Here is a 72089-nt window from a genome sequence, read left to right as displayed (position 1 = left end):
CTTTAGGTCATCATGAGGAAGTCATCATCCTTTTCTTCGGGAACTCCAACGTACTTATGAATAGGTAAGGGGCAGCTCGGCTACGACGGCATGCTTACGAGGGAAACAATTAACCATGAACGAGCATAAGATTATCTCTTGAGTTGAACATATAAAATACATCGAGAGTACAATACGAAGGTACAATGAGAGGGTCCGAGCGGATAGATAGCTACTCAAATTCTGAACCAGAGTGAGAAAAGGGTTCAGAGCGGCGAGAGTAAGCATTGCGTCTGATACCAGAATAGAGCAGTAGGAAGGTGGCTCGCGAATTACCTACGAAGCCAAGCATAAGGGATAACTTCGAAGCAGGGATGTACAGGAGAGTCAGGTTTCGATCCTGTGGAACTGTGGGTTATGGGCCCACCATGTGGGTTAAAAGTAGGAAGGGCGGTGACGTCTTGCACGATCATGTAAGCAAGGCATGTCAGAGGATAGCCTGTTAGTTATGTTGGCATCAACCTCGGTACCAAGGGCGAGGGACGAAGAGAACCATTTTCCTGCTCGTTGAACGAGGCGGACCATTAGGCAAAGTTCTCTTCGATCGGTGGATACCGGAATGTCATCAACAATAGTAGCAGGTTCTTACTGACAGAGTTGTACACCAAGGTGTTTACAAAAGCAGTGACTTATTACTGCTTAGATCATATAAACCTCAAGAAGGTTAAACAAAACAATGGAAAGGAAAATGTGATTATCAGATTAAATAGAACAATGGAAAGGAAAATGTGTTTAAACACATATTTCAAGGGTATATCCTTCCCAAGGACAAGCAGATCATCATATCCATGACAGGATATATTGTAGAAAACTCTTTAGGTACGGGAGAGAATTTTCATGACATTATCCATACAGCGGTGTTTGGATAATTGAGCAGGAAACATTTAGCACTGGGCTTCAAATGATTTTGTTGAAAATCGTAGTACATATATATGCTTCGAGATAGCATTGACATGGTCTTTAGGCAAAGGTCAGACTTTGGAAACACAAAGGATCCATCAGGAATAACTTGTAGAATAAGTCTTACAATTTCCTCATGGAAGAATGGATAACCTTGCTGAAAAGGAATCTATAACCATAGGGCCTCCGGCCGGGTGTGCTAAGCACGACATCCTGGATATAAAAGATGGTAATACTCCAAGGTAAAGAAGAACAAATGTTGGATAGCAAGGAACTCAAGGTATAACACAGAACACGAACAAGTTTGTGTTGGAGGGAAGGCAATAAAGTTGTCGATGATAACACAATTCATCGAGGGGCAAGGATGGTATTTCTCATCATGACTTTGATTGATATCCTAGAAGAGCTCAGAATGCTGATGATGATCACGACACAATTGTTGAGAGTTTTCATGAGGATGTAATCCATCGGCGATGACATCAAGTCAAGAGAATGATGAAGCGAAAGGTTATTGGAACCACGGGTACGGCACAAACTCGAAACCAAGCTTGTGGTTTAAGGAGAAATGATATGATGAGGAAACTCGACGTAATCTTAGCTCATCATTGAAAATTGTGCTCCGGGAAGAAGGACCAGGTAGCACAGTTAAGAGCAGCACGATAAGGATATAGCCGATCAAGCAAGGAATGACTTGAAGGATTATTAAACTCATAAGCAACAAAAAAATTTAGGGTTATTGAATTGGAGTGCGGACTCGATTCACTATTCGGTGTTCTCGATTGACGACAACCCAGAACCTAGGAACAATTGGATCCGGTGAGTGATAATAGTTGATGAAGAACCCATAAGAAGTTATGATGTCCCATGATATTCCCGAGATACTAGGGTGTAATACTCGACGGTAGATCAAAGTAAAGGTTGGACTGGTGTATTGGTCCACACAAGACAAGTGCTTAAACTTGCCCGGGAAATGGGATCAAAGAAGAACATATGGTCCGAACCACGATTGCAAGGAACAATTCACAGATACTAAATGATATTATATCAAGGGGATAGTTATTATTACAAGAAGCTTCCATGATAGGATATACATCGTGTCCATGGGCATGAACACAAGTTCAAGGTCGACTCCCACTTCTTCAATGCATAACCTTTCATTCACTGCTCTAGATAAAAATGATTTCAGTGTCAAAACCTACCTGGTGAATTACCAGAGGAGTATGACCCATGAAAACTTTCGGGTTCACACAGATTAAGAAAGGCATAGGTTCAACCCGTTAGGGTATCGTCGAAACATATACCACAAGCTTCAATCGTAAATACCACCAGCTTGAAAACAGAGCATGGTTGAGAAAACAGAGGATACAATTTACCAAAAGCATTATGTATCAGAGGAAAGGCTCACGAGGTTATTGAATAAGGAGGACACTGTCGAATAATAATCCAATAAAGGATCTGACGGTCCATAGCGGAGCTGATGTGAGCATCGGCACACAATCAGTTGTAGAAAGGATGCAAGGGCATCATATTATAGAACACCTGAATGATTCGATGCTTAGATATCAAAGGAATTATGATTTCCAAATAGAAGGATCAGAAGCAGACGCTCTGATCAAGGGTGGATAAGTTCAATAGACCTAAGGGTACAATTGACGGCAAACAGATTGGTCGAGAACAAGCTCATGTTCAAAAATGACGTCTGAGCCAGAAGATAATTTGAAAGGATCAACTGATGATTGCGTGCATTCGCACTCATGTTGAATCAATAGGATCAAAATGACGGTGTATAAGGATACTAACGAATATTGCCAGACATATGGAAAGCATCCATAATACAAGCAGACAAGTATAGCAGAGCAATAAGCTACTAAGGATTTTTGGAGGATCGAATAGTATTTCGAAGACCATTGTGAAACACATGAACAACTGGGGGATGAGTGGATACTTGATAAGTGCGAGAATTATCCATAGGGGTATTCAGGTGACAAAGAATAGCAAGGCAGTAAGCTTAAAGCATTATCGAAACAACGACGAGTATTTCGGGGTATCTTGGAATAACAAGACCAACTGGGGATGAATGTAAGAATAACAACTGCGGTAGTTACCCATAAGGGCTGACGGTGGAAAGGGGATTGCAAACACGATGAACACAAGTTCTCGGGTTAACAGCGGAGAGTATCTTCAGGGTCTTCACGTGCAGCAGACGATCATCAGTAATAAGGGGCTCTCCGGGTGAAAGTGATAACGAGATCCTAATGTTAGATTCAGCAAAATTCATTTAACCCGAATAGAAGAGAGATCAGAGTCCCAGAGTATAGACAAGGAGTAAAAGATCCTAATACCACCCAATGGCGACGTGGGCCCGTAAGCCACACAGCCATGTTAGTAAAAGTTTTTTTAATAACTAGACTCGAATTTGGCCAAGGAGTGTGCAAGGGGATTCCTACAGGCAGTCGGCTCTGATACCAACTTCTGACGCCCCCGATTTGACCATACACTAATCATACACGCAAATGTGTACGATCAAGATCAGGGACTCACGGGAAGATATCACAACACAACTCTACAAATAAAATAGGTCATACAAGCATCATATTACAAGCCAGGGGCCTCGAAGGCTCGAATACAAGAACTCGATCATAGACGAGTCAGCGGAAGCAACAATATCTGAGTACAGACATAAGTTAAACAAGTATGCCTTAAGAAGGCTAGCACAAACTGGGATACAGATCGAAAGAGGCGCAGGCCTCCTGCCTGGGATCCTCCTAAACTACTCCTGGTCGTCGCCAGCGGGCTGCACGTAGTAGTAGGCACCTCCCAAGTAGTAGTAGTCGTCGTCGACGGTGGCGTCTGGCTCCTGGGCTCCAACGTCTGGTCGCAACAATCGAGTATAGAAAGGGGGAAAAGGGGAGCAAAGCAACCGTGAGTACTCATCCAAAGTACTCGCAAGCAAGGAGCTACACTACATATGTATGCATTGGTATCAAATGGAAAAGGCTATCATATGTGGACTGAACTGCAGAATGCCAGAATAAGAGGGGGATAGCTAGTCCTATCGAAGACGACGCTTCTGGTAACCTCCATCTTGCAGCAGGAGAAGAGAGTAGATGGTAAGTTCACCAAGTAGCATCGTATAGCATAATCCTAACCGATGATCCTCCCTTGGTCGCCCTGTGAGAGAGCGATCACCGGTTGTATCTGGCACTTGGAAGGGTGTGTTTTATTAAGTATCCGGTTCTAGTTGTCATAAGGTCAAGGTACAACTCTGGGTCGTCCTTTTACCGAGGGACACGGCTATTCTAATAGATTAACTTTCCTGCAGGGGTGCACCACATTTCCCAACACGCTCGATCCCCTTTGTCCGGACACACTTTTTGTTGGAAATATGCCCTAGAGGTAATAATAAATTAGTTATTATTATATTTCCTTGTTCATGATAATCGTTTATTATCCATTCTAGAATTGTATTGATAGGAAACTGAGATACATGTGTGGATACATAGACAACACCATGTCCCTAGTAAGCCTCTAGTTGACTAGCTCGTTGATCAATAGATGGTTACGGTTTCCTGACCATGGACATTGGATGTCATTGATAACGGGATCACATCATTAGGAGAATGATGTGATGGACAAAGACCCAATCCTAAGCCTAGCACAAGATCATGTAGTTCGTATGCTAAAGCTTTTCTAATGTCAAGTATCATTTCCTTAGACCATGAGATTGTGCAACTCCCGGATACCGTAGCAGTGCTTTGGGTGTGCCAAACGTCACAACGTAACTGGGTGGCTATAAAGGTACACTACAGGTATCTCCGAAAGTGTCTGTTGGGTTGGCACGAATCGAGACTGGGATTTGTCACTCCGTGTAAACAGAGAGGTATCTCTGGGCCCACTCGGTAGGACATCATCATAATGTGCACAATGTGATCAAGGAGTTTATCATAGGATGATGTGTTACGGAACGAGTAAAGAGACTTGCCGGTAACGAGATTGAACAAGGTATCAGGATACCGACGATCGAATCTCGGGCAAGTGTCGTACCGATAGACAAAGGGAATTGTATACGGGATTGATTAAGTCCTTGACATCGTGGTTCATCCGATGAGATCATCGTGGAACATGTGGGAGCCAACATGGGTATCCAGATCCCGTTGTTGGTTATTGACCGGAGAGTCATCTCGGTCATGTCTGCATGTCTCCCGAACCCGTAGGGTCTACACACTTAAGGTTCCGTGACGCTAGGGTTATAGAGATATTAGTATGCGGTAACCCGAAAGTTGTTCAGAGTCCCGGATGAGATCCCGGACGTCACGAGGAGTTCCAGAATGGTCCGGAGGTAAAGATTTATATATGGGAAGTCTTGTTTTGGTCGCCGGAAAAGTTTCACGCATTATCGGTATTGTACCGGGAGTGCCGAAAGGGGTCCGGGGGTCCACCAAGGGGGTCCACCTGCCCCGGGGGGCCACATGGGCTGTAGGGGTGTGCGCCTTGGCCTATATGGGCCAAGGGCACCAGCCCCAAGAGGCCCATGCGCCAAGAGATAAGGGAAAGAAAGAGTCCTAAAGGGGGGAGGCACCTCCTAGGTGCCTTGGGGAGGAGGGACTCCTCCCTGGCCGCACCCTTCCTTGGAGGAAGGGCCAAGGCTGCGCCCCCCCCCCTCTCCCTTGTCCCTATATATAGTGGGGGAAAGGGAGGGCAGCCGCACCTAAGCCCTGGCGCCTCCCTCTCCCTCCCATGACACATCTCCCTCCTCCCGCAGCGCTTGGCGAAGCCCTGTTGGAATCCCGCTACTTCCACCACCATGCCGTCGTGCTGCTGGATCTCCATCAACCTCTCCTTCCCCCTTGCTGGATCAAGAAGGAGGAGACGTCGCTGCTCCGTACGTGTGTTGAACACGGAGGTGACGTCCGTTCGGCACTAGGATCTCCGGTGATTTGGATCACGACGAGTACGACTCCATCAACCCCGTTCTCTTGAACGCTTCCGCTTAGAGATCTACAAGGGTATGTAGATGCACTCTCCTTCCCTTCGTTGTTGGTCTCTCCATTGATAGATCTTGGTGACACGTAGGAAAATTTTGAATGTCTGCTACGTTCCCCAACAGTGGCATCATGAGCTAGGTCTATGCGTAGTTTCTATGCACGAGTAGAACACAAAGTAGTTGTGGGCGTTGATTTTGTTCAATATGCTTACCATTACTAGTCCAATCTTGATTCGGTGGCATTGTGGGATGAAGCGGCCCGGACCGACCTTACATGTACTCTTATGTGAGACTGGTTCCACCGACTGACATGCACTAGTTGCATAAGGTGGCTAGCGGGTGTCTGTCTCTCCCACTTTAGTCGGATCGGATTCGATGAAAAGGGTCCTTATGAAGGGTAAATAGCAATTGGCATATCACGTTGTGGTTTTTGCGTAGGTAAGAAACGTTCTTGCTAGAAACCCATAGCAGCCACGTAAAACATGCAAACAACAATTAGAGGACGTCTAACTTGTTTTTGCAGGGTATGCTATGTGATGTGATATGGCCAGAAGGATGTGATGAATGATATATGTGATGTATGAGATTGATCATGTTCTTGTAATAGGAATCACGACTTGCATGTCGATGAGTATGACAATCGGCAGGAGCCATAGGAGTTGTCTCAATTTATTTATGACCTGCATGTCAACATAAACGTCATGTAATTACTTTACTTTATTGCTAACCGTTAGCTGTAGTAGTAGAAGTAATAGTTGGAGAGACAACTTCATGAAGACACGATGATGGAGATCATGATGATGGAGATCATGGTGTCATGCCGGTGACGATGATGATCATGGAGCCCCGAAGATGGAGATCAAAAGGAGCAATATGATATTGGCCATATCATGTCACTATTTGATTGCATGTGATGTTTATCATGTTTATACATCTTATTTGCTTAGAACGACGGTAGTAAATAAGATGATCCCTCACTAAAATTTCAAGAAGGTGTTCCCCCTAACTGTGCACCATTGCGAAAGTTCGTCGTTTCGAAGCACCACGTGATGATCGGGTGTGATAGATTCTTACGTTCGAATACAACGGGTGTTGACGAGCCTAGCATGTATAGACATGGCCTCGAAACACATGTGAAACACTTAGGTTAACTTGACGAGCCTAGCATGTACAGACATGGCCTCGGAACACAAGAGACCGAAAGGTCGAGCATGAGTCGTATAGAAGATACGATCAACATGAAGATGTTCACCGATGTTGACTAGTCCGTCTCACGTGATGATCGGACACAGCCTAGTTGACTCGGATCATGTAATCACTTAGATGACTAGAGGGATGTCTATCTGAGTGGGAGTTCATAAGATGAACTTAATTATCCTGAACATGGTCAAAAGGTCTTCGCAAATTATGTCGTAGCTCGCCCTTCAGTTCTACTGTTTAGATATGTTCCTAGAGAAAATTTAGTTGAAAGTTGATAGTAGTAATTATGCGGACTAGGTCCGTAAACTGAGGTTTGTCCTCATTGCTTCATAGAAGGCTTATGTCCTTAATGCACCACTCAGTGTGCTGAACCTCGAACGTTGTCTATGGATGTTGCGAACATCTGACATACACATTTTGATAACTACGTGATAGTTCAGTTAAACGGCTTAGAGTTGAGGCACCGAAGACATTTTGAAACATCGCGAAACATATGAGATGTTTCGAGGGCTGAAATTGGGATTTCAGGCTCATGCCCACATCAAGAGGTATAAGACCTCCGACGATTTTCTTAGCCTGCAAACTAAGGGAGAAAAGCTCAATTGTTGAACTTGTGCTCAGATTGTCTGAGTACAACAATCGCTTGAATCGAGTGGAAGTTGATCTTCCAGATGAAATAGTGATGGTTCTCCAAAGTCATTACCACCAAGCTGCTTGAGCTTCGTGATGAACTATAATATATCAGGGACATATATGATGATCCTTGAGATATCCGCGATGTTTGACACCACAAAACTAGAGATCAAGAAGGAGCATCAATTGTTGATGGTTGGTGAAACTACTAGTTTCAAGAAGGGCAAGGGCAAAAAGGGATGCTTCATGAAACGGCAAATCAGCTGCTGCTCTAGTGAAGAAACCCAAGGTTGAACCCAAACCCGAGACTAAGTGCTTCTGTAATAAAGGGAACAGCCATTGGAGCAGAATTACCCTAGATACTTGGTAGATAAGAAGGCTGGCAAGGTCGATAGAAGTATATTGGATGTATTATGTTAATGTGTACTTTACTAGTACTCCTAGTAGCACCAGGGTATTAGATACCGGTTCGGTTGCTAAGTGTTAGTAACTCAAAATAAAAGCTACAGAATAAACGGAGACTAGCTAAAGGTGAGATGACGATATGTGTTGGAAGTATTTCCAAGGTTGATCAAATATCGTACGCTCCCTCTACCATCGAGATTGGTGTTTGCGTTGAGCATAGACATGATTGGATTATGTCTATCGCAATACGGTTATTCATTTAAAGAGAATAATGGTTACTCTGTTTATTTGAATAATACCTTCAATGGTCTTACACCTGAAATGAATGGTTTATTGAATCTCGATCGTAGTGATACACATGTTCATGCCAAAAGATAGTAATGATAGTACCACCTACTTGTGGCACTGCCACTTAAGTCATATCGGTATAAAACGCATGAAGAAGCTCCATGTTGATGGATCTTTGGGCTCACTCGTTTTTGAAAAGTTTGAGACATGCGAACCATGTCTATTGGTGTGTATGCATGAAGAAACTCCATGCAAATGGACCGTTTGGACTCACTTGATTTTGAATCACTTGAGACATGCAAATCATACCACATGGGCAAGATGACTGAAAGCCTCATTTTCAGTAAAATGGAACTAGAAAGCAACTTGTTGGAGGTAATACATTTTGATGTGTGCAGTCCAATGAGTGCTGAGGCATGTAGTGGATATCGTTATGTTCTTACTTCACAGATGATTTGAGTAGATGTTGACTATATTTACTTGATGAATCACGAGTCTGAATTATTGAAAGGTTCAAGTAATTTCAGGGTGAAGTTGAAAGATCGTCGTGACAAGAGGATAAAATATCTATGATATGATCAGAGAGATGAATATCTGAATTACGAGTTTGGCACAGAATTAAGACATTGTGGAAATTGTTTCACAAATAATACAGCCTGGAACACCATAGTGTGATTGTGTGTCCGAACATCATAACTGCACCCTATTGGATATGATGCATACCACGATGTCTCTTATCGAATTACCACAATAGTTTATGGGTTAGGCATTAGAGACAACCACATTCACTTTAAAAGGGGCACCATGTAATTCCGATGAGATGACACCGTATGAACTATGGAAACCTAAGCTGTCATTTCTTAAAAGTTTGGGGCTGCGACGCTTATGTGGAAAAGTTTCAGGCTGATAAGCTCGAACCCAAAGCGGATAAATGCATCTTCATAGGACACCCAAAACAGTTGGGTATACCTCCTGTCTCAGAACCGAAAGCAATAAGGGATTGTTTCTAGAATCGGGTCCTTTCTCGAGGAAAAGTTTCTCTCAAAAGAATTGAGTGGGAGGATGGTGGAGACTTGATGAGGTTATTGAACCGTCTCTTCAACTAGTGTGTGGCAGGGCACAGGAAGTTGTTCCTGTGGCACCTACACCAATTGAAGTGGAAGCTTATGATAGTGATCATGAAACTTCAGATCAAGTCACTACCAAACCTCGTGGGATGACAAGGATGCGTACTACTTCAGAGTGGTACGTGATCCTGTCTTGGAAAGTCATGTTGCTAGACAACAATGAACCTACGAGCCATGGAGAAGCGATGATGGGCCCGGATTCTGATAAATGGCTCGAGGCCATAAAATCCGAGATAGGATCCATGTATGAAAACAAAGTGTAGACTTTGGAAGAACTACTTGATGGTCGTGAGGCTGTTAGGTACATATGGATTTTAAAAGGAAGACGGACAATGATGGTAAGTATCACCATTAAGAAAGCTTGACTTGTCGTTAAGATGTTTTCCGACAAGTTCAAGGAGTTGACTACGATGAGACTTTCTCACTCGTAGCGATGCTAAGAGTCTGCTGGAATTACATTAGCGATTACTGCATTATTTATGAAATCTTGCAGATAGGATGTCAAAACATTGTTTCCTCGACGATTTTCTTGAGGAAAGGTTGTATGTGATACAACCGGAAGGTTTTGTCAATCCTGAAAGATGCTAATAAGTATGCAAAGCTCAAGCAATCCTTCTAAGGACTGGAGTAAGCATCTCGGAGTTGGAATGTACGCTTTGATAAGATGATCAAAGTTTTGGGTGTATACAAAGTTTATGAGAAACTTGTATTTCCAAAGAAGTGAGTGGGAGCACTATAGAATTTCTGATAAATATATGTTGACATATTGTTGATCAGAAATGACGTAGAATTTCTGGAAAGCATATAGGGTTATTTGGAAAGTATTTTTCAATGGAAAGCCTGGATTAAGCTACTTGAACATTGAGCATCAAGATCTATAAGGATAGATCAAAATTCTTAATGGTACTTTCAAATGAGCACATACCTTGACATGATCTTGAAGGTGTTCAAGATGGACTAGTCAAAGAAGGAGTTCTTGCCTGAGTTGTAAGGTATGAAGTTAAGACTTAAAGCTCGACCACGGCAGAAGAAAGAGGAAGGACGAAGGTCGTCCCCTATGCTTTTGTCATAGGCTCTATACGGTATGCCATGCTATGTACCGCACCTGAAATGTGCCTTGCCATGAGTCAGTCAAGGGGTACAAGAGTGATCCAAGAATGGATCACAAGACAGCGGTCAAAGTTATCCTTAGTAACTAGTGGACTAAGGAATTTTCTCGATTATGGTGGTGGTAAAAGAGTTCGTCGTAAAGGGTTATGCCGATGCAAACTTTGACACTAATCCAGATTATTCTGAGTAGTAAACTGGATTCGTATAGTGGAACAGTTATTTGGAATAGCTCCAAATGTAGCATAGTAGTTGCATCTACAAGATGACATAGAGATTTGCGAAGTACATACGGATCTGAAAGATTCAGACCCGTTGACTATAACATCTCTCACAAGCATAACATGTTCAAACCCAGAACTCATCGAGTGTTAATCACATGGTAATGTGAACTAGATTATTGACTCTAGTAAACTCTTTGGGTGTTAGTCACATGGGGATGTGACCTTGAGTGTTAATCACATATCGATGTGAACTGGATTATTGACTCTAGTGCAAGTGGGAGACTGTTGGAAATATGCCCTAGAGGCAATAATAAATTAGTTATTATTATATTTCCTTGTTCATGATAATCGTTTATTATCCATGCTAGAATTGTATTGATAGGAAACTCAGATACATGTGTGGATACATAGACAACACCATGTCCCTAGTAAGCCTCTAGTTGACTAGCTCGTTGATCAATAGATGGTTACGGTTTCCTGACCATGGACATTGGATGTCATTGATAACGGGATCACATCATTAGGAGAATGATGTGATGGACAAAGACCCAATCCTAAGCCTAGCACAAGATCATGTAGTTCGTATGCTAAAGCTTTTCTAATGTCAAGTATCATTTCCTTAGACCATGAGATTATGCAACTCCCGGATACCGTAGGAGTGCTTTGGGTGTGCCAAACGTCACAACATAACTGGGTGGCTATAAAGGTACACTACAGGTATCTCCAAAAGTGTCTGTTGGGTTGGCACGAATCGAGACTGGGATTTGTCACTCCGTGTAAACGGAGAGGTATCTCTAGGCCCACTCGGTAGGACATCATCATAATGTGCACAATGTGATCAAGGAGTTTATCACGGGATGATGTGTTATGGAACGAGTAAAGAGACTTGCCGGTAACGAGATTGAACAAGGTATCAGGATACCGACGATCGAATCTCGGGCAAGTGTCGTACCGATAGACAAAGGGAATTGTATACGGGATTGATTAAGTCCTTGACATCGTGGTTCATCCGATGAGATCATTGTGGAACATGTGGGAGACAACATGGGTATCCAGATCCCGCTGTTGGTTATTGACCGGAGAGTCATCTCGGTCATGTCTGCATGTCTCCCGAACCCATAGGGTCTACACACTTAAGGTTCGGTGACGCTAGGATTATAGAGATATTAGTATGCGGTAACCCGAAAGTTGTTCGGAGTCCCGGATGAAATCCCGGACATCACGAGGAGTTCCGGAATGGTCCGGAGGTAAAGATTTATATATGGGAAGTCTTGTTTTGGTCGCCGGAAAAGTTTCACGCATTATCGGTATTGTACCGGGAGTGCCGAAAGGGGTCCGGGGGTCCACCAAGGGGGTCCACCTGCCCCGGGGGGCCACATGGGCTGTAGGGGTGTGCGCCTTGGCCTATATGGGCCAAGGGCACCAGCCCCAAGAGGCCCATGCGCCAAGAGATAAGGGAAAGAAAGAGTCCTAAAGGGGGAAGGCACCTCCTAGGTGCCTTGGGGAGGAGGGACTCCTCCCTGGCCGCACCCTTCCTTGGAGGAAGGGCCAAGGCTGCGCCCCCCCCCCTCTCCCTTGGCCCTATATATAGTGGGGGAAAGGGAGGGCAGCCGCACCTAAGCCCTGGCGCCTCCCTCTCCCTCCCATGACACATCTCCCTCCTCCCGCAGCGCTTGGCGAAGCCCTGTTGGAATCCCGCTACTTCCACCACCACGCCGTCGTGCTGCTGGATCTCCATCAACCTCTCCTTCCCCCTTGCTGGATCAAGAAGGAGGAGACGTTGCTGCTCCGTATGTGTGTTGAACACGGAGGTGCCGTCCGTTCGGCACTAGGATCTCCGGTGATTTGGATCACGACGAGTACGACTCCATCAACCCCGTTCTCTTGAACGCTTCCGCTTAGCGATCTACAAGGGTATGTAGATGCACTCTCCTTCCCTTCGTTGCTGGTCTCTCCATAGATAGATCTTGGTGACACGTAGGAAAATTTTGAATTTCTGCTACGTTCCCCAACACTTTTTTGGGTCATGCCCGGCCTCGAAAGATCAACACGTCACAGCCCTACCTAGGCACAACAGAGGTCAGCACGCCGGTCTAAATCCTATGGCGCAGGGGTCTGGGCCCATCGCCCATTGCACACCTACACGTTGCGTGGGCGGCCGGAGAGCAGACCTAGCAACCTCCATTACAAAGAAAGTAGCGTTACGCGGTCCAACCCGGGGCGCGCCGCTCAGTCGCTGACATCACGAAGGCTTCGGCTGATACCACGACGTCGAGTGCCCATAACTGTCCCCGCGTAGATGGTTAGTGCGTATAGGCCAGTAGCCAGACTCAGATCAAATACCCAGATCTCGTTAAGCGTGTTATTTTGAAGTAACCGCGAGCGCCGACCAGGGCCAGGCCCACCTCTCTCCTAGGTGGTATCAACCTGCCCTGTCGCTCCGCCTCAATGTAACAGTCGGGGGTCGTCTGGAACTCAGGCCCACCATTACCTGGATGGAGCCACCTGCCCCTTCAGCCCCCATCTCCAAACAGTATCACTGGTAATGTAACAGTGTAAAGTGTATAGTATATGCCCGTGATCACCTCCCGAAGTGATCACTGCCCAGTAGTATAGCATGGCAGACGGACAAGAGTGTAGGGCCACTGATGGAACACTAGCATCCTATACTAAGCAGTAGGATAGTAGGTAAAGGTAACCATAGTAGTAGCAAGGACAGGCTATGCATCAGGATAGGATACGGAAAGCAGTAACATGCTACACTACTCTAATGCAAGCAGTAGAGAGAAGAATAGGCGATATCTAGTGATCAAAGGGGGGGCTTGCCTGGTTGCTCTGGCAAGAGAGAGGGGTCGTCAACACCGTAGTCGTACTAGGTAGCAGCAGCGTCGGTCTCGGTGTCTAGCAAGAGAAGAGGGGGAAGAAACAATAAATATTAAGCAAACAGATGCATAGTGTTGCATGACATGACAAGTATCGGTGCTAGGGATGCCCTAACGCGATTCGAGGTGGTACCGGTGAAGGGGGAAAACATCCGGGAAAGTATTCCCGGTGTTTCGCGTTTTCGGACAGATGAACCGGAGGGGGAAAGTTTCCTGTTTGCTTTGCTAGGGATGCGTGGCGGATGAACTGGCTGCGTATCCGGATTCGTCTTGTCGTTCTGAGCAACTTTCATGTACAAAGTATTTTCATCTGAGCTACGGTTTATTTTATATGATTTTCTAAAGTCTTAAATCATTTTTAGAATTTTCTTAATTAATTTACTTCAACATTATCCAGAACAGTACATGTTGATGTCATCATGACATCAGCATGACATCAGCAGTCAACAGAGGTGTTGACTGGGTCGCTAACGTGTGGGTCCCACATGTCATTGACTGCTAACTAACTAACCAGGTTAATTAGATAATTAATGTTTAATTAGTTTAATTAGTGATTAGGTTAATCATAGCAGGATTAATTCTTTAATTAATTAATTAATTAATTATTATATTTATTATTATTTTTTAAAACCCTTTTTTAACATAAACGTTCTGGGTTGGGCCCACTGGTCATAGGCACATCGGCCTTAATGGGCATTCGGGCAGGCGGGTGCGGGCAAAGCCGCAACCCTGCCCGGTAACGAGGCAAGGCCCGAACGGGGCCGGAGCGGGCGCGTGGGCGCCGGCGCTCGATGCGGCCAGCGGGCGCGAGGGCCACGGCCACGGCGAGGTCATGGTCGGAGCGGGGCGCGGCGCGGCGCGGCGGCCGTGGCCTGTGGAGAGGCGGCCACGGGGAGGAGCGCTGGGGGCCGGCGCCGTCGGCTGTGGACGCGAACGTGTGCAGAGGAGGCGGGGGTGCAGGCTGCGGCAGGGCTGCAGCGGAGCTCGGGGGTGCGATGCGCTGCGCGCGCGTGGGGTGCAGGCGGTGAGCGCCGGCGGGACTAGCGGCAGCAGCTAGCGGGGACGAGGCCACGCGTGCGGGCCGAAACCTGGCCGGAGCGCGGCGGGGAGCGGGCGAAGCGGCACCAGTAGGCAGCGCAAGCGGGTGAGGGTGCGGTGGTGAGCGCGAGCGCGCGAGGGAGAGGGAGGGAGCGAGGTCGCCGGGGCGATGGCGGTGCGGGCGATGTAGTGCAGCAGCAGTCTGCGGGAGCGGGGCGAGGTAGGGGCATGCGCGGCCGAGCGGGGAGGAGGCTGCGACGCGAGACAGCGTCGACGAGCGCGCGCGAGGGACGGGAGCGCGCAGCGGCACACGGGCGCAGGACGTCGGGTGAGCACGAGCGGCGGCCGGAGCGCGAGCAGCAGAGGTGGGCGCGGCGAGCGCCGGACGCAGCGGTGGCGAGCGAAGCCACAGGGAGGAGGTCGCGGGAGCGCGAGGGAGAGAGGAGGGGGGTGCTCACGGGGATCGTAGGGTTTTGGCAGTAGGCTCGGGGTGGTCCAGCGAGGCGGCACCGGCGACGGAGAGGATGGCGGCGTCCGACGCGGGATCGAGGGTGCGGCGTAGGAACAACGGCCTCGGCACGGGGCAAGGACGAGGACGAGTCGGTGACGGTGGTGGGGTCGACGACGGGGACGAGGTCGAGGCGGAGCGGCTCCGGCAGGCGGCGTCGATGACGAGGCGGCGGCGTACGGCGGCGGCCTCCTCCTCTCGATCCCGATCCAATCGGGGGAGAGAGGGGGACAGATATTTCGGGGGATGTCGGTGGGCGAGTGGGGAGTGGGGTGGTTATGGGGTGCGGGGGTGGGCCGGCCGGTTGGTTGGGCCAGGTGGGCCGGTGCCGTGCTGGGCCGGAGCCGGGGGGTCTGTTTTTATGTTTTTTTTCTTTTTTTTTGTTTGACCTTTTCCTTTTATCTATTTTCCTTTTAACTTAGCTTCTATATATTTTAGTTTTATAATATACCCAGTCAGCACCTAAATTAGTATCATTAATATAGGCCACTGCCAAACCTAGTTTGATACCAAAACAACTTAGTTTAATATTTTTATAATTTAAAAAGCAATTAAATTGTAATTTCAGCTTTAGTTAGCTTAGGGCATTTAAACATTTTTAAAAAGGTTGGTTCCAACACCAAAATAAGTTAGGGATTATTTGCCACATGATGAACATTTTAGTTTTCATGTTTGAGAATTTCAAAATTTTACTTATTATCTGAATTTGAATTTGAACCGGATTTGGATCAACGTGAGATTAGTAACAGTAATAGTGGTGATGTGGCATCATTAGTGTGGGATTACTGTAGCTTAATTATCCGGGCGTCACACCGCGGTCCTCAGACCCGTGGGGATCGCGCGCCGCGCCGGTCCCAGCGCTTGGATGAGCACCGAGTGTCGCTGGCGGTGGCGGAACGAGTGTCGTACCCACCGCTGCGTCCTCACTCGCCGGTTGTGTCGCCAACGCCGCGGATTGCAGCGTCGCGGCCGCCGCACCCAGCTCGAAGACGCGTTGCTCCAGATCAGGTCGCCAAGTCAAGAGGTCGTCGACCTTGGCCGGCGTGGCTTGTTGGGCCTTGGTGTTGGCCGCGATGAGTGACTCCCACCGGTTGAGGAAGGATTGGATCGACGGATCCATCGATTCAAGGAGAGCTCGGCATTGACGGGTGCTTCTGGTTTCTAGAAATTGCGCCAAATCGGCGAACGGAAGGGGTGGGGGACTGGTCTCTGGTACCAGATGTAAGAGTAGTGATAGGAGAGGCAATCTATTACTTTGAATTACTGTAGCTGGTGCGATTACAAGCAGGAATACATGAATTGGGGAGTAACAGGAAGGAAGATAAAGTAGGGTTTGTGACGCCGCCAGTTCGGTGATCCACTGGATGCCTGGCTTCTCCCTCGCGCTGTCTTAAGTAGTGGCTGTCGTAGTTGGGCTTCACCGCGTCCACTCTGGCCCAGCCACTCGAGAGTTGGGCTTCTTGGCCCGTGGTGGTCGTTAGGCAGCAGGTGAGTGGTGCGGGTCGCTGCCCTGTGGGCCCCGCCGGTCGGCGACGCCGGTTGGGCTTGGTGCAGGAGTGGCGCTAACACGCAGCGAGGCCCCGTGCCTAGTACGTAGCCATAGATGGCATTTTTTAATGTGCTGGACCGCGGGGGTCACTCTGAACGGAGGCTGAATCGCGCCCGTAGACACCGCCACTACACATCTTTCTGAGCAGGTCTCGGCCCCTATAGTATCCTTGATGAAGAGTGTTCTGAGCTAGCCTCGGCCCCAGTAGTATCCTTGGTGCAGAGTGTCCGGCGCCTGTTTTTTGTCACACGGACAATTGCAAGCTTCTCGATCCCTAGTTGAGATCTACGTTGCACCGATACGGTGATACGGGATACGGCAATTTCTAGAAACATCAAATATGCGATACCACGAATATATATAAATAATTAGTAAAATGACATGTAATAAAAACAAACATAACAAAATGTCCTCAACTCCATTAGTTGCCTGATTGCCTCCAAGCCTCTTTTCTTTTCTAGTCTTGAATGATCATCTAGGTCCTCAACTCCTTATGGTGTATGCAAAATAAAAAATACATCAACAAGCAGCAACATCAGCACACACTTCTATCCAACAAACATCAACAAGCAGCAATAGATAGAAGTGATAGCCTCCTTTGTGCAGCTATTTCTCTCGGTGTACTAGTACTACTATGGAAGCCAGCAAGCACAGCCAGGCAATAATCCAGCAAGCAGGCAAGCATACATCAAGCATACAACAAGCACACATCAGACATCACTCGGTGCTCGGGGAGATTGTTTACATTGCAACGGCATCGCAGATGACTCGGGGCGGGGAGTTGATTCTAGACTGTGTGGGCGACGACGGCGAGCCACTCCAGCTGGCGGAGGCGACAACGGCAAGCCACTGCAGGCGGTGGCTGCGGCGGTGAGCGCCCTCGATCCCTTCCTCATGCGGTCAAACAAAGTGCGGGAGAGAGATTAGGTTTAGGTGGTCGTGGGCTATTGGGCTCGCTCGGGGCTGCGCTCGGTCGCTCGTTGTGTCCTAGTCGTGTCACAAGTGTGTCATTGTCGTATCAACATTTTTTTCTTTTTGTTTAAATCGAAAAAAATGGGATACTTCTCTGCATATCAGCGTGTCGGAGCCGTCTGGAATGGCGATGCAGCACTTCTTGGCGTATCGATGCTACATAGGTTGAGGTCCCTTCAAGAGCACAACACCATCGTGTGTTGGCCCCACGGTGGGTGCCAACTGTCGTGGTTTTGTCACGGCAGATGGCCTAGTGTGAGGACTTCGTTGTGAGGCCATCGCAACTAGGTAGTAGCTTGAACAGGGTTGGACGAAATCGAGAGACGCGAGTTTTACCCGAGTTTGGCCCCTCGCGGTGGAGGTAATAGCCTACATCCTGCTGGATTGATATTGATGAGGATGATGATCTTGATTACAAGGGCGGTGTTTCACTGCCTCTATCTCGAGAGTGTCTACTTTGATCTTGTCTAAGACTTGTCTATCTATCTCAACTTGTCCCTCTTGGGGTGCCTTGCCCCTCCTTATATAAGTTGAAGGTGCTGGCTTACATGTAGAGTCCTAGTAAGATTAGGACTAGTCTATCTTCTATTACAAGCCAGATACAAGTTCGGGTCTTGCTTCCCTTGCTAGGTCTTGCTCCTCTTGGACCTTCTCCGTGATCCAGCCTTCCAGGCCTCTCCTTGAGTCGGCCCTCTCACGAACCGCCAAGTCCGGGCGGGTTACCAATGAGGCGCCAAGTCCCTGCTGGGTCATACTTCAGGTCGGGTTATACCATGGGGTACATCCTTGACAGAACTCTAATGAAAAGAACCAAATCGGAAATAAGCAACGATACGGTAAACAAACACTCATGGTTGTTCCACAAACATAAGCAAGCATGACATGGCATGGGCGACAAACAATTAACTATAGGTTAAGTGAAGCTGGATATGCAACTATTTTGCATATCGACGGAACTCCTCATTTAAAGAAAGGTTGCCATGTTTATCCGTGCTTATCTTGTCATAGTTTTCCATGCTTAGGGTTATGCTAAGTTATGTCGTCTATACTTGATATTGCTTAGGTTACCACACATGTTAAGCTAGCTCTAATGCTTTTATGTTTGTATGCTTCTGGAGATTATTATATAGAACACTCCCTTTGTTCCATAATATAGTGTGCATGGATTTTTTGAAAAGTTAAACTTTACAAACTTTGACCAAGTTTGTAGAGAAAGTTATTTATATCTACAATACCAAATATATATATAATATGAAACTGCTTATAACGAATCTAATGATATATGCTTCGCATTATATATGTTACAAAAATCTCCAAAAACTTGGTCAAAGTTTGTGAGATTTGACTTTTCAAAAAATCTATATGCACTACATTACAGAACGGAGGAAGTATGTGATAAAGGCAACGGTGGGAGGCCATGCTTAGAGCATCGGTGATTTGTTCCACTCGAGCCGCACTAGGACCCGAGTTCTTGTTATCTTGATCCCAGACTAAGCGTGCTAACCACTAACGGGAGGTTTAATGGGACCCTCCTCCACTTAGTACACTACAACAGACCTATCCAGGAGTCACTTAGTTTGGGCTTTCCATTTGGCATATGCATCGTTGCATGAATCATCATCGTCTAGGGTAAGTATGAGATGTTTCTATTCTTGTTTCATTGGGTGAGGTTATCACAGAAAGCTTACATACACATCGGAGTCTACCCTGCCTAGAACCTCTCGCAATGGTTGGGTCCGACTCAGAGCAAAGACTGGACTCTTTATTTAGGTACAACTCAATTGGGTGACTCCCTGGACTTGTTTGGAGCATAAGTGAAGTTGTCGTGTCGATCACCACTCTACTAGCATACACTACTTGAAGTGTGCTACTCATGGGCCTTTAAGAGATGATTGAGCATGTATGGGTAACTTGGTGCATGATGGCGTCATGGACTAGGGGGTGCTAATCATGTCGACCCCTACTCATGGGTTGGGACGAGGACCCCCAGACGACTAACAAGTGGGCCATGTTTGCCATGCCCGACTACATACTCAAGATGGAATCCCTCGAAGACTTGGTGCATACTTCAAGGCACGTTTGCATCATCGGCATGTTTATCCCTTCATGTAACCGACCTACATGTAACCCTAGGTACCCTCAATGCCTATACAAGCCGAGGGGTTTAGTTTGTACGGTTAGAGACATTCACATACGACCTCAAGGTAGATCATCATGTACTTTGTACCCCATCCACAATAAATATACTAAAAACAGGACGTAGGGTTTACCTTTTCGTGAGGGCCCGAACCTGGGTAAAACATTTTTTCCCTCTTTGTCATGTTACCATCTAGCCAAGATCACCAGCTCAGGGCCCCCTACCCGAGATCCACTGAATTCAACCCTAACAGTCCACCCCTGTTAGGTTAAATCTTTTTGAATAATCGTGTCTGTGGTTATGGGCGACTTGAAGATGGTTTATTTGATCATAGAACAACTTCAACTTATAATTAATAAAAGTTGCCAATCACGTAAGTTCCTTGTGAATTCTTCTCCATGGGTGATGCGAAGGGGAAGGCAAGGTTGTGTTATGGTTGCGGTTAGGTTAGGTGGATAGAGTAGATGGCTCGTATGCTCTCTTACCTTGTATGCCCTCTGTTACCATATCTCTAGTTGTTATAAAATTGGTAGAACCTAAAATTGATGAAACACCTAATAGATGAAAACTAAAAATTGTTAATCAAGTGCTCCTCCAAAATGGTTGGGAACACCATTTAAGGGCGAATAGGTCATCCACCCAGTGCCACTACCCACTTCTACTAAGGCTGAGCTTAATGGAAGCAAGAGACTTGGTGGCAACAACCAGAATTATGTATTATTTAATCACGGAAATGCCATGTTAAGTACACCTATCAGAATCGGGCGAGCCTGGAGTCGGCATTTTTTAAACCGTGTGAGGGGATTTTCTTGGAATCAGCTGATGGTAAGCATCCAACAAAAAACAATCTAAACAAAGAAAGTATTTCCAAAATAGATCATAGATTGTTATGGCGCTGCTAGAAGGAGGGTGCGAGAGGGCCGGCCGGGGGCCTTTTGCCCACGGCCGGGCAAGATGGAAGGGATTTCCTTCTTAATTCTTGCTTGATTAGATTGATACATCTCCTCTCTTTATATAGAGAGGTTTACTTGACTCCCAAGCAAGGCTTACTTGACCCCTAAGAAAGCGACCCTTATCTCTAATTAACCCTAAGACTAACGGGCTATACCGCCAGCCCAGGCCGTTAGGCCCATTACGTACTCTAACACTACACCCCACCTGGACATGCAGCTTGTCCTCAAGCTGCAGCCTAACCAACTTATAACCATGACTCGAGGCAACACAAACCTAACACCTAAAAACAAGCCTTTTACATCTCGGCTTGTTTTATTACTCTCAACCTGAAATGGACTGGGATGATTTATTTTGGACCTCTTAACAAAAAGTGGATACCATCCGCACGTCGGACGTGCACGTGTACAGCCACCTGGATCCCATGGACACCATCTGGACAAAAGCAGTGCATGTGTATGGCCACCTGGAAGTGGTCGCAAGAGCGACCAGCAGAGGCGCCCTCCCGGCGGCCGGCGGCGGAATGCAATGGTGCTACGCGGTGCGCTCTTGTCGGTGACACCATGCCTTCTCCCCGCCGGACGGCTGTTGGTCGGCACCACACATAGAAGAGTGGAGGGTTGTCGATGGACAATGGCGAGGAGGGGTGCGCCTCCCCAACCGCCGATGTCGCAGACTTTGAGGGCGTTGTCCGTGGGGAAAACAGCATGCCCAAGATCCCCGACGCAGCGGACGAGATCGAGGTCCTTTGCGCAGTGAAGCGCAACTGGGAGGAGTGGCAGCTGCAGACCACGCAACTCCCGCACACGCCAACGCGCTAGGAGGCCGCGTGCAGCAGCCTGCAGCCTCACCGTCGCCGACACATGGCGGGTAGTGGTCCAAGCTGGAAGCGGTGACGGCGACGGCGGAAGCTTGATCTGCTGGATGGGGACGCCCTGGGGAAGCGGTGATGGCGACGGCAGGAACTTGATCTGGTGGATCGGGACTCCCGTCGGCGCGGTCGATGCGGGGCCGGAGCTGACCGGTGATGGCTGCTGCAGTTGCAGCGGCTGCTGCGGCGGAGCGCCGGGCGCAGCGGAGGTCGCCAGGAGCGGTGGCTGCCACTGCAGCCAGGGCGGGACGGTGGATGGCAGCTGCTGCAGCGGCCTGATGAGCGCGGCGGAGGCCGCCTGGTGCGGCGGCTGCCACGGCAGCCAGGACGGGGCGGTTGATGGCAGTTGCAGCGGCTGCTGCAGCAGCCCGACGAGCGCGGCGGAGGCCGCCTGGTGCGGCGGCTGCCACGGCAACCAGGACGGGGCGACGGATGGCAGCTGCAGCGGCTGCTGCAGCAGCCCGGCGAGCGCGGCGGGGGCCGCTTGGTGCGGCGGCTGCCACGGCAGCCACAACGGCGCGGTGGCGGTGATGGGCGGCGCAGCCGGGTGCGGCCCATAGGACCCGGCAAGAACAGATGGATCTCCTGGACCGCCTGTGTTAGGTCCCGTAGCGCCCCGGACACCTCCGGGGTGAGGACGACGGGGGCGGGCGCGACGGAAGATCCCGGCGCGGGCAGGAGCGGGGCGACGGTCGTGACCGGCAGCGGAAGAGACAGGTTGGGCGGCGGTGAAGACATGATCGAACCGAAGCTAGCTGATACCAAATTGTTATGGCGCTGCTAGAAGGAGGGCGCGAGAGGGCCGGCCGGGGGCCTTTTGCCCACGGCCGGGCAAGATGGAAGGAATTTCCTTCTTAATTCTTGCTTGATTAGATTGATACATCTCCTCTCTTTATATAGAGAGGTTTACTTGACTCCCAAGCAAGGCTTACTTGACCCCTAAGAAAGCGACCCTTATCTCTAATTAACCCTAAGACTAACGGGCTATACCGCCAGCCCAGGCCATTAGGCCCATTACGTACTTTAACATAAATAATTCTAGAAATTGCCCACAAATCGAGGCTTTTAACCAATTTGATGGTAAGAAATCTCGGGACCAAGAAATTCATTTCATACAATTGAACGTTTTCAAATTGTTTCTTTTCTAGAGCAAAAAAAAGTTGTGCCGGTAAATTTACTTATTTGTCACTCCTTGGCTATCAAACCTTCCAATTCCAATTTCAAAATCTTACTCTGAGAAGTCATTAATTGGTGACAATTCTTTGAGCTTCGCTTGGAAGCAATCCACAGACTCAAGCAGTAAACCAGTGAAGGGCACAAATAGCATAAAGAAATGTAACCAACTTTTACTGAAAAAGCAACATTTGCCAGCCAACCAATCATGAACGACCACTCATGAGTCCGTCATAATTTATTTCTAGGCACTCCAACTCTTAGACCATCCACAGACACTGACCGGTCACGCCTCATAATGCATTCCACATTCGTATACCTCAAATTAGAAACCTCAAATCCATATTATCACATGCAATGTAGCGATCTTTAAGCAGAGCTCGTCCCGTCGTTGTGCCCATGTCCAGCGGCTGGCTGCGCTCCCCAGAGTGTTGGTCCGGTCGCCGGCAAGGTAGCGTATGGCATGGAACATGAGTCGCCTCATGGAATTCAAGGCGCTGCCTTCTCCCATGCCCTACTCTTTCTCCTCGGAGCCCGGAATCTATTGGGTCCCGGTGGATGTCAGATCAATGATGGATCCATCTTGGGACGAGCTGGCGACATCCACCATGATGTTGTTGCGGCACCCGAACTGCTGCACCATAAGGGGCACCAAAGAATGTGACTCCGCCTCACCGGCGCCCACTGTCACGAGGCTATAGCCGCCTCTCGCGCCCGCTGCCTCGCACGGCGGGCATGACACGGCACACCAACATAGGGGTTGTGCGTCCGCCACCGCGTTCGGACGTCAGATGGACCGCACCACCTTCGGTGAGGCAGCAATGGCTTCCCTAGCACCAGATCCATGCGCCATTTGGGCGGACTCAATGGATTCCTGATGGAAGGAGTCCAAGCGCTGTCGTGCACGGGCCTCCTCCCGGTAGCGGCCAAGCGCAAACCGGACGGCCATCTCCTCCTCGGGGATGCGTGGGTTGAGCTCGGGGTCGACGGATCTGGAGGTGAAGGACTTGGATCCATTGTCCGCCATGCCAGAGACAGTCTGAGGTGAGCTTGGGTGGTAGAGGGAGTGTAGTGGGGTGGCTAGGGTTTGGTCAGGGGAATATATGTGGGGTCGGGTGGGCCGGGTCCAACGCGGCAGACGCGCCCGGGTGTCACCATATCCATTCCATATTTGGGCTGGATATGAGGGTGCCGGTCAGCCCGGGCGTTTGAGGTACCTGTCTGGGTCAAAATTTCATGACCTGTCACTACCGGGCGAGCCGCCCGGGCGTTTGAGGCCAATTTGGGGCGCCCACCTGTAGATGCTCTTAGGGCATAAACTATGATGGCATATGGATACAGATGCCCCGTGAGAAAAAGTAGTTTGAGGCACCTACATTGATTTTTTTTTCTCCCCAATGCAACCAACCACTAGTGGGCCTCATCAAGGAATAAAAAAATAAAGACTCTAGTACACATGCATCTCTACTCTCCACTACAACTTTTTTAGCTTTTTACACCGGACCACACATTTCTCTCCAAGCACCTGCCTCCTGCAGAGGATCCCGCTTCCCTATCTGAACCTACTTTTCTTGTCATCCGATCCTACATGATATGTGAGGCATCACCCTGGGGCTATGCATTGGCCATGCCCTTAGAGCATCTCCAATAGAAGATGTAGATGCAAAAATAACTACCTTTTGCATCTCCGAGGCCCAAAAACACCTCTCCAACAGATGTTGTAGATGAAAAAATACATCTCCGCCTCCCAAAGATGTAAAATACAACACTTCAAGTTCCAAATTTGCATCTCCATCATATGGAGATGTAAAAACTCAACCGCCCGCCAACTGCCCAACTATCGCTCCATTCTCTTCTCCGCGACCAGCCGCCACCCGACTCCCGCCCGTCCACCTCCTTCTCGCTGCCAGTCGTCGTCGATGTCCCTGCCGCCTTCTCCGACTCCGCTGCCGGTGCCCTGACCCACCTCGTCGCGGCCGCCACCTCCGCGCCAACTTTCCCCAATGTGGCCTCCGCCTCCATGTTGCCGCCCTGGATTTTCCCCACCCCGGCTGGTCGTCGTCGCGCCAAAGGCGCTTGCAAAGAAGCAGGGGGGCACCAAGCCACGCGGTGGAGGCATGAAGCGGCCAACAGCGTAGGGCCGCAACCCGACGGGGAACCAACCTCAGCCAGCCAAAATCTCGAAGCCGGACGTGGCAATGGCGGGTGATTTGCAGCCGCTACCGACCTTGGCGTCCTCCTCCGGCACGGAACTCCTCATCCACCTCCGCCAACGGCAACCGCATCCAACGTGTTCGATGATTTGTGGCAAAGGTAAAAAAATTGTTTGTGCGTTTGTTTGTTGTTTCAATTATCAATTCCCATAGAATGTGAAGTTGATTACGTGTACGTCCATTTATAGTCTTGATGATGAACCTTTCATGCGTGCAACAAATGTGACAAATGATGATTATTCACATGATATGCATCAGAAAAATATGAAACTCAACAATATTGCGATGGATATCTCGACATGGATGATGAGGGCTTCGTTATGAAGGGAAGAACCACAAATTATACCAACGTCGAAGATGTGTTGATTTGCATCGCATGGAAGAAAGTCTCTCAAGATGCAACCGTTGGGACCGACCAATCCGCCAACACTTATTGGCAACGCATCAAGGAGTACTTCGTTGAGAGCAACACTAGCGGACACTATCGTGACTCTTTGTCAACGTTGGGACACCATCAACGTCGAATGTCAAAAGTGGGTCGGTTGCTCGACAAATGTTGATCGCATGAACCCGAGTTGTTGCGGTGATAGTGACTTAGTAATAATCATTTGTTCTTGTGTGCTTTCTCTACTTTCCGCAATTGTTGAAATGTTGACCAGTTTGATGATGACATGTTGGTTGTTTTTTCTAAAAAAATGATTGTGCGAGGATTATTTTGAGATAAGAACAACAAAGGAGAGAAGAGGAAGAAGAAAGGAAGAGCTTTCACTTTTCATCATTGCTACAAAGAGCTCAAGGATGAGGAGAAGTGGAAAACTAGAGAAGTTTTCGATGCTTCGAAGAAGAAAAGTGTGGTGGTGGAGGATGAAGAAGATGGCCCTGGTGATGAGAAAAGGAGCCCCACCCCTCACTTGGCGACTAGATCGATAGGCCCGATGGAACTAAGAAAGTGAAGGAAACCAAGGCCGGAGACAATGATCTCAAAGAAGGATTTGATGCCATCATCATTGCGAGGAAAGAGTATGCAGAAGAAAAAAGATTGTTGAAACTCAAAGAACTGGAGGAGAGGAGTGAAGCCGAGAGACAGAGGGCGGCGACCGAAGAGAGGTTGGCGGCGGATGAGGAGAGAAAGGTTGAGCTTGAGGAGAGAAAAGCGATGGCCGAGGAGGTGAAGATGGTGGAGGAGAAAGCACTCAAGTTTATGTTCATGGACTTATCTACTCTTGATGCAAGGAAAAGGCGTATGTCAAACTTTGTCATCATGAAATACTCATGAAGAAGCAAATGCTCATGAGAAGCATGATGGGAGGAGGAATGGGAGGTCCCATGGGCGGAGGAATTGGAGGTGGAATGGGCGAGTACATGAACATGATGGGAGGTGCCGTGAATGGTGCATTTGATGGAAACATGGGGATGGCTTTGGTGGCAACATGGATGATGGCTTCGGTTGCATGGGAGGTGGCTTCGGCGGCAACATGAGCGGCGTGAGAGGTGGCCTCAGCGGCAACATGAGCGGCGTGAGAGGTGGCCTCAGCGGCAACATGATGAGTGCATGGGAGGTGGCTTTGACGGCAACATGATGAGTGGCATGGGAGGTGGCTTCGACAACAACATGATGAGTGGCATGGGAGATGGTTTCGGTGGCAACATGAGCGGCATGGGAGGTGGCAATGAAGGTGCTTTCGGTGGAGTTCGCGGCAATGAGACTTCAACGCAAGAAAACATCGACAAAGCCATTGATGATGATCATACCACTATCCATAATGGCACTAGTGACAACAGAGAGGACGCAAACTAGGTGATGTCTATGTGCATTTTTATTTGTTGGACCAAGAGCTTCGTTTGAGACAATTGACTTTTGCTTGTAGGATTTAAAATTATGGTTGATGATGCACTTTTTGTTGATAGAATTATGAAAATTTAATGTGCAAATGCAGCTGGACCGCCGGCCGGTATTACATCTTTAGTTTGCATCTTCTATTAGAGTTGCTCTTTTACTTCTTCGTTTTGCATCACCTGTTGGAGTTGGCACTTTTTTGAAGATGCAAAAAGCACCTTTTGGAGATGTAACTCTCCAAATTTGTGCTCTTATGTCACTGTTATGTCATTGTTAGGCAATCTCAGGTCTGCTATCCAGCTTTTCCAACCCAAATGCGACATGGCCCACTACAAGAGCATCTCGTCCCATCAACCGTTGTGGGAAAAACTCAACAAATTAAACCGACATGGGCACAAAGTAAAATAACAATGCGCATAAGATAGAGACTGCATTCCTGTTTACTATTTCGCCCCCGGATTGAAATGGACGAATAGTAAGTGATCCAAAGAAGGATCCCTGTATTTGGCTTGCTAACTAACCCCACTTTTCGTTGCTCTCCAGTGGAAAACGAACGAAATAACACATTTTTAAGCCGTGGAACCCAAGCCACGCATTTACAACATCACCAAACCTCAAGGAATAAGTGAACTATGTACATCTGTTTATACATTAAGTCAGCTCTTGTAAATCATTTTCCTTCCTGTGCTGAACTGAAGCTTTCGGGGCAGGAGCATTGTGCTCTATATAGTCATCCAAAGCTTCCTCCTCGTCTGAAGATAGAAGCGATGACCCCATCCATGTCTTGAAGCCATCGTTTACACGCCTCTGCGCCTCTGGGGTCACCTCAATTGTGGTCTCGAGCATCTCAAGGCCCACAATATGGCTAGCATAATCGCCCTCCGCTGCCGCTTTCCTTCTCAAGAAGGCGGCTGTACCACCGTAAAGGATAACTAAACCCCATGCTGCAATTTCGTAGCACCAGAAGAGAGGAATCGAACAACTACTTCCAAGGGCCAGAAGCATTGATCCAAAGACTATTGCCATGAGACCAAATATGAGGGCGGAAACTGCATTCACTATAGCCAGGCAACGCATACCACCTGCAGTTCAAAGTTGATATTAATTATCTATGATAAGTATGGTTATGTGTGCGTAATAGGTCCTACACAAACTGATATGGAACTAATACTACCAAGCTGCATTAGAAAGTGTAAAGCACAGCTATATGAAATTATTTTTCGAGAAAACGCAAAGGACTCTTTGCGTTTCATTTCATTGAAAAGATGAGAAGATACAATCCTCCTAGGAGGTGGTGGTTACATGGATTGGCAACCTATCAGTGGACATCCCAGTTGGTGGGGAGGACTACCCTGAGACCCAAAGCGCCAGCTTGTGCCCAACATTTGGCTTCAGCCTTAATCCTATCTACGAAATTATCAGCCATATGAAATTATGTCAATTTATAACTGATGTGGTGATAAGTCGTTATATTGGATCAGAACAAATCTGCAACATGATCATGGCCATCGGATGATACAAAAGATTCAAGAGACAGTCATCGAAAACAGTTCGCTCCCCATTTATTACCCATTTTTACGACATGCCACTGCAATTAGTATAAATATATGAGTATTTCTTCATTCAAGCTCCTCATGATCTTGTAGGTGCAAATCCAGAGATATAGATTTTCTCCACTTATAACTGTGTTTAATACTCCCTCCGTCCAATAATATAAGAGATATACTAAACTAGTGTCAAAAACACACTTATATTATGGGGTGGAGGGTGTCAAAAACGCTCTTATATTATGGGACAGAGAGAGTAGTTAATACCACTGTTAAGCGGAGAAGTATTTGTTAACGTAACTCACCTCACGGCTGGAATGACATGGCGATTGTGATGATACCAAAGGTGAACTCCCAGAAAAGGTGACGCAATTAAGGCCGATAAGTCTATGCAACGCTGTTTATAAAGTACTCCCTCTGTAAACTAATATAAGAGCGTTTAGATCACTACTTTAGTATTCTAAACGCTCTTATATTAGTTTACGGAGGGAGTACTTCCTAAGATGGTAGGGGGCAGTTTGAAGCTAATCTTGCCAGAGGTGATCAGTCCAACACAGACCTGCCACAGGTGATCAGCCCGACACAGATTGCATTCATGCCAGGGCGACTGATTACAGATAACGTCCTGGTGGCCGACAAAAGCTATCACACAATTAAGAATAAGAGGGAAGGGAAAGGATTGTGTGCTTTAAAACTGGATAAGCACAAAGCCTGTGATCGAGTTGAGTAAACATTCTTAAAGGAGATAATGTTGAAACTGGAATTCCATGAGAATTGGGTCAATCTTGTGATGCATTGCGTCTCAACAATGGAGCACCGTGATCGTTTCAATTATGAGACCACGAGTTTTTAACCTACAGGGTACTCAGGCAGGGAGATCCCTCGTCGCCCTACCTCTTCCTACTATGCACAGAGCACAGAGGGACTGACTGTTATTATCCCACGGAGAAGAAAATGGGAATTTGTTCTACCCACAACCTGGGATGTCCACTGATTTTGTGCTTTTCTATGTACTGCTTACCTCCTAGGAGGATTGTTCTACCTTTTCCATGAAATGAAATGCAAAGGTCCTTTGCGTTTTCTCGAAAAAAAAAATGGGAATTTGCATGGTATTAGGGTATGTCAGAATGCTCAGGCTATCAGAAATCTCTTGTTTGCGGATGATTCCGTGATTCTTATGAAAGCCCATAACCAGAATGTGGAGTGTTCAAAATCTCTGCTCGAGTCTTATTGCGAGGACGGCCAGAGGGTGAGCATTGAAATATCCAGTGTTTTATCTTCAGCCCCAATACTGAAGTGGTGTTAGGGCATCTCCAGCCGTTGGCCCCCCAGGAGGGGCAAAAAATCGCCCCCTGGGGGCGCACCGGCGCTAAACCGCGCACTGGGGGCGTGATGCCCCCTAGTCGCGGCCCCCCACGGGTTTTTAAAATGTTTAAATTCGGCGCAAACACAACGCAAACACGTTCGAGTTCGTTCAAATTTAAACATATTTTACAAAAAAAGGAAAAACTACCGCGGGCTACCCCCGCCGTCTCCCTCGCCGCCCGCCCACGCGGTTCTACATGCCGAGGAGGCTGTAGAACCGCGTGTAGTCACCGCCGCCGTCGTCGTCGTCGTCGTCGCCCCCGCCCCTGCCGACGCCTCCGCCGTCCCTACTACATCCCTCCCCCGGTTGGCGCGGCGGGTTGGACGGTCCGGGGGCGTCGTCGTCATCGTCGCTGTCGAGGACCACGACGCCGTGCTCGTCCTCGCGCCCACGCTTGCGGGCGGCGATCTCCTCCAGGGCCCAGCGCTGCCGGACCATCTCGTCGCGGAGGTAGTCGTCCCGCGCCCACCGCAGGGCGTCCTCGTCGGAGAAGCCACGCCGGGCTACCTCCTCGTACTCCGCGGGGAGGCCGGGCTCCGGCTTGGGCTCGACGAGGACGAAGCGGCCGGTGGGGAAGGCATTGTCGCCGATGCGGACGCCAGAGCTGCGGGTGCGCGCGCTGACAGGCGTGCCCTGGGGCTCCGGCTTGACGGGGCGGAGGTGGAGGCAGGGGGAGCCGCCGGACGAGGAGGACCCCCCGGTCTCCATGCACCTCGGGGTCCAGGAGCTTCCCCGGCGGCGTGGGAAGGACGGGGGAGCGGGGTACTCGAGGCGCGGCGTGTTGCCGCCCTCGATGTACTCGAGGACGGCCTCCAACGTGCGCCCGGGCACGCCCCACCACCGACGCCGGCCGACGGCGTTGAGCCTGCCGGAGGGCTCGACGCCGTTGGTGGCCTCGAGCTGCTCGGCGTGACGGCGGCGGAAATAAGGCTCCCAGAGCGGGCTGTCGGGGACGTACCGTGGCCCCTCCCTCGCCGCACGCGGCAGGGACGAGCGGATGCGTGCGATCTCCGCACGCCGCGCCGCGCCGGTGGGTATCGGGGGCACCGGCACGCCACCGGCGCTGATCCTCCATGCCCCGGGCACCCGCATGTCCGGCGGGACCGGGTACTCGGCCTCGAAAAGGAGGCGAGCCTCGTTCTCGTGGAGATGGCGGCGGCCGAAGCCGTTCGCCTGGGAAGCGCTCGGCCATGGGTGTGATGAACCGGAGACGGCGAGAGAGAGGAGAGGGAGGAACGACGACGGCGAGAGAGTGCGAGTCGCCGAGTGCGCTGGGGCGCGTCTTATATAGGCCGAAGCGGCGCCCGTGCGCGAGCCGCCGTGAGTACGCGTGGCGGGCGAGGGACGCGCGTCATCTGGTCTTCACTGCGCCGCCCGTGAGGCATCAATGGCGCAGGCTGACCGGCGCGGCAGCGCGGCAGCTTTGGCATTGATTCGCCGCGGGAAACGAGGCGATGAGGACGACGAAGGGGCGAGAAGAGGGTAGAGTCGCTGACGCGGCGGGCCCGCGACTGTTTCGCGCCAAAACAGTTCGCCCCGGCACCCCCGGGCGCCCCCCAGCGCGCCGGGTTCGGCCTGGGTCCGCCGGCGCTGTTTTCGGCCCAAGCCGACGAAAATCAGGCTCCTGGGGGCGCGACTGGGCCGATTTTTCGGCGCCGGCGCAAAAAAACGCCTAGGAAGGCCTTCCTGGGGGCGCGGCTGGAGATGCCCTTAAGGGGCAGATTTGTAGAACCCTGAAAGTTACGACTGAGGCACTTAATGACAGATACTTGCGGTTGCCAGCTATAGTGGGCAAGGACAGAACTGACTGCCTTCCGTACCTAGTTGATCTGAGTGAATAAGAGGATTAAGGAGTAGCATGAGAGGTTTTTATGGGCTGGAGAGTAAGAAGCCCTTCTCAAGTCAGTTGTACAGGGTTCTCAAACAAAATCTTGCACTTCCAGTCCCATGTCGGAGCCGATCCCGGTGCCTGCTGCCACCTCCCTCCACAAACTAACTCGTTCCACTCCACCTTCCCCAAGCCCACTCACACCGACTAACCCCCGTGAGCGTGTCCTTTGACTTGGCCACAGTGCTGCTTGGATCGGCGGGCAAAGACTTGGTGCTTTCTAGCCCGGAGTCGGTTGACTCTAGGAGGCGCCCTAGGCCAAGGTGTATGGCATGGTGTCTGACCTCAAAGGGAAGCAGGTCGTCGCAGATCAAGGTGCTCTATCTTTCAAGGCTGTCGTCAATTGTGGTTGCACCAAATCCCATCCTCTCAAACAGCTCATCGAAAGGAGGGATGGATTGAAGTCAGGAATAAGCAGGGTAGTCGCTCTTCCAGAGAGCCCCCCCCCCCAACACACACACACCCCACCACCACCCACATTACAACTTAATTATGGACCGACATAGAGGACCGGCATGGGAAGGACGCCAGCAGCGCGCAGCACTCAGACGAGCGGCAGTCGAACCAGCAGCACTCGGATGAGCAGCAGCCACACAACCAGGCGTTGACCTGCAGGCAAAGCAGCGGACCAGAGCGAGCATGAGCTGGTCGACCTGAAGGGCGACCTGGTCCAGTGGGAGACCTCCAGCAAGAGAACTGCAGGGCGGAAGACCTGGACACGTGCAGCCGCTCCTGGCCTGGTCAGGAGCATTGACCCTTAGGGGCGACGCAAACACGTGGAACCGGCACAGCTGGATCTGGACGGGAAAGCACAGAGGCAGTGGGCGTCGGGTGGCACATCGAGAGCAGCACGCAGTGGCAACGGCGATGGCCAGCGCACAGGTCGTCAAGCTGGAGTAGAGGCGGGCGGATCAGGTCCTAGCGGCCTCCGGGCAGCTGAGGGTGGAATCCGGCAGATGGGGCGAGGATCCGGCGAAGTGAGGCAGCGCAGCCTGATCTGGAGGGCGGCGGGACGAGGCGTTGACCAGCGCGAGCGTCATGGCGAGCGAATCGGGTTGGGAGCCTGGAGCGCGGGGCGGGCGACCTGGAGCGGATTAGGTCGGGTCACTGCACTGGATAAGGTCGGGAAGCTTGGAGGACATGGTTAGGAGTGTACCTATTGGCGAGAAGTTCTTCATAAGAGGAAACCTCAATGGCCATGTGGCTACATCTAACATAGGTTTTGAAGGGACACATGGGGGCATTGGATATTGGCAGCAGGAATCAAGGAGAGGATGTATTAAGCTTCGCTTTAGCTTACGACATGATCGTAGCTAACACCCTTTTTAGAAAGAGAGAATCCCATCTAGTGACTTTTAGTAGTGGACAACACTCTAGCCAAATTGATTTCCTCCTCTCGAGAAGAGAGAAGAGAAGACAGGCATACTTGCCTAGATTGTATGGTGGAACTTGGAGAGAGTGTTGTCCCTCAACATAGACTTTCGCTTTCGAATTCGTTCCAACAGGATAAGCGCACCAAAGTCGCTAGAACGAAGTAGCGGAAGCTCAAGGGGGGGGGGGGCAGCTCAGGCTTTGAAGGAGAGGGAGGAAGGAGGTGATGCAAACAATGTGGATGAAGATGGCGACTTGCATTCGAAAAGTAGCTACAGAGGAGTTTGGGTTGACCAAGGGTAGCAGAAGCGAAGCTAAAGATACCTGGTGGCGGAGTGATGATGTCCAGAAGGCTATTAAGAAGAAAGACTGTTTCAGACACCTACACCTAAATAGGAGTGTAGACAACATAGAGAAGTACAAGGCGGCGAAGAAGACTGCAAAGCGAGTTGTAAGTGAAGCAAGGGGTCGGGCGTACGAGGACCTCCACCAGCGTTTAAACACGAAGGAAGAGGAAATGGACATCTATAAGATGGCCAAAATCTAAGAGAGGAAGGCAAGGCCCGTCAACTAAATCAAATGCATCAAAGACAGAGCATATCGACTTCTGGTGAAGGACAAGGAGATCAAGCATATATGGCGAGAGTACTTCAACAAGTTGTTCAATGGAGAGAATGAGAGCTCTACCATTAAGTAGGACGACTCCTTCGACGATACGAACAGACGTTTTGTGCGACAAATCTAGGAGCCCGAGGTTTGGGAGGCTTTAAAAAGGATGAAAGGAGGCAAGGCAATGGACCCTGATTGTATCCCCATTAAGGTGTGGAGAGGCCTTGGGGGCATAGCGATAGTAGGAAGAGGATTTGGAGCACTCAGGTGCGCTCCAACCTCACTATATGAGTATTAAATTCAAAAAACAAGCATGAGAAATTCAAAAAGAAACAGGAATTATGGGATATCAAACCTAGGTACCCAATCTACACCGGTTTGATATCCCAAAACTGCAAGTTTTTTTTTATTTTCTTGGTATTTTTAAAATGTAATAGTTATATAGGGGTGAGGAGCTCCTGTGTATTCCCAGCGATAGTATGGCTAACTAAACTTTTCAATCTCATTTTTCGGTCAGACAAGATGCTCGAAGAATGGAGGCGGGGTATATTAGTACCAATCTTCAAGAACAAGGGGATGTTAAAAGTTCTACTAATTACTGTGGAATTAAGCTGATGGGCCATACAATGAAGCTATGGGAGGGAATCATTGAGCACCGCTTAAGAAGAATGACAAGCGTGACCAAAAATCAGTTTGGTTTCATGCGTGGGAGGTCAACCATGGAAGCCATGCTCTTGGTACGACAACTTATGGAGAGATAAAGGGAGCAAAAGGACTTTCATATGGTATTCATTAACTTGGAGAAGGCCTACAATAAGATACCACGGAATGTCATGTGGTGGGCCTTGGAGAAACACAATGTCCCAACAAAGTACATTACCCTCATCAAGGACATGTATGATAATGTTGCGACAAGTGTTCTAAGTGATGGCAACACTGATGACTTCCCAATTGAAATAGGACTACACCAAGAGTTAGCTTTCAGCCCCTATCTTTTTGCTTTGGTAATGGCTGAGGTCATAAGGGATATACAAGGAGATATCCCATGGTGTATGCTCTTTGCGGATGATGTGCTGCTAGTCGACGATAGTCGAACGAGGGTTAATAGAAAGTTAGGGCTGTGGAGACATGACTTTAGAATCAAAAGGTTTTATCCTTAGTATTACTAAAATTGAGTACATGACGTGTGATTTTAGTACTACTAGGCGCAAGGAGAAGGAAGTTAACCTTGATGTCGGTGGTACCTCAGAAGGACACCTTTCGATATTTGGGATCAATGCTGCAGAAGGATGGTGATATCAATGAAGATGTGAACCATTGAATCAAAGTTGGATGGATGAAGTGGTGCCAAGCTTCTTGTGTTCTTTGTGGTAAGAGAGTGCCACAAAAGCTAAAAGACAGATTCTATAGGACGGCGATTCGACATGCGATGTTGTATGGCGTTGAATGTTGACCAACTAAAATGTGACATATCCAACAGCTAGGTGTAGCAGAGATGTGCATGTTGAGATGGATATGTGGCCACACAAGAAAGGATCAGGTCCAAATTGATGATATATGTGATCGTTGATGTGGCACCGATTGAAGAGAAGCTCGTCCAACATCGTTTGAGATGGTTTGGGCTCACTTGTGCATTTTAAAACCGAACCGAAAAACCATATCGAAAATAAACGAAACCGAAACAATTTTATGGTTTTTATGGTTTCTGGTTTCAGTATGGTATGAACTTTTCATACGGTTTTGAATTTCGGTTTTTATGGTATATACCGAAAAATCGAACAGTTAACCGAAGTAAAAAATATATTTATATTTCTTCAGGTGAACAACCATACAAGTAGTCATTCTTCTTGTACAGGAGCCAGATTCCCTGCTAAGTAGGTCCATTTTCTTGTAACGTATTCATTTTTCTCTTAAAATAATGCTAAGCACATGCATAGTTATATATTGTTTGTTTGCATAAAAAGGTATGTGTTTTAAGTCATAAATTTGTATACATCTGTATCTAGACAAATCTAAGACAAGTAATATGGATCGGAGGGAGTATGTCATTTTTAAATTTGCGTCAACTTTGGTTATTATGGTATATACCCAAACCATACCGAAATAATTTGGTATATACCAGAATCAAACCGTATCTTAAATTCATACCATACTTATTGAAGTACTAATACCGTACAAAATAAAAACCGTATAAACCAAACCATATAAAACCGAATGCACAGAGTTAGTTTGGGCATATACAGCGCAGGCTTTCTAGAAGTGGATAGCAGACGGTTAACGTGTACTGACAATGTCAAGAGAGGCCAAGGTAAACCAAACTTGACACGGAAGGAATCAGTAAAGAGAGATCTGAAGGACCGAAATATCATCAAAGATTTCTCTCCTGATCAATGATGTAACTGTTATCACAAGTTAATGTCAAAAAAAGAAAACTCACCTCTTCTAGAAGCGCAGAAGTTATTCTCGACAATGCAAATGAACGGATGCCTCCTTGGAGCAGCATATGCAACAGATATTCCTGAAAATATATATTAGTTTAATATTAAAGAGCAGGAAAGAAGACTTTGTACCAAAGTATAGAGAAAATTGGATACAGCACAAAGAAAGATATATTGCCTAATGCAAAATATACATAAATATTTTGTCTGCGGAGAAAACTGTAGTTACATATAAAAGCTGAAAAAAAGAAGGAATTCACGGCATAAAATCGATGTGCATCATCTATAGATACTCGAATTATAGTACAACAGAAAATCTAAAAATCTACCACAACCTCTATAAAAATTATAGCTAATTTTTTTTAATTAATTTACAGAAATAATGCATGGTTCAGATATATTACACAAATAATACGGCGTTGTCTTGGGGCAAGACGACTGGAACTAATCGTCCTCCTGTAAGATGATTAGTCCTAGTCATCCTCCCTCAAGATGATTACCACTAGTCGTCCTCCCTCAAGATGATTGGAACTAGTCGTCTTCCCTAAAGATGATTGGAACTAGTCATCCTCCCTCAAGATAATTGGTCCTCACTCCAGCCTGGACTAATTTCCCGCAACACTTTTTCATAATATGTTCCCGCCAACCCTTTCCTGCCATCTTCTTTCCCGCCAACCCTCCCTTTCCCGCCAACTTCGTTCCCGCCATCCCTTTTCCGCCATCTTCTTTCCTGCCAACCCTTCTGTTCCCACCATCTTTCTCTTCTCGACGTATACCCACCCACCCCCCCCCCCCCCCCCCCCAGAAAGGTTGGTAAGCAGTGCATTGTAGTCTCGTCAAGATGTCTGATTATCCTTTTGATCGTAGTTTCCACCTGAGTATGTCAAAATGTCTTCTGAGGTTAGCCATCAATTTCAAGATAGACAATAGGATAGTTCAATGGGACGAACTCATCAGTAGTGACACCATACTAAATGAGTTGGGTCACGCATTAAGTAGGTGCGGATGGCCTGCAAGGACCTTTGAGGAGATACGGAAAGAACTTCTCAGGTTGCATCGAAGGTGGAAGAAGCAACAGCATAAGAGTGCAACTTTCCTAGAACCAATCATCTTGAGGGAGGATGACTAGTTACAATCATCTTGAGGGAAGACGACTAGTTCCAATCGTCTTGAGGGAGGACGACTAGTGGTAATCATCTTGAGGGAGGACGACTAGGACTAATCATCTTGCAGGAGGACAATTAGTTCCAGTCGTCTTGCCCGTATTATTTGTGTAATATATCTAAACCATGAATTATTTCTGTAAATTAATAAAAAAATAACTAGATCTCTTTCCATTCAGGATATGTTCTATGAACTAGATCTCTTTCCATGGAGGATATGCATCATCTATATTCCCCAAGGGAAAAGCTGCATGAGGTACCGCGCAACCATGCTATCCACATGGCCATAGTTTTTTTCTGGCCGTGTGGTGCGTTGAATTTGACCCAAAGTGGCCGGTCCTTCCCAGGACCTGCGCAAGCGGGAGCTACGTGCACCGGGCTGCCCTTTTTATTTGATGCGTCGAATTTGACCATGGATTGACGGGCTATAGCCCTCCTGCACGAGGCCTCCAAAGCATCACTAGGACCTTAAAAACTCAGATGGAGGTCCCACACAGCTCGGTCCCCCTCCCTCACTCCTCACCCTCCCTCTATCGCATCGATCCCTCCCCCCCTCCCCCCCCACGAGCTCTCTCCCGGTCGACGTCAGCCATATCCCAAGTTGCTCCAGCTCGCGTCTAACCCAATTCACTATATTTTGATCGGAGAAAATAAATTGTTTGTTGGAATAAGGCAGACAATATACCATTGGAAAGATATTGATTAGAAGAAACTTTTTTCGTGTAGAACACTTTTCGAAATTCCCTACGGGCTAAGAGCAGTTTTGGAAAAACAAACGGCATTGTCAGACCTTTTATGCCTGGAGTGCTACAGGAACACGTTAACTGCTAGGGGATGACTAAGCTAACTGCCGGCATCGAAGATACTAATATTTTGCTTCGTTCACTTTTTATCTGGGTCACGCTTGTTAGCATAATCTAGTCGCCCCGCCCCTTAGCTAAATAAGTGCGTAAGGCACACAGTTGATTTAGCGTGCCATGGCAACGGTTTTCGGCTGCCATGACAGCCGAATTCTTGGCAGCATTTTTTCTGTTGGTTAGCTCTTCTTCCATTTTCTGTTGGACCAACGCCTCAGGACGCTGTGGTCCGCGGTCAGAGACCCAAGGTGAGCAATAACTAGGCAGAGGGCAGCCAGGAGCGCCGCAGCTCGTGAAAGGCGCCACCAGCCCGTGGTGCTCCTACTCGCTGGGTAGCAGGGCGAAGACGGCCAATGGCGGGCGGTGACATGGGGCAACTGGATCCCAGACACCACGGGGAAGGAGTGCTAGAGGCCGAAGGCTGGCCGTCGCGCGCTCACGGGGCAATGGTGGCAAGGGAGGGGAGGGCAACCGGATCCACCAGCATCGCATGGTCTGGGGAGGCGTTGGAGGTGGCGCTTGACCGGTGCGTGGGGGGCACGGGGAGTGGATCTGGAGCACAGGGGGAGTGCGGAGGAAGGAGGAGGGCAGCTAGGGGGTTTTTTTGGCTGGCGTTGGTGATACGGGATAGGGTGCGGTGGTCAAAAACGAGGAAGAAGAAGGATGGGGAGGCGAGGGATGGGGCTGCTCGCCTGGAACCAGGTGGAGGGGAACCACACGGTCGCTGACGTGGGGAAGGCCGAGCACGGCATCGCTGCAGCCGAGAGCAAACCAGATCTCACTCGCTCCCTTCGGGAAAAGAAACAAGATAGGGGAGGAATTGTTTATTGGGGGTGCAGAATAATTCTGCTGCAACTCTTAAAGGGAGGGGGGGGGGGGGGGGGGGGGGTGCACAATATTCCCGCCCTACAAAGTTTATAGGTTCGTGATGTGGTGGTAACTAAAAACATACAGTTTACGCAACACATTAGATAAGGTCACTGCAAGAGAATTCCAGACTCTGGAGTTTTCTGGTTGTAACAAGTACCGTAGATCCATGCGAATTACTACATTCATTAATAGGCAGAAAACATGTGTAAAGAGGAAAACAATCAGGGTGGTTTATTGATCAGTCAGAGCAGCACAGGTCTCATCATTATTTGTCACATTATTCTATTTAAAGGTCGTTGCTCCATCAACATATATTCCCCTGAGCAGCTAAGAATCCTGAAGTAGAGATATAAATACCACTGTTGTAAAAACAGCCACTTAACATGCATAGGCGCTAAGCACTATCCTCCCACCTCGTCTGAACAGACACTGCGTACCACCTGCTACCCACCTATCGTTTATGCATTTTTAGGACACTGGAAAAGGGTTTTGTCCCTTAAAAATAATAAGGGCATACGAAACCAAGTGATAACCACATCGCGATGTGATGAGATCGTGAGAGTAAAAGCAAATACGTGAGACTTGGTATATTGGTATAGTAAGCAGATGTTACCAAAACTTAATCTTTGGAAATTTCTTCTATTAACTAGTTGTCTCTGCTTAATGTATATGTACCTTCTAAATCATAACTAGAAATACAATATAACTGCATCATCAATTTTCATCTTTTTCGGTTAATTCAATCTCAAAGCAGCCAGAATGTTCATCATCAAGACAAGGAGGTTCAATACTCCTGTAATTGTAATGCTCGTCACTTGAATAAGTTAGAAAGAACATAGTAGCAGGGTCTTGAACAGAGAAGTCACGCAGTGCTAAAAGACCAAGGCAATCATCAAGCAGGAAAGACTCCTTTGGTGTTGCGGTAGTGCTAAAAGTGATTGGTCTGCTTACCTAGATTATCATCTTAATATTATAATCCTACCTGGTTGATTCTTCTTCTTCCATGTCGCCTTAGATCCCCAAAACCTTATGTCTTCCATTTCTCCCTGTCCTAGCCATAATATTTGTTTTGCAAGTGTACTATCCCAAGATTGCACTTCTATTCATAGCTATAGCGCATCACTCAATCATGCAATTCAAAGAAATGGTTTACTAATGTCACCAGCAAAACGTGTTTCATAAACAAAAACAGTCTTCGGGTGCCCATTTATGGTAAAATGCACGTATGACCCAGCATCATAAAGTATTAGCCAAGCTTATAGCGCACTGCAAGATGAAGATTCAACCACTTGGTGCATCCAGACAACGGCGGAGCTACGTAGAACCTTGAGGGAGACGTGCCCCCCCCCCCCCCAGCCCAAATGAGAATTCTTTTACTAGGTACTCAGTAGTAATGGCCCATCATGCCTCCACATGCACGCACAAGCCATCTTGGCATCATCACGCACGCAGCCACGCACACTTCCAGGCTCGGCTGCTGCTTCGTCTCTGTTCCCCAACCAGGCAACCACGCTCACGCACGTCTGCTCGCCTCCATCCATGAACCAGGCAACCAGCTGCCCTGCCGCCACTCCCTTGACGCCGACGCCGACTAGAAGCTCACCCTGATCCGTGCGCCGCCAGCGGCAAACATCCCGACGAAGCATGTTGAGGCCGGCCGCTCCTCTTCGGCTCTTTGCCACTGGCCTGCCCGGTCCGGTAGTCGTCTATGTCAGCTGGCCGGCCAGCTACCCATCGTCACCGGCCGTTACGCCCCAAACGAATTTGTTAGTCCCCTGTACCCACCTTAAACTATTAGAATTTGGATCCCCGTCCCTGTGTGTAGTGATGCATATTAGAGTGCGACAGTGAAATTGGGGAAAGTGTTGGGGAAACACTAAAATTTAGTACTACCTCGGTAAAGAAATATAAGTTCATTTAGACCACTAAAGAGGGAGTGATTAGTATGCCTATTCATCTGATCTAATTGGGGATTTGTTTTGTTTCTTGCATCGCAGATTTGTTCTCTTGAGTCTTAATTTGGGACTCAAAAGCAACGGCTCAAAAGGATACTGATAAATTTGTCAGGAGGCCACAAGTTCTGTTTTGTTGTGGTTCTTCAATTTTCTTTTTTGCTATTGGCCCCCCCATAGATTTTTGTCAAGCTCCGCCACTGCATCCAGAGTTCCAGAGATACCTCGTTTTACCACTAAAATCGTTCGCATGCAACAACAATCTCCAATACGGGCGATGTTTCATGATTTTTGGAATTCCTAAAGAACGGTGAAGCAGTGGGATCACTAATCGTCAAATCTTTCCCTAATAATAAAGCACGGATTGACTCTGTGGGTTCACCGTCACAATACGCTTCTTCCCATGAATTTATGCTTTCAGTTTTTTCCACCTAGATTATTTTCTACATAGGAGGTGGTATATTTTTACCTGCGTATTGGTGTTCTCCTGATCAATAAGGCCTCTATAAATATATTTGCGATCAAAAAGGCCAGTCAGCGATTCATGTACGACCCGATCAACAACGGGATTCATTGAGCTTTTATATTCAACCTGCATATAAATACGCCGCTGGCTGGAACCGTGGGCGTAGGTAGATCGAGATTGAAATAGATCGACATCGAGAGAATAGAAGGGGGTGACCTAGGATTTGAGATTGAAATAGATCGAGATCGAGATAATAGAAGGGGTGACCTAGGATTGGGAGACAGTAGTCAGGCGGCAGCGGCGGCGGCAGCTGAGAAAGTCGGAAACACAGTTAGGCACCTCTTCTAATCTCTCTTCTCTGCTGATTTGCTACCAAATGAGGGCATGAGACGTGCCTCACAGCCGAGATCGGCGACAGTAGCATGCCAGCATCACATTGACGATGCCATGCCACCATGGTCCAAACAACTAGGAACCCACACCATGACTTCAATGGCAAGAAGAGCAAGCGATTGTTGTAGCCGTACTGGAGGCTCCCTCGGCGACCGCCGAGACGAGCTCAAGCTGCAGCCGTCAAGGTCGCAATTCGAGCTAGCCATGCACCCATGCATGTTCGACGATGACAACGATGAGGGGCACTGAGGCGAGGAGGCGGCGGCCGGCACGAGCTTCCGGAGGATGGTGTGGAGTCGGACTATGAGGACGGTGGCGACAAGGACTATCTCCGGCTGGGTCTCGGTGTAATGGCACCGTCCGCCTTTGTTAGGGTACGTTCCACCCGTCCCGAACGCGAAAAAATCGGAAGTGCAAAAACTCCAGCAGCAGCCTGCGGGTCTCGTCGCTCGTCTGGAGAAGCTCGAGAGCCGCCAAGGAGTCTGCCAATCCGTCCCTGATCCAGGTCCGCGTCTGGCATCATTAGCTCCTCGAACGTGATCAGCTGGCCCAGCCTCGCCATGGAGCGACGGGCTTGGCAGCGGAGATGATGTTGTTGTCGTTGCGGTCGAAGGCATGTAGTCCACGGATGACCTCGAGCAACTGCACCTGCTTGTCAAGGCGTGGAGCGTGAGGTGTGAGCACCGGCATAATGACGGGCGCCAGCTCGGCCGTCCGCTAACATCTGCATCGATGGCCAGCAGCAGAGGGACTGGCCGCCCGGCGGCTGCAAGCTTTAGGCCAGAGCAGGGCATGGAGCTCGAGACCTATTGGCGCCTGTCATATCATCATCCAATCCTGCAGCCCTTCGCCTACCTCTGCCCTGCATTCTGATCCGGCCAAGAGCTGCTATACATTCAAAAAAGTTCCTTGTCGTACACCCTTCCAAATTTGAATATATCTCGGGTCAGTTCTAGATGTCCACGAGTTTGTAGTCTGCAAGTTTTTTATACTATTAAAAAACAATTTCAGTGATGAAAGGCAGCAGCTTATTAATCCTACTCTTCTACTATACATGGTCACTGATGCATGTTTCTTCAATTATGATAGGCCATAGCTGGAGCGGTCTTGCCATTTGAATATCCGTATAGTGAAACAAAAGAAGCACGCACATATGCCTCTACATGCTGATCTGCATCATTAGCTTGAATGCATAGCCATCTTGCATATTCTTTGACCCCATGATATCTCTGCTTAATTAATTTAGCAGATCAAGTTTATGCAAGATGATGGCATCATTTGTGTAGGTATCTGTTGACTGTTTCTATTTCACAAATATGAGGATTTCCCCTCAAAAGCATCTACCAGTCTTATTCTTAAGGAAGGACCAAGTCTATTATTTTGATTTTAAGTTGTCCGACTCATTATATAGTACTTAAAATTGCATATTGAATTTCGAACATGACTTCATTTTCTTCGGAAAAATTGAAACTTTTGCTACTGGAATTTGCCATGCTAGGAGAGATACTAAACAATTGTATATTTAATGATCGATATATTAAAGCCATAATGCATAATTAGTACGTAAGCAAATAACAGTAGAACTATATATCTTACAATACTATATTTTAATTGTACTCATGCATAAATATCAATGGAGACATGTCCTTCTTTATGTCCTATGTTTCAGCATGACTAGAGCTAGCTTGAGAAGAGAAGTTAGTGCACGTCCTGTCATGTGGGGCGCTGCGTACAGGCGCGGGTCGCGCGCCCAGGGGCAGCAGCCGACGGCCACAGTTGGCGAGGCATGACAAGGAGTCCTGATCCTACGTTGGTTCCTAGAGTCCAGGAGTAGTTAGTTTCCTAGTTTGTTAGGAGTCCAGGAGTAGTTAGTTTCCTAGTTTGTTAGAAGCCCATAAGGCCTTTATATATCCTGTAATCTGCACCCTTGGACGCAGGCAATAAATCATTATCTCCTACCTCCTCTACTCCTAATCTCTTCTCCTGCACCATTGAGCAGTTAGGCAAAAACCCTAGCGCTCCTATCAACCGAGACTACGAACTACGTAGTCGAGGTCCTGCTGTCTTGGGCACCGAGGTCCTTGACAACTTGGTATCAGGTTCCAGGCGATCCTCTTCCTCGTCCGCGCTCCATCCGCAGCCTGCCGCCACCCCTGCATCCGCGCCAAGCACACCTCCATCGCCACCATCCGCCGTCGCCTCGGTCACTTCCGGCATGGCAGAACCAACCACCGCTGATCTGGCCACGATGATCGAGGCCTTGACTGCAACGGTGGCGTCCCTGCAGACGTCCGCCGCCGCGCTCCAGAAGGACAAGTCCACCTCCTCGTCGAGCGCTGCCGGCGCCCACGATGGGCAGCACCACAATGATCGCCCGCCCCGGTTTCAGAAGATGGACTTCCCCAAGTTCGACGGCAAGTCAGATCCGCTCGCTTTCCTCAATAGATGCGAATCCTTCTTCCATCAACAACGGATCGCCGAGGAGGAAAAAGTCTGGATGGCGTCCTACAACCTTGAGGGTTCTGCCCAGCTGTGGTACATGCAGGTCCAGCGTGACGAGGGCACTCCGCCGTGGCGCCGCTTCTTCGAGCTGCTCAACCTCCGCTTCGGGCCACCTCTACGCGCTAACCCGCTGGGCGAACTAATGGCGTGCAAGCGCACAACGTCCGTAGTCGACTTCCAGGAGCGGTTTGAGGCGCTCCCCCGGGCAGGCATCTTATCAGAGACACAGAAGGTTCAGATCTTCACCGCGGGACTCCAGCCACCCCTCAGCCTCGACGTGGAAATCCACAACCCGCAGTCCCTCGCCGTCGCCATGAGCCTCGCCCGCAAGTTGGAGCTGCGCGCTCACCTCCGCGCCACCGGTGCGTTTTCAGCAGAAGGGCATCCTGCCGGCGCCCGTACCACGCCTCGCGCCCCCCGCACCGGCTCTACCAGCCGCACCCCCTGCTCCTAGTCTGCCGGAAGGGCGCCCAATCAAACGCCTGTCACAGACAGAGATGGAGGAACGCCGTCGCCTGGGCCTATGCTTCAATTGTAATGAGAAGTTTGGCAGGGGCCACAACCGCGTCTGCCAGCGCATCTTCCTCCTCGACCTGGCGCCGGACGACGACGACGACACGGCCTCCGCCACCGCTGATGCCTCGCCGTCCGACCCTCGGATCTCGCTCCACGCGATCTCCGGCGTGCGCACGAGCGAGACCATGCAGATGCATGTCACCCTCGGGGGTGTCTCCCTCCTCGCCCTGATCGACTCAGGCTCCACCCACAACTTCATCGCCGAGGCGGCCGCTCGTGCTACACTGCCATCCCCCACCACCGAGAAGATGCGTGTCACGGTGGCCAACGGCGAGCGTGTTCCGTGCCAGGGCGCATACCGCGCCGTCTCCTTCTGCATCGACCAGGAGGCGTTCTCGGAGGATTTCCTCGCCTTGCCGCTCGCAGGCTACGACGTCGTCTTGGGCACGCAATGGCTGGCGACGCTTGGACCGATCCTGTGGGATTTCCGCGCCCTCTCCATGACGTTCTGGCGAAGGGGCCATCGGGTCTACTGGCGCGGCCTTGCCGGACCGGACGGGCCAGCCCTGCAATCATGCAATGGCCGCGATTTCCTCGACGCCATCCTCACCGAGTTTGACGGCATCTTCGCCGAACCCTCCGGCGTACCACCACTCCGCAGCCGCGACCACGGCATCACCCTGCTGCCCGGCTCCGCCCCGGTGGCCGTCCGTCCGTATCGCTACCCGGCCGCGCACAAGGACGAGCTGGAGCGTCAGTGCGCCGCCATGCTCGCCCAGGGCATCATCCGAGCAAGTCGTTCCGCATTCTCATCGCCGGTACTGCTGGTCCGCAAGCCCGACGGGTCCTGGCGCTTCTGCATCGACTACCGCGCCCTGAACGCCATCACCATCAAGGATGCGTTTCCAATTCCGGTGGTGGACGAACTCCTCGACGAACTCCGGCGCGCTCGTTTCTTCACCAAGCTCGACTTACGCTCCGGCTACCACCAGGTGCGGATGCGTGCGGAGGACATCCCAAAGACTGCCTTCCGTACCCACGACGGCCTCTACGAGTTCCTGGTGATGCCGTTCGGCCTCTGCAACGCGCCGGCGACGTTCCAGGCACTCATGAACGATCTGCTGCGGCCGTACCTGCGTCGTTTCGTTCTCGTCTTCTTTGACGACATCCTCATATTCAGCGAGTCGTGGGCCGATCATCTTCGCCATGTGCGCACCATCTTTACCGTACTGCGCCAGCACCGGCTCTTCGTCAAGAGGTCCAAATGCTCGTTCGCCGTCGAGTCGATCTCCTACCTGGGTCACACCATCTCCGCGGCCAGAGTGGCCATGGATCCGGAAAAAGTGCAGGCCGTGGCCGACTGGCCGCAGCCTCGCTCGGCGCGCGCGGTCCGGGGGTTTCTCGGTCTTGCAGGGTACTACCGCAAGTTTGTCAAGGAGTTTGGCGTGGTCGCCGCGCCCCTGACGGCCCTGCTTCGCAAGGACGGCTTCTCATGGTCGCCGGAGGCGGCAGCAGCTTTTACCGCCCTCAAGACGGCGGTCACCACGGCTCCCGTGCTCGCATTGCCCGATTTCACACGGCCGTTCATCGTCGAGTGTGACGCGTCTACATACGGTTTCGGGGCCGTCCTTCTCCAGGATCAGCACCCGATGGCTTTCTTCAGCCGGCCGGCCGCGCCTCGTCACCGTTCTCTGGCGGCATATGAACGGGAACTCATTGGCCTGGTGCTCGCTATTCACCATTGGCGACCGTACCTCTGGGGGCGCCAATTTGTGGTAAAAACTGACCACTACAGTCTCAAATTCCTCCTTGACCAGCGCTTGGCAACCATTCTGCAGCACCACTGGGTCGGCAAACTATTGGGGTTCGATTTCACTGTGGAGTACAAGGCCGGTAGTACAAACACGGTGGCGGATGCCCTTTCCCGCCGCGACACAGAAGAGACGGGGGTCATGGTTATATCTGGTCCTCACTTCGACTTCATCGACCGCCTACGGCACGCTTCGTCCACCGACCCAGCACTCGTCGCGTTGCGCGAGGATATCACGGCAGGCGCTCGGCAGCTGCCGTGGGCGCTCTCCGACGGCCTCGTCACTTTTAACGGCCGCCTCTACATCCCGCCAACGTCTCCACTACTCCAGGAGCTTCTCACCGCAGTGCACGATGACGGACACAAAGGCGTCCTGCGCACGCTGCATCGTCTCCGCCGCGACTTCCACGCACCTAACCTTCGCAAGACGGTGCAGGAGTATGTCCGCGCCTGTGGTACTTGCCAGCGGTACAAGTCCGAGCACTTGCACCCCGCCGGTCTGCTGTTGCCACTACCGGTGCCCATGGCCGTGTGGACTGACGTCGGCATCGATTTCGTAGAAGCGCTCCCTCGTGTGGGCGGGAAGTCTGTTATCCTCACCGTGGTGGATCGCTTCAGCAAGTACTGCCACTTTGTGGCGCTGGCCCACCCGTACACGGCGGAATCAGTGGCGCAGGTGTTCTTCGCTGAGATTGTGCGTCTCCATGGCGCCCCGCAGTCCATGGTCTCTGACCGCGACCCCGTCTTCACCTCGGCTTTTTGGCGGGAGCTCATGCGCCTCACCGGGACCACGCTGCACATCACAACGGCGTTTCATCCACAGTCGGATGGCCAAACGGAGGCTGCTAACAAGATCATTGTGATGTACCTCCGTTGTCTCACCGGGGATCGTCCCAGGCAGTGGCTCCGATGGCTTCCCTGGGCCGAGTACATATACAACACCGCCTACCAGACATCAACCCAAGAAACTCCGTTCAAGCTTGTGTATGGCCGTGACCCTCCCACTATTCGCTCTTACGAGCCGGGCGATACACGGGTGGCCGCAGTGGCCAGGAGCATGGCGGAGCGCGACGAGTTACTCGCAGACGTCCGCTATCGTCTACAGCAGGCATAAGCGGTCTACAAGTCCTACTACGACAGACGCCATCGGGACATTCGGCATGACGTGGGCGATTGGGTCTGGCTTCGTCTTCGCCAGCGCGCCGCGTCCTCTCTCAACCTGCCAACCAGGGGCAAGCTCAAGCCACGCTTCTATGGGCCGTACCGCATTTCAGAGGTCGTCAACGACGTGGCCTACCGCCTTGAGCTTCCGGCACGCTCGCGCCTCCATGACGTGTTCCACGTGGGCCTCCTCAAAAAGTTCTTCGGCACGCCTCCAACTGCACCACCGGGATTGCCTCCGATCCACAACGGGGCGGCTGTTCCAGAACCGGAGCGCGTGACTCGTGCACGACTAGCACGCGGCGTTCGCCAGCTGCTCGTCCACTGGAAGGGTGAAGCAGCATCATCAGCTACATGGGAGGATCTTGACAGTTTCGTCGAGCGCCACCCCGCTTTTCAGCTCGAGGACGAGCTGCTCGTCGAGGGGGGGAGAGATGTCATGTGGGGCGCTGCGTACAGGCGCGGGTCGCGCGCCCAGGGGCAGCAGCCGACGGCCACAGCTGGCGAGGCATGACAAGGAGTCCTGATCCTACGTTGGTTCCTAGAGTCCAGGAGTAGTTAGTTTCCTAGTTTGTTAGGAGTCCAGGAGTAGTTAGTTTCCTAGTTTGTTAGAAGCCCATAAGGCCTTTATATATCCTGTAATCTGCACCCTTGGACGCAGACAATAAATCATTATCTCCTACCTCCTCCTCTACTCCTAATCTCTTCTCCTGCACCATTGAGCAGTTAGGCAAAAACCCTACGCTCCTATCAACCGAGACTACGAACTACATAGTCGAGGTCCTGCTGTCTTGGGCACCGAGGTCCTTGACACGTCCCTTAACTCCATTGCACGGTAATTGCTTCACTTTAATATTTTCTTCAGTTTATAAATTTTCGTGAGATGAAATACGAGGTTATCTTTTACGAATATACATGAGTAGTAGATGTTATGGACAAGGCAAGTGTAAAAACTTGGTCACTCCTAAACATTTAAACCTTGCATTAACACATTATTTGTTAAAGGAAAGAATTAACGCATGTAGTTCGATTAAAAAAAAGATTGTAAAATTGTAGGGAGGATTAAAATTTTACAATTTGATTCTATTTTTGAGAGTAAATAATAATAATATGAGTAACAAGACACTAATTCAAGTGTATAATAGTTAAATCCAATTGGTTGCTCATTTAATGTTTGATTCTTTCCCTAGGAAAAACATTAATAACATTCATATAATTTCTTAAGGGTTTTTAATCATGCACGGATCCTAGACCATAAGGATATTTTTTTTAAATAATCTCAAAGAGATTTTGTTAGCTAGCCAAAACAGTTACATATTTATTTTTGCAAAATTTGATGGTATGTCTATGAATTAGCTATGTCCTATTTATTATTAATGTTAGGAAGACATGTGGATAAACACATGCTATTCATTTCTAGCAGCTTCGCTTTGATTTATAGTGAAGCACCGGCATTGTCTCAGACACCATGACTATTGTCGGTGATGGTGGAAAGGGGATAAGAGATGACATGCGTGGGACACCATGTTGAAACCAGGACATTGATCTGTGGGGCTTTTGAGCCATGAAATTTTTTCTCCCCCGTTGCAACGCACGGGCATTTTTGCTAGTACAGATAACTGCGTAAGAAAATTAACACTGTAACAAGAGAAATCTGAGCATTACGACAAACAGCACGAGAACTGACACACCTGATACGAGGTAAGCGGCGGATGCGGCGAAGAGGACAGCGGATGGCACCAAGACGACCATCCAGTAGAAGTCGGCGGCCTCGGCCGTGGTCATGTAGAAAGCCCCGCCTCGGTACCGATACGCCTCGGGCTCCTCCTCCCGGCTGCTAGCAGCTGCCGGGAGCGCCTCCAGCATGCGGCGCTCCCGGCAGAAGGGCCGGTCCGCGGGCTCGTCGGGAAACACGATCCCGAGGCTGATCCCCACCGCGGCAACGGTAGCGAAGGCGACGCAGGCGGCAGCCGCCGCTGCTAGCCGCAGCGCGCGCTCCTCGTCCCGCAGCGCCTCGTACGCACCCCGCGGCATGATGGCCTGCCGCAGAGCGTCGCCGAGCAGCGCCGTCGCGGCGGTGCAAGAACGGTTCGGTGCTTCGGTGGGTGGAGGCTACAACCCTACACGGACACGCTGCGCCAGCTGGTGCGGCAATTTTGGTGTTGCGTTGTTCCGCGACTAAAAGCATCTCCAGTCGCGTCTTCAATAAGCCCAAGCCACTTTTTCAACGCCGGCATCAAAAAATAAACCCCAGTCACGCTCTCAGGACGTCGAAAAACGTCGGTTTGGCTCTTTTTTCCGTCCGGCGGTCACAGGCCAAACCCAAAGTCAAGGTTTTCTTCCCCGACTCGTCTTCCATCCCCCGCGCCCTCGGCCGCCACTAGCTATATCCCAGCACCGCCCACCGCCCTTCACCGCTAGATAACCATTTCCCGCCGGAAAAATAGCAGAGTTTCGCCGCAGTAGCCCCTCCAACAGCAGTTGGACGTTTTCGCCCGTCGTTTCCGGCCGCGGAGGGGCAGTTTAGCGGTGGGTACACGCCCACCGGGCGCAACGTGTTCGGCGATTTGACTGCCTCGACGATGGACTCGGATGACGAGGAAGCGTTCGCCGCGCTGCTGGAGGAGGAAGCCGAGGCCGACGTCCAGGAAGAAGAGAATCTCATGGTGCTCGCCGCCCTCGCCCAGTTGCTGGCGAGTAATGAAAAGCCGTGACGAGGTGGCTCGGCACCGGGGCGGGTGAAAGCAAAGAACCGGCATCGTCTCGAAGGCTACTGCATGCTCTACTCCGACTACTTCGCCGATGCTCCACTTCACGGCGAGAAAAATTTCGGTGCCGTTATCGTATGAGCCGAAAGCTCTTCCTCAGGATTGTGAATTTCATCCGGAAGTTCGACAACTACTTCAAGTGCAAGATGGATTGCACCGGCGCCCTTGGATTCACCTTCATCCAGAAGTGCACGACAGCGATGAGGATGCTTGCATACGGAGCTTCCGGTGATTTACTCGACGGCTATGGGCGCATGGCCGAGTCCACCAGCATAGAGTGTTTCTACAAGTTCTGTCGGGCAGTGGTGGCAGTGTTTGGACCACAATACTTGAGAACACCCAATGCGGAAGGCACTGCTCGGATCCTAGCACAAAATGCAGCAAGAGGATTTCCTGGGATGCTTGGAAGCATCGACTGCATGCATTGAAAATGAAAGAATTGCCCATTTGCTTGGCAGGGGATGTACAAAGGCGCCAAAGGCGGTTGCAGTGTGGTACTTGAGGCGGTGGCCACACAGGACCTCTGGATTTGGCACTCCTTTGGTATGCCAGGAACTCACAATGACATCAACGTGTTGTAGTGCTCCCCTGTCTTTACCAAGCTTGTTGAAGGTCATTCTCCTCCGGTGAACTTCGAGATCAATGGGCGGCACTACAACAAGGGGTACTATCTAGCTGATGGCATCTATCCGAGATGGTCGACATTTGTGAAGACGATCTCAAACCATGTGCCAGGAGGCAAGAACGCCTGGTTTGCGAAGGTTCAGAAGGCTTGCAGGAAGGATGTCGAGCAGGCATTTGGTGTGCTCCAATCTCGATTTGCTGTTGTCCGGTACCCCGCTCAGACCTGGTCGAAAGATCAAATGTGGGAGATTATGACTTGCTCTGTCATCTTGTATAACATGATCATCGAGAGTGAGCAAGAAGACCCAGTGTTGGACACTGAACCATACTACAGGCAGGGTCCTCTAACCGAAGTTGATCACCAGCTATCGGCAACCTGGACTGCCTATCTGTAGCGACCAGACCTCAAACAGTTCGATCTTTGTGCTTTAGTGTCATCCCTGGATCAGTAATGCTGACACGCACAGTACTTGAAGGATTTATAACAGAGTAGCAATCACACACTTATTACATCGAATGTCTCAAAAGAGAACTTATTACAATAAAAATGGCTTAAGGCCATCTAATAAAGATAACAGCAGAAGGCTTGGAAGATAAGTGAGTCCATCAACTCCAACGGCATCATTGAGTATAGAACTACGACCTAAAGGCACCTTACTCTCCTCTATACTGCTTGCATTAGAGTAGTGTAGCCTGTTACTACTTTTCGTCAATCCTATTCTGATGCATAGCCTGTCATTGTTGCTACAACTGTTGATACCTTACCTGCAATCCTAAATGCTTAGTATAGGATGCTAGTTTACCATCAGTGGCCCTACATTCTTGTCCGTCTGCCATGCTATATCGGGCTGTGATCACTCGGGAGTTGATCACGGGTATATACTTATATACATAATATATGATACTTGTGGTGACTAAAGACGGGTCGGCTCGTAAGAGTCCCGCGAGTGATTCACGGATTGGGTCCGAAAGGACGTTTGTCCCGATGGCCCTCTGAGTGGATCTTTGTGGCGAAGTGACAGGGCAGGTTGAGACCACCTAGGAGAGAGGTGGGCCTGGCCCTGGTCGGCGTTCGCGGTTATTTCAAGATAACACATTTAACGAGATCTTGGTATTTGATCTGAGTCTGGCTACTGGCCTATACGCACTAACCATCTACGCGGGGACAGTTATGGGCACTCGACGTCGTGGTATCAGCCAAAGCCTTCGTGATGTCAGCGACTGTGCGGCGCGCGCCGGGTTGGACTGGAACGCCTACTCTTGTATAAGGGAGGCTAGGTCTGCTCACCAGCCGCGTACGCAACGTGCAGGTGTGCAATGGGCGATGGGCCCAGACCCCTGCGCCATAGGATTTAGACCGGCGTGCTGACCTCTCTCTTGTGCCTAGGTAGGGCTGCGACGTGTTGATCTTCCGAGGCCGGGCATGACCCAGGAAAGTGTGTCCGGCCAAATGGGATCGAGCGTGTTGGGTTATGTGGTGCACCCCTGCAGGGAAGTTAATCTATTCGAATAGCCGTGATCTTCGGTAACAGGACGACTTGGAGTTGTACCTTGACCTTATGACAACTAGAACCGGATACTTAATAAAACACACCCTTCCAAGTGCCAGATACAACCGGTGGTCGCTCTCTCACAGGGCGACGAGGGGAGGATCATCGGTTAGGATTATGCTATGCGATGCTACTTGGTGAACTTACCATCTACTCTCTTCTCCTGCTGCAAGATGGAGGTGACCAGAAGCGTAGTCTTCGATAGGACTACCTATCCCCCTCTTATTCCGGCATTCTGTAGTTTAGTCCACATATGATACCCTTATTCCTTTTGATACCAATGCATACATATGTAGTGTAGCTCCTTGCTTGCGAGTACTTTGGATGAGTACTCACGGTTGCTTTGCTCCTTCTTTTCCCCTTTCTATACTAGATTGTTGCGACCAGACGCTGGAGCCCAGGAGCCAGATGCCACCGTCGACGACGACTACTACTACTCGGGAGGTGCCTACTACTACGCGCAGCCCGCTGACGACAACCAGGAGTAGTTTAGGAGGATCCCAGGCAGGAGGCCTACGCCTCTTTCGATCTGTATCCCAGCTTGTGCTAGCCTTCTTAAGGCAAACTTGTTTAACTTATGTCTGTACTCAGATATTGTTGCTTCCGCGGACTCGTCTATGATCGAGCTCTTGTATTCGAGCCCTTGAGGCCCCTGGCTTGTAATATGATGCTTGTATGACTTATTTTATTTGTAGAGTTGTGTTGTGATATCTTCCCGTGAGTCTCTGATCTTGATCGTACACATTTGCGTGTATGATTAGTGTACGATTGAATCGGGGGCGTCACAAGTTGGTATTAGAGTCGACTGCCTGTAGGAATCCCCCTTCCACACTCCTTGGCCGAAATCGAGTCTAGACATTACAAAACTTTTACTAACATGGTTGTGTGCCTTACGGGCCCACGTCGCCATCTGGGTGGTAGTAGGATCTTTTATTCCTCGACCTATACTCTGGGACTCTGACATCTCTTCTATTCGGGTTAAACGATTTTACTAACTCTGACTCTAGGTTCTCGATAATACTTTCTCCCGTAGAGCCCTCATTATAGATGATCGTCTGCTGCACCAGAAGAATCCGAAGATACTCTCCGATGTTCTCTTAAGACTTTATGGCATCGCTTTTGCAATTCCCTTCCATCGATATGCCCTTATGGATAACTACCTACAATTGTCGTTCATACCTTCATCCTCAGTTGCTCTTGTTGTTACAAGATGCCCTAAATTGCTCTCCGTTGTTCCGAAAATCCTTTAAGCTTACTTCCTTGCAGTTCTTTACCACATGAATACCCCTATTGAAAATCCCTCGCACTTATTGAGTATCTGTTCATCCCTAGTTGTTCGTATGCTTCATAAGATACTCTGAAATACTATCCGACCTTCTGAGCATCCTCTTCAAACTGTTGCTCTGCAAATACTTGTATGCTTACATTATGGATGCTCCCATATCACTAGCAATATTCACTAATATCTTTTGACACCGTCATTTTGATCCTATTGATTCAACATGTGTGCGAATGCACACAATCATCTATCAACCCTTCTAAATTATCTTTCCGGCTCAAACGTCATTTTGAACATGAGCTGGTTCTTGACCAATTAATGCCTTAATCGGTTGTGCTTCTAAGTCTATTGAACTTATTCATTTTCAATCAGAACGATTGCTTCTGATCCCTTGATTTGGAAATCTTAATTCCTTTGCCTTTGATCTTTGCTTTAGTCAGTTGTTTCTATAATAAAATGCCTTTGCATTGTTTCTTCTATTGGTGGTGTGCAAATGCTCACATCAACTCCGTTATGGACCGTCAGATCATGTGTTGAATTTTCATCCGACAGTGTCCCTTGTATACAAAAACCTCGAGAAGTTCTTTCCCTGATACATAATGCCATTGGTAAATCCTATTCTGTGATTGGCCAACCATGCTCTACTTTTGAGCTGGTGATATGTACTATTGAAGCTTGTGGTATATGTTTCCACGATGCCCCGATGGGTTGAACCTACGCCTTCCCTAATCTGTGTGAACCCGAAAGATTTCGCGGAACATACTTATCTGGTATTGCACCAAGTAAAACTTTCCACAACTAATGTCATTTTCGAAAGGCGAGAGGTGAATGGAAGGTTATACATTGAAGAAGTGGGAGTCGACCTTGAACTTTGTGTTCATGCCCACGGATACGATGTAGATCTTATCATTAAAGCTTCTCTTAAATTAATTATTCCTTTGGTATAAGTTCATCTTATATCTAGGATCTGGCCTTTTGCAATCATGGTTCCAACCATGTTCTCCTTTAAATACCATTTCGCGTGCAAGTTTAAGCGCTTGTCTTCTGTAGAGCAATACCCCAGTCCAACCTCTACTTTGATCTGTCATCGAGTATTACCCCCTCTGGTATCTCGAGATTATCACGGAACTGCATAACTTCTTATGAGTTCTTCTTCAAGTATTATTTGACTTTCGCTGCATCATCATTTGACTTGATGTCATCGCCGACCGATTACATCTTCATGAAATCTCTCGACAAATGTGTCATGGTCATCATCAACATCCTGAGCTCTTCCAAGACATATATCGAATTCTTGATGAGAAATACCATCCTCGCCCCTCAATGGTTTGTGTTATCCCCGACCGCTTTATTGCCTTCCGTTAAACACAGACTCATTCATGTTTTGTGTTATACCTTGAGATCCTTGCTATCCAGCATTTGTTCTTCTTTACCTTGGAATATTACCACCTTTTATGTCAAGAATGTCGTGGTAATTTTACCACCTCTTGAGAATTCTTGATATAGTAATATCTCTCGCCTTTTGCGTTCATTTCTTGGTCTCCGTGTTGTTTCTAACCGGAATACCGACAAATGGTCTGTGATGTGTAAATTCTAAACTTCTAGCAACCCTATTGCTTTGAAGTTATTGGTCCACAGTTTCATTCTAAATCTATTGCTTATTGAATCATCATTCGAACATTGATCGTGCTACCTAGTCCAGATTCTTGGGTTGCACCCTTCTATCATTGTTCAGTTGTGTATGTTTCCCTCGAGCATACATCAATATATCTTTTGATCCGACAAATGATATTTCCTTGTTCACATAATTATGGAAATCAATCCTTTGGAAATCTCGATGATTTGTTGTTGAGCCTATCAGCCACCTCCTCATCCTCTCCTTGGTTTACTGATGAACTCTTGTTTCAGAGCTCACTTCCATAGATCATTTATGAGAATCTCACAATGTCATCTCGTCAAATTGTGTTGCACCTTTTCTTCTCAGGCATCCGGAGTCTGAGGTATCCTGACACCAATAAAATCTGAATCTCGGTCAGATATGATGGTTGGAACATATTTCCAAGAGTTATAACGTTGGTCTTTATATGACCCGGTAAGGTGGTGTCATACCTAGCCCACCTGGCCGGAGGCCCTATTGTTATAGTTCCCTTTTAGCAATGTTATCCATTCTTCCATGAGGAAACTGTAAGACTTATTCCATAAGTTGTTCCTGATGGGTCCTTTGTGTATCCAAGGTCTGACCTTTGCTTGAAGACCATGTCAATGCTATCTCGAAGCATGTCACTGGTACTCCGATTTTCAACAAGAACATTTGAAGCCCAATGCTAAATGTTTCCTGCTCAATTATCCAAACACCGTTGTATGGGTAATGTCATGAAATTCCTCTCCCCTTACCTAAAAAGGGTTTTCTACGTTATATCATGTCATGGATATCATGCTCTGCTTGTCCTTGGGAAGGATATACCCCTGGAATATGTGTTTCAACACATTTTCCTTTCCATTGTTCTGTTTAATCTAACAATCATATTTTCCTTTCCATTGGTTTGTTTGACTTTTTCTTGTGATCTATATAAACTAAGCAGTAATAATTCACTGCTTATGTAAACACCTCGGTGTACAACTCTGTCAGTAAGAGCCTGTTACTATTGTTGATGACATTCCGATAACCACTGATGGACGAGAACTTTGCCTATTGGTCTGCCTCGTTCAACGAGCAGGAAAATGGTTCTCTTTGTCCCTCGCCCTTGGTACCGACATTGTTGTCGACATAATCGACAGGCTACCCTCTGACATGCCTTGCTATCATGACTATGCAAGATGTCACCGCTCCTCCTACTTTTAAACCACATGGTGGGCCCATAACCCACAGTTCCACAAGATCGAAACCTGATTCTCCTGTACACCCCCTGTTCCCAAAGTTATTCCTCGCGCGTGGCCTCATATGTAATTCACGGGCCACCATCCTAGTGATCTATTCTGGTAACAGACGCAATACTCAATCTCGTTGCTCTGGACCCCTTTCGCATGTTGTTTAGGCATCGGACGATTGTCTATCCGCTTGAAACTTCTTATGGTACTTTCTTACTTTGCTCTCGATGTGTCTCATTGGTTCAACTCGAGAGATACTCATGTGTTCATTCTTGGGATACCCCCAGATGATTTTACCTTATAACATCCTATCGTTGTAGAGCTGCCCCTTACCTATTCATCAGTACGATGGAGTTCCTCGAAGAAAGGACAACAAATTCATCATGATGCATTGGAATAAAGAATTGAAGACATCAACGAAAGGGATTAACTTCTTCAAGAAGAGCAGCCAAGACCGAGAAGATCCGTTGAAATATCGTAACCAGACCTTTCTCCTTACCCTACCTCTTAAATCTCGGGACGAGATTTCTTGTAGTGGAGGAGAATTGTGACGCCCGGATAGTTACACTACAGTAACCCTCTGCTAATGATGCCACGTCACCTCGATTACTGTTGCTAATCTCGTGTTAGTTCAAAAACGATTCAAATTCAAATTTAAAATAAAGACAAACAACAAAAGTTTTCAAACTTTAAAACAAAAATGTTCGAGTTGTGCCAAATAATGCAAAGGTAATTGTGGTGAAGAAACCCCACTTTTATAAAATCTTTAAATACTCTAAAATGAATAAAACAGTAGCAAAACAAATAATAAAATACCTTTTATAATTAATAATATGATAAATTATTCTATTTAGGGACTAAACTTTTTATGGTAGTGGGTTTAGTGGTAGGACTAATTTAGGGGTCATTTTTGTACTTTACAAAACTAAAATAAAGGAGGAACAAAATAAAACAAAAAAGAAATAAAATGCATATAAGAAAAGAAAACTAAAATACAAAAAATTGGGCCACGTGGCCAAATGGACCTCGGCCCAGCCGGCCCTAGCCGCCCGAATGGGCCGGCCCACCCCGCGCCCAAGCCTACTAAACCCTCCCGGTCCAACCGACCGAAACCCTAATCCTTCACCGCCCCACTCGCCCCCTCCCACGATCCCCCTCACTCCTCTTCCCCTCCCGATCCGATCTGGATCGGGGACGTAACCGCTCCCCCTCTCTCCCGTGATGCCTCGGCCACACCCTGTTGCCGCACTCCCCCATCACCGCGCGCCTCCGCCATCCCGCACCCGACGCGCCCACGACCGCTCCTCGGCGCTCAACGCCGCCGGTGCTCGGATCACCACCTCACCGGACATCGTCGCCGCCTCCTCCTCTGCGTCGAACCGTCCTCGTCGTCCTCCCCGCGCCCACTGCCACTGCCCTACGCGCCTCCGTGAGGACCCCACCGTCTCCTCCTTTCCCCTGTCCTAGTCGTGCACAGCCGGCCTCGCCCCGTGCCCGCTCGCTCTGCCTCGCATGCTCCCGCGTGCGCGTCCATGCTTGGCCGCGCCACGGCTCGTTGACGCGCGCCCTCACCGTTGCGCTGCTGCGCTGCCGTCGCCGCTGCGCGTCGCCCCGCGGCGCTCCATCCCCTGCCCACGCTCTCGCCCGGCCAATCCCGTGCTGGCTGCTGCTTGTTGGCGCTGCCGCCGCCCCTGCCGACGCGCGCTGGCGCTGCAGCTGTTGCTTTGCTGCTTATGCCGCTTGCTGCGCCCGACACTGCTCGCTGCTATCTCCCTCTAGCCCGGTGACCGCGACCCCCCTTTCCCTGCTCCTGCGCTTGTGTGCCTCGTCGTGCTCGCCCGGCCTCTCGACCGCGCCGTCCAGAGCACCGAGCACCGCCGCAGTCACCACACCGCACCGCGTCGCCATCCGCCGCCCGCGCAGGCCCCCGCCCGCTGCCCCGTTCCGCACTGCTGCTGACGCCGAAGGCCACCGCTGCTCGCCCCTGCCCGGCCATCGCTCCCCGCGCCCACCTCCGCAGCCGGCTGGTGCCCCGCGCCCCGGCGCCACCCCGTTGTGGCCTTGCCACTGCCGCCTCCGGCGGCTGGCCTCGCCGTGCCTATGACCGACGCCCCCCTATCGATCTGGGCGTATGCCCAATCGGGCTGGGCACCAACGCCCGTTAACACCCGACCTGATTGGCCTGATAGGCCACTGCCATTCAGGGCCCACCAGCCCAGAACGTTTTTGTAAAAAAAAGGAATAAAAAAACATAATAATAAAACAATCAATTAATTAATTAACTTAATTAATTTTGATTAATTAAACTAAACTACTAATTAAACTAATTAATCATAATTAGATTAACCAAATAACTAATTAAAACTAACTACTGTTAGTTAATAAATTAATTAGTCAACGATAGTGGGGCCCACACCCCTAATTAATCCTGATTAGATTAACCTAATCAATTAACTAAACTAATTAAACTTGATTAGTAAGTCCCAGACTATGACAGGTGGGTTCCACTGGACCCACCGGTCAAGTTTGACTCTGGTCAGCGGACCGTTGACCGCTGACGTCACCCCTACTTCATGCTGACGTCACCAGGCACTGTTCTGGATAATGCTGATTTAAAATAATTAAATAAAGTCTAAAAATGATTTAAATCTTTTAAAATTAATATAAAATAAACTGTAGTTCGGATGGAAAAACTTTGTACATGAAAGTTGCTCAGAACGACGAGACGAATCCGGATACACAGCCCGTTCGTCCGCCACGCATCCCTAGCATAGCGAACACGCAACTTTCCTCCTCTGGTTCATCTGTTCGAAAACGCGAAACATTGGGGATAATTTCCCGGATGTTTCCCCCTTCACCGGTACCACCTCTTACCGCGTTAGGGCACCGCTAGCACCGCTACTTGTCATGTCATGCATTGCTATGCATCTGTTTGCTCAATATTTATTGTTTCTTCCCCCTTCTTCTCTCGCTAGACACCGAGATCGACGCCGCTGCTACCCAGTACGACCACGGTGTTGACGACCCCTCTCTCTTTCCAGAGCAACCAGGCAAGCCCCCCCCTTGATCACCAGATATCGCCTACTCTCCTCTATAATGCTTGCATTAGAGTAGTGTAGCCTGTTACTACTTTTCGTTAATCCTATTCTGATGCATAGCCTGTCATTGTTGCTACAACTGTTGATACCTTACCTGCAACCCTAAATGCTTAGTATAGGATGCTAGTTTACCATCAGTGGCCCTACATTCTTGTCCGTCTGCCATGCTATATCGGGTCGTGATCACTCGGGAGTTGATCACGGGTATATACTTATATACATAATATATGATACTTGTGGTGACTAAAGACGGGTCGGCTCGTAGGAGTACCCGCGAGTGATTCACGGATTGGGTCTGAAAGGACGTTTGTCCCGACGGCCCTCTGAGTGGATCTTTGTGGCGAAGCGGCAGGGCAGGTTGAGACCACCTAGGAGAGAGGTGGGCCTGGCCCTGGTCGGCGTTCGCGGTTATTTCAAGATAACACATTTAACGAGATCTTGGTATTTGATCTGAGTCTGGCTACTGGCCTATACGCACTAACCATCTACGCGGGGACAGTTATGGGCACTCGATGTCGTGGTATCAGCCAAAGCCTTCGTAATGTCAGCGACTGTGCGGCGCGCGCCGGGTTGGACTGGAACGCCTACTCTTGTATAAGGGAGGCTAGGTCTGCTCACCAGCCGTGTACGCAACGTGCAGGTGTGCAATGGGCGATGGGCCCAGACCCCTGCGCCATAGGATTTAGACCGGCGTGCTGACCTCTCTCTTGTGCCTAGGTAGGGCTGCGACGTGTTGATCTTCCGAGGCCGGGCATGACCCAGGAAAGTGTGTCCGGCCAAATGGGATCGAGCGTGTTGGGTTATGTGGTGCACCCCTGCAGGGAAGTTAATCTATTCGAATAGCCGTGATCTTCGGTAACAGGACGACTTGGAGTTGTACCTTGACCTTATGACAACTAGAACCGGATACTTAATAAAACACACCCTTCCAAGTGCCAGATACAACCGGTGGTCGCTCTCTCACAGGGCGACGAGGGGAGGATCATCGGTTAGGATTATGCTATGCGATGCTACTTGGTGAACTTACCATCTACTCTCTTCTCCTGCTGCAAGATGGAGGTGACCAGAAGCGTAGTCTTCGATAGGACTACCTATCCCCCTCTTATTCCGGCATTCTGTAGTTTAGTCCACATATGATACCCTTATTCCTTTTGATACCAATGCATACATATGTAGTGTAGCTCCTTGCTTGCGAGTACTTTGGATGAGTACTCACGGTTGCTTTGCTCCTTCTTTTCCCCTTTCTATACTAGATTGTTGCGACCAGACGCTGGAGCCCAGGAGCCAGATGCCACCGTCGACGACGACTACTACTACTCGGGAGGTGCCTACTACTACGCGCAGCCCGCTGACGACAACCAGGAGTAGTTTAGGAGGATCCCAGGCAGGAGGCCTACGCCTCTTTCGATCTGTATCCCAGTTTGTGCTAGCCTTCTTAAGGCAAACTTGTTTAACTTATGTCTGTACTCAGATATTGTTGCTTCCGCGGACTCGTCTATGATCGAGCTCTTGTATTCGAGCCCTTGAGGCCCCTGGCTTGTAATATGATGCTTGTATGACTTATTTTATTTGTAGAGTTGTGTTGTGATATCTTCCCGTGAGTCTCTGATCTTGATCGTACACATTTGCGTGTATGATTAGTGTACGATTGAATCGGGGGCGTCACAAGTTGGTATTAGAGTCGACTGCCTGTAGGAATCCCCCTTCCACACTCCTTGGCCGAAATCGAGTCTAGACATTACAAAACTTTTACTAACATGGTTGTGTGCCTTACGGGCCCACGTCGCCATCTGGGTGGTAGTAGGATCTTTTATTCCTCGACCTATACTCTGGGACTCTGACATCTCTTCTATTCGGGTTAAACGATTTTACTAACTCTGACTCTAGGTTCTCGATAATACTTTCTCCCGTAGAGCCCTCATTATAGATGATCGTCTGCTGCACCAGAAGAATCCGAAGATACTCTCCGATGTTCTCTTAAGACTTTATGGCATCGCTTTTGCAATTCCCTTCCATCGATATGCCCTTATGGATAACTACCTACAATTGTCGTTCATACCTTCATCCTCAGTTGCTCTTGTTGTTACAAGATGCCCTAAATTGCTCTCCGTTGTTCCGAAAATCCTTTAAGCTTACTTCCTTGCAGTTCTTTACCACATGAATACCCCTATTGAAAATCCCTCGCACTTATTGAGTATCTGTTCATCCCTAGTTGTTCGTATGCTTCATAAGATACTCTGAAATACTATCCGACCTTCTGAGCATCCTCTTCAAACTGTTGCTCTGCAAATACTTGTATGCTTACATTATGGATGCTCCCATATCACTAGCAATATTCACTAATATCTTTTGACACCGTCATTTTGATCCTATTGATTCAACATGTGTGCGAATGCACACAATCATCTATCAACCCTTCTAAATTATCTTTCCGGCTCAAACGTCATTTTGAACATGAGCTGGTTCTTGACCAATTAATGCCTTAATCGGTTGTGCTTCTAAGTCTATTGAACTTATTCATTTTCAATCAGAACGATTGCTTCTGATCCCTTGATTTGGAAATCTTAATTCCTTTGCCTTTGATCTTTGCTTTAGTCAGTTGTTTCTATAATAAAATGCCTTTGCATTGTTTCTTCTATTGGTGGTGTGCAAATGCTCACATCAACTCCGTTATGGACCGTCAGATCATGTGTTGAATTTTCATCCGACAGTGTCCCTTGTATACAAAAACCTCGAGAAGTTCTTTCCCTGATACATAATGCCATTGGTAAATCCTATTCTGTGATTGGCCAACCATGCTCTACTTTTGAGCTGGTGATATGTACTATTGAAGCTTGTGGTATATGTTTCCACGATGCCCCGATGGGTTGAACCTACGCCTTCCCTAATCTGTGTGAACCCGAAAGATTTCGCGGAACATACTTATCTGGTATTGCACCAAGTAAAACTTTCCACAACTAATGTCATTTTCGAAAGGCGAGAGGTGAATGGAAGGTTATACATTGAAGAAGTGGGAGTCGACCTTGAACTTTGTGTTCATGCCCACGGATACGATGTAGATCTTATCATTAAAGCTTCTCTTAAATTAATTATTCCTTTGGTATAAGTTCATCTTATATCTAGGATCTGGCCTTTTGCAATCATGGTTCCAACAATGTTCTCCTTTAAATACCATTTCGCGTGCAAGTTTAAGCGCTTGTCTTCTGTAGAGCAATACCCCAGTCCAACCTCTACTTTGATCTGTCATCGAGTATTACCCCCTCTGGTATCTCGAGATTATCACGGAACTGCATAACTTCTTATGAGTTCTTCTTCAAGTATTATTTGACTTTCGCTGCATCATCATTTGACTTGATGTCATCGCCGACCGATTACATCTTCATGAAATCTCTCGACAAATGTGTCATGGTCATCATCAACATCCTGAGCTCTTCCAAGACATATATCGAATTCTTGATGAGAAATACCATCCTCGCCCCTCAATGGTTTGTGTTATCCCCGACCGCTTTATTGCCTTCCGTTAAACACAGACTCATTCATGTTTTGTGTTATACCTTGAGATCCTTGCTATCCAGCATTTGTTCTTCTTTACCTTGGAATATTACCACCTTTTATGTCAAGAATGTCGTGGTAATTTTACCACCTCTTGAGAATTCTTGATATAGTAATATCTCTCGCCTTTTGCGTTCATTTCTTGGTCTCCGTGTTGTTTCTAACCGGAATACCGACAAATGGTCTGTGATGTGTAAATTCTAAACTTCTAGCAACCCTATTGCTTTGAAGTTATTGGTCCACAGTTTCATTCTAAATCTATTGCTTATTGAATCATCATTCGAACATTGATCGTGCTACCTAGTCCAGATTCTTGGGTTGCACCCTTCTATCATTGTTCAGTTGTGTATGTTTCCCTCGAGCATACATCAATATATCTTTTGATCCGACAAATGATATTTCCTTGTTCACATAATTATGGAAATCAATCCTTTGGAAATCTCGATGATTTGTTGTTGAGCCTATCAGCCACCTCCTCATCCTCTCCTTGGTTTACTGATGAACTCTTGTTTCAGAGCTCACTTCCATAGATCATTTATGAGAATCTCACAATGTCATCTCGTCAAATTGTGTTGCACCTTTTCTTCTCAGGCATCCGGAGTCTGAGGTATCCTGACACCAATAAAATCTAAATCTCGGTCAGATATGATGGTTGGAACATATTTCCAAGAGTTATAACGTTGGTCTTTATATGACCCGGTAAGGTGGTGTCATACCTAGCCCACCTGGCCGGAGGCCCTATTGTTATAGTTCCCTTTTAGCAATGTTATCCATTCTTCCATGAGGAAACTGTAAGACTTATTCCATAAGTTGTTCCTGATGGGTCCTTTGTGTATCCAAGGTCTGACCTTTGCTTGAAGACCATGTCAATGCTATCTCGAAGCATGTCACTGGTACTCCGATTTTCAACAAGAACATTTGAAGCCCAATGCTAAATGTTTCCTGCTCAATTATCCAAACACCGTTGTATGGGTAATGTCATGAAATTCCTCTCCCCTTACCTAAAAAGGGTTTTCTACGTTATATCATGTCATGGATATCATGCTCTGCTTGTCCTTGGGAAGGATATACCCCTGGAATATGTGTTTCAACACATTTTCCTTTCCATTGTTCTGTTTAATCTAACAATCATATTTTCCTTTCCATTGGTTTGTTTGACTTTTTCTTGTGATCTATATAAACTAAGCAGTAATAATTCACTGCTTATGTAAACACCTCGGTGTACAACTCTGTCAGTAAGAGCCTGTTACTATTGTTGATGACATTCCGATAACCACTGATGGACGAGAACTTTGCCTATTGGTCTGCCTCGTTCAACGAGCAGGAAAATGGTTCTCTTTGTCCCTCGCCCTTGGTACCGACATTGTTGTCAACATAATCGACAGGCTACCCTCTGACATGCCTTGCTATCATGACTATGCAAGATGTCACCGCTCCTCCTACTTTTAAACCACATGGTGGGCCCATAACCCACAGTTCCACAAGATCAAACCTGATTCTCCTGTACACCCCCTGTTCCCAAAGTTATTCCTCGCGCGTGGCCTCATATGTAATTCACGGGCCACCATCCTAGTGATCTATTCTGGTAACAGACGCAATACTCAATCTCGTTGCTCTGGACCCCTTTCGCATGTTGTTTAGGCATCGGACGATTGTCTATCCGCTTGAAACTTCTTATGGTACTTTCTTACTTTGCTCTCGATGTGTCTCATTGGTTCAACTCGAGAGATACTCATGTGTTCATTCTTGGGATACCCCCAGATGATTTTACCTTATAACATCCTATCGTTGTAGAGCTGCCCCTTACCTATTCATCAGTACGATGGAGTTCCTCGAAGAAAGGACAACAAATTCATCATGATGCATTGGAATAAAGAATTGAAGACATCAACGAAAGGGATTAACTTCTTCAAGAAGAGCAGCCAAGACCGAGAAGATCCGTTGAAATATCGTAACCAGACCTTTCTCCTTACCCTACCTCTTAAATCTCGGGACGAGATTTCTTGTAGTGGAGGAGAATTGTGACGCCCGGATAGTTACACTACAATAACCCTCTGCTAATGATGCCACGTCACCTCGATTACTGTTGCTAATCTCGTGTTAGTTCAAAAACGATTCAAATTCAAATTTAAAATAAAGACAAACAACAAAAGTTTTCAAACTTTAAAACAAAAATGTTCGAGTTGTGCCAAATAATGCAAAGGTAATTGTGGTGAAGAAACCCCACTTTTATAAAATCTTTAAATACTCTAAAATGAATAAAACAGTAGCAAAACAAATAATAAAATACCTTTTATAATTAATAATATGATAAATTATTCTATTTAGGGACTAAACTTTTTATGATAGTGGGTTTAGTGGTAGGACTAATTTAGGGGTCATTTTTGTACTTTACAAAACTAAAATAAAGGAGGAACAAAATAAAACAGAAAAGAAATAAAATGCATATAAGAAAAGAAAACTAAAATACAAAAAAATGGGCCACGTGGCCAAATGGACCTCGGCCCAGCCAGTGGCCCAGCTGGCCCTAGCCGCCCGAATGGGCCGGCCCACCCCGCGCCCTAGCCTACTAAACCCTCCCGGTCCAACCGACCGAAACCCTAATCCCTCACCGCCCCACTCGCCCCCTCCCACGATCCCCCTCACTCCTCTTCCCCTCCCGATCTGATCTGGATCGGGGACGTAACCGCTCCCCCTCTCTCTCGCGATGCCTCGGCCACACCCTGTTGCCGCACTCCCCCATCGCCGCGCGCCTGCGCCATCCCGCACCCGACGCGCCCACGACCGCTCCTCGGCGCTCGACGCCGCCGGCGCTCGGATCACCACCTCACCGGACGTCGTCGCCGCCTCCTCCTCTGCGTCGAACCGTCCCCGTCGTCCTCCCCGTGCCCACTGCCACTCCCCTACGCGCCTCCGTGAGGACCCCACCGTCTCCTCCTTTCCCCTGTCCTCGTTGCGCACAGCCGGCCTCGCCCCGTGCCCGCTCGCTCTGCCTCGCGTGCTCCCGCGTGCGCGTCCATGCTTGGCCGCGCCACGGCTCGTTGACGTGCGCCCTCACCGCTGCGCTGCCGTCGCCGCTGCGCGTCGCCCCGCGGCGCTCCATCCCCTGCCCACGCTCTCGCCCGGCCAATCCCGCGCTGGCTGCTGCTTGTTGGCGCTGCCGCCGCCCCTGCCGACGCGCGCTGGCGCTGCGGCTGTTGCTTTGCTGCTTATGCCGCTTGCTGCGCCCGGCCACTGCTCGCTGCTATCTCCCTCTAGCCCGGTGACCGCGACCCCCCTTTCCCTGCTCGCGCGCTTGTGTGCCTTGTCGTGCTCGCCCGCCCTCTCGATCGCGCCGTCCAGAGCACCGAGCACCGCCGCGATCACCACACCACACCGCCTCGCCATCCGCCACCCGCGCAGGCCCCCGCCCGCTGCCCCGTTCCGCACTGCTGCTGACGCCGAAGGCCACCGCTGCTCGCCCCTGCCCGGCCATCGCTCCCCGCGCCCACCTCCGCAGCCGGCTGCTGCCCCGTGCCCCCGCGCCACCCCGCTGTGGCCTTGCCACTGCCGCCTTCGGCGGCTGTCCTCGCCGTGCCTATGACCGACGCCCACCCTGTCGATCTGGGCGTATGCCCAATCGGGCTGGGCTCCAATGCCCATTAACACCCGACCCAATTGGCCTGATAGGCCACTGCCATTCAGGGCCCACCAGCCCCAGAACGTTTTTGTAAAAAAAAGAAAAAGGAATAAAAACATAATAATAAAACAATTAATTAATTTTGATTAATTAAACTAAACTACTAATTAAACTAATTAATCATAATTAGATTAACCAAATAACTAATTAAAACTAACTACTGTTAGTTAATAAATTAATTAGTCAACGATAGTGGGGCCCACCCCCCTAATTAATCCTGATTAGATTAACCTAATCAATTAACTAAACTAATTAAACTTGGTTAGTTAGTCCCAGACTATGACAGGTGGGTCCCACTAGACCCACCGGTCAGGTTTGACTCTGGTCAGCGGACCGTTGACCGCTGACATCACCCCTACTTCATGCTGACGTCACCAGGCACTGTTCTGGATAATGCTGATTTAAAATAATTAAATAAATTCTAAAAATGAGTTAAATCTTTTAAAATTAATATAAAATAAACCGTAGCTCGGATGGAAAAACTTTGTACATGAAAGTTGCTCAGAACGACGAGACGAATCCGGATACGCAGCCCGTTCGTCCGCTACGGATCCCTAGCATAGCGAACACGCAACTTTCCCCCTCTAGTTCATTTGTCCAGAAACGCGAAACACCGGGGATAATTTCCCGGATGTTTCCCCCCCTTCACCGGTACCACCCCTTACCGCGTTAGGGCACCCCTAGCACCGCTACTTGTCATGTCATGCATTTCTATGCATCTGTTTGCTCAATATTTATTGTTTCTTCCCCCTTCTTCTCTCGCTAGACACTGAGATCGACGCCGCTGCTACCCAGTACGACCACGGTGTTGACGACCCCTCTCTCTTGCCAGAGCAACCAGGCAAGCCCCCCCTTGATCACCAGATATCGCCTACTCTCCTCTATACTGCTTGCATTAGAGTAGTGTAGCCTATTACTGCTTTCCTTTAATCCTATTCTGATGCATAGCCTGTCATTGTTGCTACAACTGTTGATACCTTACCTGCAATTCTAAATGCTTAGTATAGGATGCTAGTTTACCATCGGTGGCCCTACATTCTTGTCCGTCTGCCATGCTATACTATCGGGCCGTGATCACTCGGGAGTTGATCACGGGTATATACTTATATACATAATATATGATACTTGTGGTGACTAAAGACGAGTCGGCTCGTAGGAGTACCCGCGAGTGATTCACGGATTGGGTCCGAAAGGATGTTTGTCCCGACGGCCCTCTGAGTGGATCTTTGTGGCGAAGCGATAGGGTAGGTTGAGACCACCTAGGAGAGAGGTGGGCCTGGCCCTGGTCGGCGTTCTCAGTTATTTCAAGATAACACATTTAACGAGATCTTGGTATTTGATCTAAGTCTGGCTACTGGCCTATACGCACTAACCATCTACGCGGGGACAGTTATGGGCACTCGACGTCGTGGTATCAGCCGAAGCCTTCGTGACGTCAGCGACTGTGCGGCGCGCGCCGGGTTGGACTGGAACGCCTACTCTTGTATAAGGGAGGCTAGGTCTGCTCACCAGCCGCGTACGCAATGTGCAGGTGTGCAATGGGCAATGGGCCCAGACCCCTGCGCCATAGGATTTAGACCGGCGTGCTGACCTCTTTGTTGTGCCTAGGTAGGGCTGCGACGTGTTGATCTTCTGAGGCCCGGCATGACCCAGGAAAGTGTGTCCGGCCAAATGGGATCGAGCGTGTTGGGTTATGTGGTGCACCCCTGCAGGGAAGTTAATCTATTCGAATAGCCATGATCTTCGGTAATAGGATGACTTGGAGTTGTACCTTGACCTTATGACAACTAGAACCGGATACTTAATAAAACACACCCTTCCAAGTGCCAGATACAACCGGTGGTCGCTCTCTCACAGGGCGACGAGGGGAGGATCATCTGTTAGGATTATACTATGCGATGCTACTTGGTGAACTTACCATCTACTCTCTTCTCCTGCTGCAAGATGGAGGTGACCAGAAGCGTAGTATTCGATAGGACTAGCTATCCCCCTCTTATTCTGGCATTCTGCAGTTCAGTCCACATATGATACCCTTATTCCTTTTGATACCAATGCATACATATGTAGTGTAGCTCCTTGCTTGTGAGTACTTTGGATGAGTACTCACGGTTGCTTTGCTCCCTCTTTTCCCCTTTCTATACTCGATTGCTGCGACCAGACGCTGGAGCCCAGGAGCCAGATGCCACCGTCGACGACGACTACTACTACTCGGGAGGTGCCTACTACTACGTGTAGCCCACTGACGACGACCAGGAGTAGTTTAGGAGGATCCCATGCAGGAGGCCTGCGCCTCTTTCGATCTGTATCCCAGTTTGTGCTAGCCTTCTTAAGGAAAACTTGTTTAACTTATATCTGTACTCAGATATTGTTCCTTCCGCTGACTCGTCTATGATCGAGGTCTTGTATTCGAGCCCTCGAGGCCCCTGGCTTGTAATATGATGCTTGTATGACTTATTTTATTTGTAGAGTTGTGTTGTGATATCTTCCCGTGAGTCCCTTATCTTGATCGTACACATTTGCGTGTATGATTAGTGTACGATTGAATCGGGGGCGTTACAACACTCTGCAGAGGTTTGCACACTTTCCCCCACAAGACTCGATCTCCTTCATTGGGATTCTCGCACTACATGGTGTTTAAGAAACGGATGACCGAGACATAGTATTTCAGAAGCGCTAGCACCTTACGATCGGGTAGACCGTTACACCTACTTTCCCCTACATCTGCTAGTCTACCATTGTAAGATTTTGCACGACTTAATCAACTATGCTAGAGCCCATAGTAGCTTGTGGCTGCACACAGAAGTTTCTAGCATGAATAATCTCATGATCCCTTTGAGCCTGGGTGGCGGTCCATAAAGAAAAACAGGCAATCGCTGGAATACCCAGGTGCCTCAATCCACCCAGATGTGTATTAAAGTTGCCACCTTAAATAAACCATTAATTAACAATCTCACATCTGTCATGGATACACTCACCCAATCCATGTCTACTAGCATAGCATGGCATAATAAGCAAACGTAGAGTAACTCCCAAGGGTTTGATAATAAAACAGGTAATAGGTACTACCTCATCTACTTCCCAAAACCCACATATTAATCAGATCCTAATCATGCAATTGTTTGAGGGTTGATCTAATGCAATAAAACTGGGCAGTAAAGAGGTATGATCAAAGTGTTACTTGCCTTGTTGATGATCCACGAAACCTAGAGATTCAAAATAGCAAGCGGCGCACTCCGGGTACTCTAACGCAAACAAACAAGCATACAATAAGTACTCATCTAATGCATGGGTAAAACTCAAATAAGAAATCTAACCAGAAAGTTCAACTTAAGAACTTCAGTTTGCAAAAAGAATCAAATCAAACAAAGCAACGAAAGTCAAACGGCGAAAGAAACAAGCTTCGTTTACTAATCTGGATCTAGGTCAAATTTTACAGATGCAAAAACTTGTTTGAGTTGGTTAAACGGAAAGAGGGTTTCGAGACGAAACTCTAGGCACTTGAATCACCTGATTCCGATAAACGAGTGAAAAGATAAACTAGAACGAAAATCGGATCAGAAATCGCGATCAGAAATAATCACGGAAAAACCCGAGAAAAAGAAAAACTGACGAACAGATTAACGAACGAACGTTCGTTAACCGTGACTAAACAGTGAACGTATTCGTTAAAACGAACGAACGAGCGAATGCTCGCTAAATAAAAGAACCGATAAACCGATCTAGAAAAAAAAACTAGGGTTTTCTAAAAAAACCGAATCGGTTTTTCTTAGAAAACCGGGGCGGCGGCGGGCGGCTACCTCGTCGGGGCTCCGGCGAAGTCTGGCGGCTCCGACGGGGCTTCGGACGGCGGCGGGGTGCGGTGGTGTCGGCGGGGCAGGCGCGACAGGCGAGGCGGCGGGGTGGGGTGAGGCGAGGCGGGGTGGCGGCGGCTATAAAAGGAGGAGGGCGTCCTAGCTTGGGGAGGGGGCGCCTCAGGAGGCGTGCTCCTCCTAAACTCGGGCGGCGGCGGCGATCGGGACTCCGGTCCCGATCCGGTGCGAGAGACGGTGGCGCGGGAGGGCCGGCCTGGCTTGGCTGGGCTTCGGCCCAGTCGGGCACGCAGGAGCTTCTTTTTTAAAAAATAATCCCGCCGAACTAAGAAAATCCTAGAAAAATAAATAAAAATATAAAAATGCCAAAACAAATTTTCACCGTCTAAATAAAATATTTAGAACAGGATGAACATTTTCTTGGCCCTAAAATGCAGTTTTGAAAACGTGGAATTTTTCCTAAATTCAAATAAAATAGAAAAAACTCCAAAAAGAAACTTATTTGATTTTTTATTAAATCCTCAATATTTATTTATTTTGGGAAAGTCATTTTATTCCCTCTCTCATATTTTTATTATAGAAATAATTGAAGATAAAATAAATAAAATCAATGATCCTATTTTCAAAATTTGAGAAAAACCCAAATATGAAAATAACGAAATCCCCAACTCTCTTTGTGGGTCCTTGAGTTGCGTAGAATTTCTGGATCAGGCCAAAAGCAAATAAAATATGATATGTATTGATGATCTAGTGTATAACATTCCAAATCGAAAATTTGGGATGTTACAAACCTACCCCTTAAGATGAATCTCGCCCTCGAGATTCGGGTTGGCTAGAAAATTGGTGAGGGTGGTCCTTCAGCAGTTCTTCCTCTCGCTCCCAGGTGGCTTCATCCTCGGTGTGGTGGCTCCACTG

At 48.7% G+C, this 72089-nt stretch overlaps 1 protein-coding gene across 1 annotated transcript; it reads right to left on the bottom strand.

The window, feature by feature from the left end:
* Window positions 1-27438: 27438 nt before the first annotated feature.
* LOC147964932 (uncharacterized) lies at window positions 27439-50123 on the bottom strand. The gene is made up of 3 exons (XM_087527778.1): window positions 49639-50123; window positions 36257-36337; window positions 27439-28120 (listed from the first exon to the last, which is right to left on the bottom strand). Exons 1-3 carry the CDS (start codon window positions 49979-49981, stop codon window positions 27690-27692), a joined length of 855 nt encoding a protein of 284 aa, XP_087383904.1. The 5' UTR covers window positions 49982-50123; the 3' UTR covers window positions 27439-27689.
* Window positions 50124-72089: the final 21966 nt, after the last annotated feature.

This window comes from Triticum urartu, chromosome 6A, assembly GCF_056163025.1.
Source record: "Triticum urartu cultivar PI428250 chromosome 6A, HENAU_Tu73, whole genome shotgun sequence".
Lineage (NCBI taxonomy): Eukaryota > Viridiplantae > Streptophyta > Magnoliopsida > Poales > Poaceae > Triticum > Triticum urartu.
The sequence above is the reverse complement of the archived record's forward strand: the minus strand, read 5'-3'. Positions and strand labels throughout refer to the sequence as shown.

What these genes read in the sequence shown, in the direction of transcription:
- LOC147964932 (XM_087527778.1), bottom strand. Translation starts at nt 49,981, where the DNA reads ATGCCGCGGGGTGCGTACGAGGCGCTGCGGGACGAGGAGCGCGCGCTG. An exon ending in CGCCGCTTACCTCGTATCAG is followed by an intron (nt 36,338 to 49,638) that starts GTGTGTCAGTTC and finishes ATATATTTTCAG; the next exon opens with GAATATCTGTTGCATATGCT. An exon ending in CTTCTGCGCTTCTAGAAGAG is followed by an intron (nt 28,121 to 36,256) that starts GTGAGTTTTCTT and finishes TTTGAACTGCAG; the next exon opens with GTGGTATGCGTTGCCTGGCT.